Genomic DNA, 72,089 nt, shown 5'->3' with positions numbered 1-72,089 from the left:
CAGAGGCGCGTGAGCCCCTTCCATAGAGAAACAGTGTAACACGGAGGCAGACAGGATTCTGTGGCAGAGAGTTCCATCATTTTGAGTTCAAAATAACGTCCGTCATTTTGCTGTTTTGCTGCCCAATCAGTGCAATGATTGCTGTTAGTACATTATTCTAGATTAGGTGAACCGATTGTCCTTTATTTTTAACTGAGAAAAACATTGAATTCAATAGTAAAGACGGTAAAAAATGGAAAACTGTGTGTGAACAACTTAAAAATAACGCCTGGTGTATGCAAAAGATGTCCGGAAATAATTGTCATGATCATTATTTTGACGTCTGTACAGACAACATCCATTATTTTATACTCTGTGTGCACTGGACGTCTGTCATTCCGTAGGCTTCGCAGCAATAACGAACGTCTTTCTAAATAGAAAAAAAACTGATGCCTTTTCTGTTTTTTTGAACATTGCGTGAACATAGCCTATAACAGTATAAGGGCTTGTACCCGGAATGAAAACTGCAACATTTAAGTCAATTATTTTATAATGTAGATATTATAATGAAAAATTTGAAAAAAAACATCAATAATCCTTTTAAAGGAGACCTGTCACACCGGCTGTCGGGGTGAAGCCAGAAGGCATTGGACTCATCTCTGGTGAGCGCATGCATGGCTTCCAAAGGGGATTTCTCGCCGGCAGGACGTCGTCCAGGATCGGGACTTCGAGAGGGGGATAAGTATAAGGGGCTCCACCCCGGCAGCCAGGGTGACAGGTCTCCTTTAAAATGTTTGACCAAAAATTTTAAAATGTCACTGTTGTTATAAATTTCAAAATCTAAATCAACAGTAGATGTGATATAAAGCAAATTTGCAATATGCATTCATTATCTTTTTTGTTGTTATCATGCTGTAAAACAAAGCTGAACTTATCAGAAATTCAGGTCCAGTCTCCTGAAGGCAGCTATATAACAGCTATACTTACTGTATCCAGGCCCAGTCTCCTGAAGGCAACTATATAACAGCTATACTTACTGTATCCAGGTCCAGTCTCCTGAAGGCAGCTATATAACAGCTATACTTACTGTATCCAGGCCCAGTCTCCTGAAGGCAGCTATATAACAGCTATACTTACTGTATCCAGGCCCAGTCTCCTGAAGGCAACTATATAACAGCTATACTTACTGTATCCAGGCCCAGTCTCCTGAAGGCAGCTATATAACAGCTATACTTACTGTATCCAGGTCCAGTCTCCTGAAGGCAACTATATAACAGCTATACTTACTGTATCCAGGTCCAGTCTCCTGAAGGCAGCTATATAACAGCTATTCTTATTGTATCCAGGTCCAGTCTCCTGAAGGCTGCTATATAACAGCTATACTTACTGTATCCAGGTCCAGTCTCCTGAAGGCAGCTATATAACAGCTATACTTACTGTATCCAGGTCCAGTCTCCTGAAGGCAGCTATATAACAGCTATACTTACTGTATCCAGGTCCAGTCTCCTGAAGGCAGCTATATAACAGCTATACTTACTGTATCCAGGTCCAGTCTCCTGAAGGCAGCTATATACCAGCTATACTTACTGTATCCAGAAAACAGGAAGTGTCGTGTTTTCCATCATAACTGAGAAAAAAAAAAAAAGAATGTGTATTGCAAACTTGCTTTATATCACATCTACTGTTGATTTAGATTTTGAAAGTTATAATGACAGGGACAGTTTAAAGTGTCACTGTCGTGAAATTTTTTTTTGCAGAAATCAATAGTCCAGGCGATTTTAAGAAACTTTGTAATTGGGTTTATTATCCGAAAAATGCATTTTTATCATGAAAAAGCAGTTTGAAGCTCTCCCCCCTGTCTTCATTGTTCTCCTATGGAGAGAGCTAAAGAAAAGACCAAAACAGGACAACAAAGAGTTAATCTACAAATCCCTCACCCGTTATCTGTTCTGACCATCACCAGTGACCTGTCTGAGCTCGGATTACAGCTGTCACCCAGCTCCGTGCCTGTAATCCTCTGTTATCTGCTTTCTGCTGCCGGCTAACTCCCTCCTTCCTCCTCCCCCCTCCCCTCTCCCTAGAACAGACAGGGGACGTCTCCTGCAACAAGTCACAATTTTCAGATTTTTCAGAGTGGATGAAAAAGAGGAAGGAGGGGGGGACCTGGGAAAAGGCTTTTTACATGCAGATAATGGCAGATTTGGCTAATAAACCCAATTACAAAGTTTCTTAAAATCGCCTGGACTATTGATTTCTGCAAAAAAAAAAAATACGACAGTGACTCTTTAAGGCCAAATCTACCTTGTAGTATTACTTTTTGATTTTAAAATGAATGTGTATTGCCTAACACCACCCTAAACCTCCAACACAGATCAGAAGTTCTTCGCAATCTATGCCTGATTCGGGCATGCCGAAGATGAAGATCTAGTTAGGGTGCATGCCGAGCAAAAAGAAAGGCAGGGAGATAGGGCATGGATTTTCTAGGCCATGCCCCTTTGACACAGTGCTGCCAGGATAAAATATAATTTTTACCTGATTACCAGAACTAGGAAACAACAAAAGCCCGGGACCAGGCATGGATTGTGAAACAACTTCCAAACAGTACCGGACAGTTGGGGGTGGTACAGTGATACAGAGTCGCTTTAAGTATGGAGCTACAGTTTCAGTTCAAAGCAATACATAGAGTTGTATACAATCTCGTGGACTAAAGAACACTAAAGAAATCATTGTAGCCCTGACCTAATGAATTGAGTGAAGTGTCCCATGTAATACCACCGTCCCATGTAATACCACCCTAAGAGATGTTTAAAAGCAATGTATTTTACCTGTATAGTGGGCAGTTCTTGTACAGTCATCTGATTGGCACTTATATTTTTATTTCTTAGACACACTAAAGGCCATCTGTACGAATAACCTATTTCCTGTGTACGAAAGAATTATTTACATGTACTCTGCATTTAACATGGAATATCAAATTTATCAAATTTATGTAATTTTATGTAATTACCAAATATGTCATTAGAGAACACAATATTAGATTAGCAACAAGACTTATTTGCATTGCCAATGGGGAGATCAATGCCAGAAGCTTTGTAAAGGCACTTATAGAGCTGACTTATGAAACCATTAACACTACAGCAGTAAATATGTGAATGTATATATATATATATATATATATATATATATATATATATATATATATATTTTTTTTTTTTTTAAATTTTTTTTTTTTTCAATAGGATACATCAAATTATCCAACATTAAAAAAACATAGCTACTTTCCGGCAGCAGCACCCTTGTCCTCACATTGTGTGTGGCAATACAGGTTAGCTCCATTCACGTCAATAGAACTGGAGTGCAAAGCCATTCCCAAACTGAGGACAAGAATGAGGCTGTTTCTTGAAGAAGAGGGCCATATTTTTCCAAGACTGAATAACCCCTTTGAAGGAGAAGTCTAGGCCTTCTTTTTCAAAAGAGCCGAGGAGAAGGTGGCTGATCATAACAATATGCACTTACCTCCCTGGCTCCAGCGCTGGGGTCTGCTCTTTTACGCTCCGGTTCCAGGTCCCCCGGCCACTTCCTGGTGGGAGCGGGGACCCAGGCTGTGATGCGACAATTTATGACCCGGGTCCCTGCTTGGACCTGGAAGCGGCCGGGGGACCAGCATAGTAGAGCGGACCCCATCACTGGAGCTGGGGAGGTAGGTGCATGTTGTTATGATCAGCCACCTACTTCCCGCTTCTCTTTAAAAAAAAAAATAAAAATAGGTCAGTCATTTCCTGTTTTGGATGGCCATCATTACAGTGACGGCGGTCGATACCTTATTCTAGTTCAGGCCCTTTTGGGTGTGATTAATTTTTGAAGGTCCATTGAACTTAAAGTGTCACTGTCGTTTCAAAAAAATGTTGATGTGTCATAGAGACATGGCAAAAGTTTTGATCTATCCGGATCTGAGTGGTTAGACTTGTACTGATCAGGAGAACGAGAGGGGAGAAGATGCGGACTGATCAAAACTTTTGACATGTCTCTATAACATAAACAAGAAAGTGCAACAGCAACCTGCAAGTGCCAGCACTTACCACACATACTCCTTCCAGCGTACACACAATAAAAACCTGTTCTAAAGATTTAAAAAAATTAGGTTCTTAGCAAATCATTTGATCAAATAGAGTGTACCATCTTAAGGTAAAGACTATGAAAAAATGGTGAAATTTTTTTTTGTGAACAACAAAATATAATGTCCGTCTTTTGAAAAAAATGTCAGCGAATAATTGTCATGAACATTAATTTGACATCTGTGCAAACAGCGTCCATTATTTAATATGTGTGTGTGCACTTTAAGGCATTCCATTGACTTAAATTATAATTTGGTAATAGTGGATATTATCTTAAAAAAGAATGTGGATGCATTTTCTCTCTTTTTTTTTACACAGTCTGAACATAGCCATATACAAATGCCTATTCTTGGGCAGATGTGTTCCAGACTGCGGTCTCTGATTGGCTTTAAGTCTTCCACATGGATAGAGCAGCGCTGGCGAGGGGAAGCCGGTACCGTGGCCCCTCTTTTTTAACGACTGCCTAGGCACTGACCAGGGGTGAAGCACTGGGGGCGGGCCAGCCTGCCCCCAGTGGGAGGAACATCTCCATGATACGGCTCAGGCGGTGGTTCGAAAAAAGGACCGTGGCACCGGCTTCCCCACACCAGCGCCGTTCTATCCATGTAAAAACTTAAAGCAAATGTACTGCTGGTACATTTGCTTTAATAGTGGCCCATTTGGACATTACTAGTGGGAAATATCTGATATTTTACATGTTTTAATAACTTTCTCTAATTACAAAAGAAGCGCCAGCCTTAGTATTACTATTTGCATTAATTTAAACTGAAACGGAATGGAAAATTTAAAAAAGACTAATTTATATGTAGTTAACTACCCGAATTTGTGATCACTTGTATTTTACACAATCGTGGCTGTCATTAGAAAGAAACCTTTTTACTTGTCACAGCGACAAACAATGAGAAGGATGAAATAAGGGAAGCAATAACTTTCCTACAGCTATTTTTTTTTTTTTATAGCAATTCTATCTTTGTCAAACCAGGACCAGACATTCTCTTAATGTTACTTGGACTTGAAAAATCTTCACTAATGATCTGCAAAGTGATGTAAGAAAATGGAATTGTTAGAAGCATAACCTCAAGTGCTCTGTCTTCTTGCCACCCCCATAGTAATAAATGCTGTCTTCTCACTATTCTTCCTCACAGAATACATGAAATTGACTCCCGAATATACAAGAAAAGATGATCAGATGTAAAAACTTGCTTCCAGTACAGAACACTGGTCACATATTTAATGAGCCGTCAACTGGAAGGAACATTAAATTGAATAACCGATTTTGAGCGCAATGAAAACCTTGTATCCCTATTAGCATTCAAAAACTCTTCGCACCCTTTCACCTTCTTTACATTTTGTTTTTGCTAAAGCAAATGTACCACTAGGTACGTCACTTTGTGTTTTTTACATGAACAGACCGGCGCTGGTGTTGCGGTTCTTTTTTTTTTTTTAACTGCCGCCCGGTTCCAGCTCCAGGTTCCAGGGGTTTTGCCAAGCACCGGCCTAGCATGATGCACTGGGGATGGGTCTGCCGGCCACCAGTGTGAAGGCCTCCCCTCCCCTATGTGATGACACTCCATTGATTCTAAGGGAGCTGCATCACACAACGTTTTTTCAGCTCTGTTATGACGTCCGTTATTTTGAGCCTAAAATAACGGACATCATTAAGCAGCCTTGCTTCCCCTTAGTGCAGTAACTGGTGTAACTGGTGTTTGTACATTATTCTAGTTTGGTTACTAATAGCCCTTTGGGTGTGTCTTAATTGAAAAGTCCATTGAATTTAATAGTAAAAACAGAGAAAGAACGGTGACAAAAGAAAAACTGTGTGTGAACAACTAATACAAAACGTTTGCAAAAGACGTTGGAAAATAATGATCATGTTCATTTTTCAAAAATGTCTGTTATTCAATACACTGTGTGCATTGGACGTCCGTCTTCCCATTGACTTCAATGTATTACCATTGCAGTCAGTTAAATCGCGGCAAAAACTGACCTTTTTTAAATATGAAAATCGTCCACCTTTTCAATATTTTTGACGTTGTGTGAACATAGCCTAATGCAATGTTCTTTATTAATTCATGTTAAAAAGATACTTACAAAAGGAACAAAATAGGCTATGTTCACACAACGTTTTTTCTGCTCCATTAAAAATTACGTCCGTTATTTTGAGTCTAAAATAACGGACGTTATTTAACAGTCTGGCCTTCCCTTAGTGCAGTGACTGGTGTTTGCACAGTATTCTAGTTTGGAATTACTAATTGCTCTTTGGATGCGGCTTAATTGACAAGGTCTATTGAATTTAATAGTAAAAACTGAGAAAGAACGGTGACAAAAGCAAAACTGTATGTGAACAACTACTAAAAAATGTCCGCTGTTTGCAAAAGACGTCCGAAAATAATGATCATGTTCATTATTTTGACACCCGTGGCAAAAACGTCCGTTATTCAATACACTGTGCATTGGATGTCCGTCTTCCCATTGACTTTAATGTATTACCATTGCAGTCAGTTAAATCGCGACAAAAACTGACCTTATTTTAAATATGAAAATCGTCCACCTTTTCAATATTTTTGACGTTGTGTGAACATAGCCTAATGCAGTCTTCTTTAATAATCCATGTTAAAAAGATACTTCCAAAAGGAAAAAAATACAAAGTGTCACGGGGAAAACATGACCATTTTGATTTTTAAACAGGGGCACAACATAAAAATTTTTAAAAAACAAAACTGAAAGGGTCCGAAGCTCTTCTGAATATATTGTTTTCCTTAGCTCAGTATAGCATATAGATGTGACCTACAATTTTCAACTAGGAAGTTAAATATTTGCTGTTATTTCATACAAGATACTACTAAAGAGAAGCAAAGGGAAACCTTATTTTTGATGCCATGATCATAACGTTGTTGATATACACTATGATGGAAAATACTGTTTGCTCAGCATTTCTTAGAAACACACGTTCCAATGGGTATCAGCAATAAATTGTCAACAAGGGGTCTATTCCTTTACCCCTGTATCCTTATTAACCCAATAAAAAATCTCCAATAAAAAGCCTATTTTATAAAACATATATTATACAAGAAAAGCAAAAACAAGGCTTTCAGCTGAAATTCATAGTTTTAATTTTCACATAAAAGTTAAAAACACATATATCACATAAAAACAAATTTGCAAAAGGTTATGAAAAAATGGCGTCCTACAAACACACTGCTTTTAATCATGGGGTATAAAAGTTAAGATTCCCTACTATCTGGAGTCAATATGTGTGTTACTGTCTCTAATGCATCGTAGCGGGCCTCCCAACATTGGACTGAAAATTGATTCTGGCCGCTATCTATAAACACATCTAAAAACACAATCTTAGCCAATCATATTGACCCATGGCAGTGTGGTAGTGCTTGACCCCTACGCACGTTTCGCGTGGCTACGCTTCCTCAGGGGGCGTGTCTATTACCCTATCCTTTGTGCTTTTTATATCATGTGAAATAACCACTTCCGGGGTATCGGCGCATGTCATGGGAGGGCCGGAAATCACGTCATGCTCTCCCGGCACTCATCGCTGGAACGCACATCCATGGCGTGGAACGCACATGGACATGCGCACAGCGATTCAGAGGCCGTCCAGAACTGACGTCCTTGCCCTGAATCCCAGGGCATGCGCACAGCCGCAAATGGGGACTGAGGAAAAATTAAGACACTCTGAATTCTCTCGTCTATGGGGGGCCTGTTAGCGCTAAACAGAAAAACGGGTAGTGTGATCATTCTAATATGAATATTACTAAATATAAAGTGACAATGTGCACAATGTAAAATTTCATAACCACACAATGTGTAAATTAATCATATACGGTGTACCAAAAACAATAATTATTAAGTGCATCAATCAAGAATACATGAATCAAAAAAAATATAAAAAGTACCACAATAATTACATAAATGTACATAAATGTGCATACATGTACATATATTACAGTGCAAATATAATAAACAACACAAAACCAATTCAAGTGCATTTATGTACAATAATACATACTAAAGTGCATTGCTCAGCATTTCTGTCTACACAATTCTTATTATTGATTTGCTGAATACTAAGCAAGGATTTATAGAAAAAAATATATAGGAAACTGATAAAAAACTATTTTGCCTCTTCAAAGATAAAGTGACATTTCATTGTAGTTCATGTTTGGAGAATTTCAATTATGGCCCATGGATCACACCTTCAGATTACACTATTATTCTTCCAGTTCTGTTTCCACAGTTATTGCCAACAGTGTTCCAATTAGATTAGAGTTGGCAGCTAAGGCCACAAGTTATAGGGCCTTGGAAAAATTAGTTATGGGGGGGGTTCTGCACAATACAGACCAGGTCAAAAAACATAAAATCAATAGCTCAAGACTACTATACCATACTTTTCTTAAAAAGCAGTGCACAACTAATATCAAGATTCGCTGCGAATCGCGCTGGTAATTTGCTTTGTTCTGCCAAGCGAATTCACTTGTGTTTGTTAAGAAAATTTGCCAAAAAAAAAGGCGCTCGCACATGCTGTCTGGAGCATCAATGGGCTGGAGACAGGGATTAACCATGATCCCTACCGTCCATCCATTCAGCTGCAGGCCCCTCTGTGTCAGCACCTCCCCCTCTATATAAGGAGGTACGGTAACGGAGGCGGCCAGTCGGAGGAGGAGCAGGATGGCAGCAGGCAGTTACAGCAGAGCAGGGAGAGACTAACAGAGCGATATAGGGACAGAGAGGAGAGGAATGTCGGAAATTGGATTATTGACTGGCTGATTGACATTTTTTTAAAATTGTGATTTTCCGATTTTTTACACTTTTACAACAACATGCGCTAACAAATTTGTCCTTCTGTAATAGTCCCAGTATTGTAGCTATTATAGTTTTGGCTTTTTTAATGAAATTCTTTAAGATTCGTTTTGTGAATCTTAATGAGTTTGATTGAAAATTTGTGAAGCTCGCAAAACGAATTTCCATCTGCTTCGCTCATCTCTAAATACCACCATAGGCCATGTTCACATGGCGTATAACACCGGCTGTTCCTTGACCTGGCCGGGTCACAAAACGGCTGATGTTACTGAAGATCATCGTGGCCAGTACTGCCTGGATGATCTTTATTTCTTGTGAATTCGGATCCGGGAGCATCCCAATTCACCGCTGCACACAATGGAGCGTGTGGCCGGAGCCGCACGTTCCTTTGTGTGAACTGACATGTCCTGTATGACATGTCAGTTTTTCGTGCAACCAGATGGAATCCCCGCCAGAGCATATACTATGCGTTTGGGATTCCATTCATTCAAATACAACGTATATGTTTAGCATAAATCATGGCCGTTGTTGCAAATTGCAACAACGGCCATGATTTATGCTAAACATGTGTTGTGTGAAAATGGCCATATACTGTAGTTTGCAAAGAAAATAATAAGCTACCAGACTAGTGACCTGATTTATCTTTGTCCGCCCTGTAAAATGTTGGATACAACATCCCTCCCTCTGTGACATCAGCGCGCCTGCTGGAGAGTCTGGTCCCACGTCTGACAGGCTGGAGCAAGAAGATTGAGGGACCCGCTTCATGCTAGGTGAGTATGTTTTTTTTTTTTTTTGTGCTAGGCAATACAGGGGTATATTGTCACTATTGGGGCTCAGCAGGATGGGGGCAGTCACTATTGGGGCTCAGCAGGATGGGGGCAGTCACTATTGGGGCTCAGCAGGATGGGGCAGTCACTATTGGGGCACAGCAGGATGGGGGCAGTCACTATTGGGGCTCAGCAGGATGGGGGCAGTCACTATTGGGGCTCAGCAGGATGGGGGCAGTCACTATTGGGGCTCAGCAGGATGGGGGCAGTAACTATTGGGGCTCAGCAGGATGGGGGCAGTCACTATTGGGGCTCAGCAGGATGGGGGCAGTCACTATTGGGGCTCAGCAGGATGGGGGCAGTCACTATTGGGGCTCAGCAGGATGGGGCAGTCACTATTGGGGCTCAGCAGGATGGGGGCAGTCACTATTGGGTCTCAGCAGGATGGGGCAGTCACTATTGGGGCTCAGCAGGATGGGGGAAGTCACTATTGGGGCTCAGCAGGATGGGGGCAGTCACTATTGGGGCTCAGAAGGACAGGGCCCACTTTTTGGTTAAAAAAATAAATAAATAATAAAATATATATATATATATATATATATATATATATATATATATATAAATAAAATCATTTGTCAAAGGGGTTCACTATTTTATATATTTATGTATGTATTTCTATACAATCTCTGTATCTTAAAAAGATGGTATTGAGAATAATATTTCAAAAGTGGCAAAAAGGATAATAAGGATCAAAAGAGTATAAAAGTGCATGTCCAGGCATGTAACTGTCAGTCTTACTGTGCTGCTTTTCATCTCTGCATGCATGTAGAGATGAAAAGCAGCAAAGTAAGGCTGTCATTTACATGAGTAGACATTCATACTTGGATAGAATCAAATACAGCGCATATTGAATCATGTATATACATAAACCTTTTAAAGTGAGGTACTTCAAAGTGAGATATACTGATACGCCGATTATGGATAATCCTCAAAACTAGAATAGCTAATATATATATATATATATATATATATATATATATAATGTTTTGGAACTATAAACATAATGATATTTTAACCCTCTGAAATAGTGTTGAAAAAAGATGGGGGAATATATATATATATATATATAGTTTTTTTTTCCCCTTGCCTTTATATAATCAAAATATTAGTTGAGAAAGGGATACCCTTTTATAGATTCTATAATGAAAGGGATTGGCATTTAGTAAATGTGGTGCCAATAATCAAGAAGGGAGTCAAAATGTGATACAGGGAACTATAGGCCTGTAAGTCTAACATCTATTTTGTATTTGAGGTTTTTTTGTACAGATGTAACAAAAATGTATTACATACCACAAGCTTGGATTTATGAGGGATCTTTTTGAAGGCATTTTATACTGTGCCACTTCAAAGGTTAGTCCATAAAATGAAGATGCTGGGAGCAGGGGAGAATATATGTAAATGGGTAAGTAACTGGAGGATTGGTAGGTAATACAGATGAGCGAATATCGAGCATGCTTAAGTTCGTCTGAACCCGAATGTTTGGCATTTGTTTAGTGGTGGCTGCTGAAGTTAGATAAAGCCCTAAGGCTATCTGAAAAACATGGATATAGTCATTGGCTGTATCCATGTTTTCCAGACAACCTTAGAGCTTTATCCAAGTTCAGCAGCCCCAGCTAATCAAATGCTGAACGATCGGGTTCGGACAAACTCGAGCTTACTCAATATTCACTCATCTCTAGTAGGTAACATAGGGTGGTTATTATTGGAACATACTGTGATTGAGTCACACTTACAAATGGGGTACCGCAGGGGTCATTATTAATATATTAATATATTTATTAACCCCTTAGCGACCCATGACGTACCTGGTATGTCATGGTGCCGCGGGGGGTGTTCAGAGCGGGGTCCCGCAGGGACCCCGCTCGGAAACGCACCGATCCCGGCTGCAATCTGCAGCCGGGCAGTGCCTCTATTAGCCGGCATGGGTCCCGTTGCCGCGCCGGCTAATTAAGCACTTCAATGCAGCTGTCAAGTCTGACAGCTGCATTGAAGTGCTTTATGCACAACATCCCTGGTGTCTAGTGGCACGGATCTCCCCCCCGCGATGCGATCGCGGGGGGGAGATCCGTTCTTCTGCCCGCGCCGGGCCTCAGCGTCGGAATGACGCTGATCCCGGCTCGGCAATAGATTGCTATGGCCTGCAGCAGGCCATAGCAATCTATCACCGATATGATGGATCATTGCTGTGTATATACACAGCATTGATCTCTATGAGAGATCATTGCTGTGTATATACAAGTCCCCCAGGGGGGCTTCTAGTTTATGTAAAAAAAAAGTGAAAAAGTGTTTTTATTAAAAAAAAATCCCCTCCCCTAATAAAAGTCCAAATCACCCCCCTTTTCCCATTTTATAAATATAAATTATTAGATAAACAAATAAATAAACATATTTGGTACCACCGCGCACGTAATAGCCCGAACTATTAATTAATCACATTCCTGATCTCGTACGGTAAACAGCGTAAGCGCAAAAAATTCCAAAGTGCAAAATTGCGCATCAAATCCAGTAAAAAATGTAATAAAAAGTGATCAAAAAGTCGTATATGCGCAATCAAGGTACCGATAGAAAGAACGTATCATGGCGCAAAAAATGACACCTTATACAGCCCCATAGACCAAAGGATAAAAACGCTATAAGCCTTGCAATGGAGCGATTTCAAGGAACATATATTTGTTAACAATGGTTTGAATTTTTTAAAAGCCATCAGATAAAAGAAAAGTTATACATGTTATATATCATTGTAATCGTAACAACTTGAGGAACATGCATAACAAATCAGTTTTACCATAGGGCGAACGGCGTAAATGCAAAACTCCCCGAAATCAAAACAAATTCTTTTTTTTTTTTCAATTTGACAGCGCAAATGATTTTTTTCCGGTTTCGCAGCTTATTTTATGGAAAAATAATGCCTGTCATTGCAAAGTACAATTTGTTTCGCAAAAAATAAGTGCTCAAATAAGTCTCTAGGTGAAAAAATGCAAGCGCTATGGACTTTTAAACATAAAATGGAATAAGCAAAAGTGCAAAAACGAAAATTGGCTTTGACCTTAAGGGGTTAATGACCTGGTAGAGGGACTACAGAGTACAGTTACAATATTTGCAGATGACACTAAATTGAGTAAATTAATCACCAGAGAGGAAATTTGGGGAAGCTGGAGGCTTGGGCAGAAGAATGGCAAAGGAAGTTTATATGGATAAATGTAAATGGGTCATAAAAATATGTACAATTATCGCATATATCTCCTCATAGAGGTGTTTAAGACCACAGATCACTCAGATCCTAAATGTAAAACCATTCATGCTGACCTCCTTTATTGCCTGTGGACCTGCATGTTTATAATCTTTCTGGAACCAGATTAAATCGTATCTCTCTACTCATCTCCACCTTACCTGCTCCCTTACATCTTAATGGGGCCTTTTTGGCATTCTCCCTAATAATATGAGGAAGTGACTATGTAGATTTTGTTCTATGTTTCTTTACTATTTCAAGCAAATTTAAATCAGTCTTCTAGATCGAATATGTACCATATGCATTATTAACAGCAAATCAATTTTATAAAAATTTCATTAAAATTACATTTAATTGAGCAACTATATTGTAGTTATAGTTGTAACATTAACTATAGCATTCAAACTAAAAATAGCAAAAAAAAGTATACATTACTTTCTGAAAGTAGAAAGAATAAGCATAAAATTACTATGAATTTATAATAAAACAGTGTAGTAATGTGCTATGTGGGCATTCCGTACCACCCTCCCCCTTAACCACTCTGGTCTATTGTCTCATGGGACATTATCAAAAACACTTAACAAATGCCAAATACACTAATTAGTTCTATAACCATGGCAACATGCTTAGTCTTTGCTTTGAGGTTAACTAGCCATCTGCTCTGACCTACATGAACAAAGTTAGTGAAGAACGATGGTGCATACAGTCAAATTCAGTTTCTCTTTTTCTCCTGTTGTTTACATTAAAAATGTTATTGGGAGAAATTTATAGTTATGTTTATGTTTAAAAAAAAAAAAGTTGAAAATTTGAGTAAGAATTTGTGTAAAAATGCTTAACTTTTTGACCGGCCTTCACTTCCCTTGCCTTTGATAGCATGGTTTACGGTTTGTATCATGATGAAATTCAGGGGGTCTGGTGTATATTACAATAAATTTCCGGGGGCACAGCTTGGGCCTGCGGGAGTTTAATTTTACATGGTAAAAATTTATGTAGTGTGTAAACCTGATTTCCTCATTTGTTGACTGGTAATTTATCTAAATTGCTTCAGTTATGTAACATTATTTGAATGCTGGGGGAGAGATTTTTTTTTTAACTCACCCTGTTAGCCAAATTACCTAGAAACTGTCCCGATACCACATGGTATGAATTTTTTACAGTTACACCTAATGGGCAATGGATGCCAATCTATAGAATCCACCAAGAGTTCCATTGGATTTATACCACTTTGATTGCATCCGTGAACTCAATGGATAGACAGCATACAGTTTTTCTCCTTTCTGATCCTTTATTTATTTTGCTTTTTATTTCCATCATTGTGATGGTATCCAGCTGGCAGTCTTAAATGCCTTCTATTTCAAGTGGTGCTCTATTAAAATGAAAATATACCAAGACTAAACCATTTTTCTTTCCGACTGATCTTTGCAGTTCAATATTATCATCATACCATTACCCGTTCTTCCTACCCTTTATAAAAACACTTCTAAAATAGCATTTCTGCATTCTAGAGTTTGTGCATTCCACGTTCTCTAGCAGCTAGCTCTTGGATCTGCAATATATTTTTTTTTTTTTTTTGCTGTCTCTGGTTTTTACTGTCCATTATAACACAAGCCTTTACTTTATCATAATTTGAAACAAATCAGTTTTTCTTACATGTTATTCCATCAGTAAAAAAATATTTTATCTCTCTAGTCCAAGTGCTGAGTGTTGTCGCTCTCTCTCAGGATATGTTTCTTCCTCTATGTTTCTAAAAAGCATCATTTTGCTTTTTGGCCGCCTGGTACATTATTCTAGGTCAAGTAGACTGATTGCCCATTGGGTCTTTAATTGAAAAGTTCATTGAATTTATTAGTAAAAACGGTGAAAGGATGGGGAAAAAAGTAAAAATTGTGTGTGATCAACTAAAAATTTACGTCCGCTGTTTGCAAAAGACGTCCGAAAATATTTGTCATGATTATTATTTTATTATAAAGTAGGATGCCAGCTAACCACTCTTGTTTGGTTCTGTTCCGCAGGATCCTAACTCTTGCTGATTTGCAATATTCAAGAAAAACAGCGGATCAGCAGTGTGAACTTGAACCAAATCTTGCACCTTTATTTTCAACGACCCATAAAATCAATTAGGACATCAAATGGCGACTTCCAGACTGTAATGCCTCCAGGTTTCTGGTGACTTTCCACCCTTAGTCATGGCTGATATACTACTGATATGGACGTGCTTTTATAGCCAAACCTCACCAGTAGCCCATTGACGCAACTTTCTGCGTGTTTAAGCCATTCAGTAAAATAACACAAGTAAACTAAAAATTGCGTCAACGGGCTTCTGGTGAGGTTTGTCTATAAAAGCACATCCATATCAGCAGTATATCAGCCATGACTAAGGGTTGGATAATCACCAGAAACGGGAAGTCTTTACAGTCTGGAAGTCCTGATTGATTTTATGGGTTGCTGAAAATAAAGGTACAAGATTTGGTTCAAGTTCACATGGCTGATCCGGATGACTGTTATTTTGACGTCCACGCAGACAACGTCCTTCATTTAATACACTGTGTGCATTGGACGTCTGTAATTTCATTGACTTCAATGCAATGCAATGCAATTAAATTGAGGCAAAAACAGACATCTTTTCTCTTTTTTTTTTACGTTGTGTAAACATAGCCATATATCAGTAATACATTAGGATGACACTTTGTAATTTATTCTGTTAGTGAGGAGTGGCAGACCCTGTGCATGAGTCCTTAAGTGTTGGTATCAGTGATATATACAACTGTATGTTGTTAGGAGTAATGTTAAGCATACCTAAAAATTTGTCGAACTGCAATGTGGTCTACTGAAAAAGACTTTACTTGTGGTTACTTTGTGTCACAGAAAAACAATAGAAGTGGCAGTAGAAGTGTCGCAAGAGATTCCTGGAAAAGGTCCGATATGGAGCCATGTACGAAAGCAAATGAGTGCCGATCTGAGAGATGAGTGCTTATTTGTAGTGCTTTTAAAAGGTAGGATCGCTGACACTTTTACACGGGCCGATTATCAGTCAAAGGTGGGTTTCTAGCAACGCTCCTTGCTGACAATCGGCCAGTGTAAAAGGCTCCTTACAGTACCTCTCCTGACTTCCCAGTTCCCTGTTCCCTACCTCTTATCAAAAAATGTCTGCCAGGTTATCAAGAAGTAGGGGATAGAAGATTGGACCAAGATAAAACGTTTAAAGTCTATTTTAATCCATTGGAATTGTAAATACAAAATAAGGCCATGTTCACACACAGTATGACACCGGCCGTTCTGTGACACGGTCGTATCACAAAACGGCCGTTGTCAGTAAAGTTCATCCCGGCAGGTACCGCCCAGATGAACTTCATTTTTTTAGAATTGGGATGCGGACACATTCGGATGTGCCTGTATTTCAATGACCAATAGCAGACAATGTAAAGTGCAGCTGGAGCCACACTTTCTTTAGTCTGCTCTATCAGTCTTGTGCGGCCACTATTCAATGAATAGTGATTTCACAAAACTGACATGTCAGTTTTTTGTCCGGCCGCAAGGAATCCCAGCCGGAGTGTATACACTCCGGGCAAGATTCCATTACACTGTTACGGTGTCACAACGGTCGTTATTTAATGAAAAAATATGTTGTGTAAACTTAGCCTAATGGGATATTTTGAAGTATTCAAATGGGCACTAGCTTTTCACTGAATTTATGCTCCTCTGCTAACAGGACTGCTAACAAGAGAATCTCTATGGTCTTTTGTGGGGGATGGGACATTGTTTATCATAGTCTGTTTCTATCTGCCACTGCCTCAGCTTAATGGCAAGTTGCAAGTCAGCTCCAGCTTAATTGCTGTCAATTAGTTTCTTCCATGGTTGATTCCATTGATCTACACTCAAGTACAATATATGCTGTTATTTGTCAGTTAATTATGCTGTTATTTGTCAGGTTTTTTTTTTTACTTTCACTTGCTAAAATTACGCTTTGGCGGAAACCTATCATTGAGTTTGTTTAATTTTTTAATCGTCTCAGAGATGGTAAAAATTGTCCTCATACTTTTGAAGTTTTTGCACAGTGCTGCAGATGTGTACATTTTTTAAAACAATTTAGCAAAGTGAAAATTATTTCAGCCAATCTTTGACAGCAGCGCTGCAGGGCTATCATTGCTGAGATGAGTAACTCTCGGAAGTGGCGGCCGGATCATTCAGCAGGGGACCCGAACTCATCACAGAAGGTGTTAGCTGAGTATGTGATGTTTATTATGGGTTGTTTATTTCTCAGCAATCCCAGCAGTATATATAAAATATGATGCACACGCCACAGAGAACAGGATGTTGGCACTATCCCTAGTGAGTCCAGTATTTCATTTATAGGCACAGTAGGTCCATGTTCACACAACGTAAGTGCAACAACGGCCGTGATTAAAAGGGTTATCCAGTGGTACAAAAACATGGCCACTTTCTTCCAGAGACAGCATGACTCTTGTCTCCAGTTCAGGTGTGGTTTGGAATTAAGCTCCATTCACTTCAATGGAAATGAGTTATAAAACACCACCCAAACTGGAGACAAGAGCGGTGCTGTCTCTGGAAGAAAGTGGCCATTTTTGTGTAGCGCCAGATAACCCCTTTAATGCACAACCTATGTGCAGTGCAGTTGGAGGGAATCCCGGATGGAGTATATACACCTAGTGTACACTCCAGCCGGGATCGCTAGCGACACGAAACTTACATGTCAGTTTTTTGCGGCCGCTATTGATTGAATGTATTTCTTTAAGGGGGTACTCTGGGCAAAATTTATTTTTGAAATGTTATTACAAAAGAAAAGTTATACAAATCCCTAATATACACTAATCATGGGAAATGCACATATGGTGCTATTTTACCTCAACTCAGTAGATCAGGCAGGCTCACTTCCTCTAAAAAAAGGTGACGTCACGTCTCAAGTGCCGGGTCCAGCAGGGGGCGCATGTATGCATCTATGTAGATGTACCAGTGCCTTCTCCTTCTCTGTGCTGGCTGACACTGACCCTGCTGTGGAGGCCCCTCCCCCTAACTAGCTCACCCTGCCGCCCGGTCGGTGCTCCCCCAACTAGCTCTGAGCCCACCCGTCCTATGCAGGAGCGCTCACCCGCCGCTCATTCCTGGCAGGGTGAGCTCTCCTGTATCTCCCCATCCAGCCGCCCGTGCTCTGATCCGCCCGGTCCCTTGCAGGAGCGCTTACTTGCCATTCGCTCCCGGCGTGGTGAGCGCTCCTGCCTTCCCCATCTAACCTGTCCCCTGTGCTTAACCTTTCACTGACTTCCTTAAACGCTGCAATCACTATAGATCGCGGTATTTAAGGGATTAATGGCAGGCAGCTCCAGGCAGCTCCAGACACACTAATGTGAGCAGGGCCGCTCACACTGCAGCTGTCCCGCACACATCTAAAGCCCTCACAGTCAGGACTGCATATATATGTTCCTAGCGCATGGTATGGCTGACGTGAAGGGGTTAAATATCAGCTACTACATATACCGTGCAAATTAGATGTCTAGAAAACAATTGAATAAAAGATTATTAACATCAGGTAATGTACATTAGGAAAAAGAATGCAGCTTTATGAATAATTAATTCCAATGAGTTTCTTGCTCTTGTAATCACAAGTGGCTATGTATACGGCAATGAAATGTAACATTCATGTAACACTGCGCTAATTGCATGGATTGAGTATTGTGCAACATGAACTCTGATAGAATCATTTTACAGCTACATATTTGCCTAATTAGTGCTCTTATCTCATTTAATTATTAGCATGCTGTTTTATTCCATACTTCAGAAATAAGTAATGGTAAAGTGCATGGGCTGCTCGAAACCGGGCCACGCGCACAGTGTCGGTGGGCCCCCAGCTATAGAACCTGCACTAACACTGATTGACATGTCGTTTCTCACTGGTTCTTCATTGATGGGCCCCCAGGATAATTTTCTCTGGTCGGCCCCCAGATACCCCAGTCCGACATTGCGCTCACTCAGCTCCCGGCTCTGCCCCAATGCCTCCTATATTTTTTCTCTATGCATTGACTTATTGTGAATACAGCCTAAGTGGAGAGCCTCCAAGCTGCAGTAGGTCCTAATATAGAACTTATAATAGTCTTCAGGCAGTTTTTAAAATTTTGGATTCTACAAATAGTTGTAGGATGTGTCAAACTCAAACTCCCTTTTAACAATGAATTCTATGCAATATGGCACCTTTCAGGGCACCATATGGCAACACATCTAGTGACTACACAGTCCCTGAGTGCATCACTACCAATATTCACACTGCATTGTTGTATGTAGGGATGGTCCTAACCTGCCGAGGTTCGGGTTTGTAGGAACCCGGATTCTCGGCAATGATTCCCGCTGTCTTAAACCTCCGTGGAGAGGGTGGATAAAGCGGGAAGACCGCCTGGAGAACTGGGATACAGCCTATGGCTGTGGCTGTATCCCGGTTTTCCAGACGGTCCTCTCGTTGTATCCACCCTCTGCACAGAGTTTTAAGACAGCGGGAATCATTGCCGAGAGTCCGGGTTCATACGAACCCGAACCTCGGCAGGTTCGGACCATCCCTAGTTGTATGAAGTCAAAATTTTCAATGTCTGTTCACACAACGTAAGTACAGTATTAATCACTTCCTGATTGGTCCATTCTGAACACCCCCCCCCCCCATTGCTGTCATGTGACCACACAGACCTCTGACAGCCGCCCTGCTTCTCTATTCTAGCCTGTTGTACTACACTACTGCATTAGGCTGATCTGCACCTCCATCCTGTATCTACAAACTGCTGCTGTTTTTTTCTGGTGTATGCACTTACTATACATTATACTTTACATGCTGATTGCTATACTGTTTCCCTTGAAAAATGTTCATAATTTTTTTTAAATTATACCAATTTCATACAGTCATCAGACAATGAAATTAAATAAAAATCCAGTTTAACATATAAGTGTCACATTACAATATCCCCCCTTTTCCCTGCACCTCTTCCCCCACCACCCCTGGGTCGAAGAGGGAGAGAGTGAGAAAAACAAACAAACAACTAAATAAATAAATACATTTTTGAATGCGAACCTCATACGAACCCGAACCTCGGCAGTTTCGGACCATCCCTAATCAGATTACTCTAGTTAACCAAGGAGGGACTTTTCCTTGCCATTACAGATGAGCGAATCTCGAGCATGCTCGAGTCTATCCGACCCCGAACGTTCGGCATTTGATTAGCGGTGGCTGCTGAAGTTGGATAAAGTCCTAAGGCTATGTGGAAATCATGGATATAGTCATTGGCTGTATCCATGTTTTCCAGACAACCTTAGGGCTTTATCCAAGTTCAGCAGCCCCAGCTAATCAAATACCGAACGTTCGGGTTCAGATCGACTCGAGCATGCTCGAGATTCGCTCATCTCTACTTGCCATCCAATTTTTCATGATGAGTACACGTGCTAATAACAAATTTTTACTAACTATAACCCTATTTTTAATCTTATCCGGGATATTTCCATCCGAGACATCCGACATTCCAGATGTGTGGTAAGTTTGTTTTTTATTTTATCTGCTATTTCCACCCAGAAGTTATGGATAACTGGGCTCTCATGTGTATCAAATCCGCATCCATTTTATCACATTTCAAACATCTTTTACTTTCCTCTCTCTCAGAGAATTTATTTAACCCCTTCAAGACAGAGCCCTTTGATGCCCGGATGTCCGGGTCAAATTAATGCAATGTTCCTCCCCGCCTTCTAAGAGCCATAGCGCTTTTATTTTTCCACCTACAGGGCTGGTTGGGGAGTCATTTTTTGCACCATGATCTCTAGTTTTTATTAATATCATATTGTAGAAACAGAACATTTTTTGATAGCTTTTTATAATTTTTTTTTCCTGATATATAAATCAATAAAGTCAGCAATCCTGGTGTGTTTTTTTTTCCGTTTACGCCGTTCACCGTGCGGGAACAATAATGTTATATTTTAATAGAAATGACAATTGCGCACGCTACAATATGTAATATGTTTATTTATTTATTAATTTTTTACATTTTTATAATTGGCAAGGGGGTATTTTAAACTTTTATTGGGAGGGGGGTACTTTAAAAAACTTTTTTATTACACTTTTTTTCACAGTAAAACAAGCAATCATTAGATTGCATGTACTAATCTATGCTATGCCATAACATAGCATAGATCAGTGTTATCGGCGATCTATGCATAGAGCAGAGAGTGCAGAGAGTAGCCTCTATGCACAGATTGTCAAACCGACAGGATGGAGGTAAGAGGCTTACCACCGCCCGTCGGTACATGCAATGCTATAGATCGGGTTGTTTAAGGGGTTAATGAGCCTCTCATTACCTCCGGCCCCGGACACACTGATGTGTGCGGGACTGCTCCCACTGCAGCGGTCCTGCACACATCCGAAGCACCTCAGTCAGGAACGTATATGTACATTCCAACTGTACGAGGTATGTGCAGTAGGAATGTATATATACAGATTACTGACGGGAAGGGGTTAACAACTTTGGGGTGGGATACAAATCATATATCTATTGGTCCTATTACACAGCCCGATCATAAGCAGTAAACGAAAACCGATCTGCTATGATCTGCATTTCAATTATTTCTTATAGGAAAATTTGCTTTGGTTTAAGAGTGGATTGGGATTACAAGCGCCGTCCCGGAACGAATTATGCTCGTAATCCAAGGCACCTCTGTATTGATTTACCCGCACCTTTATAAGACGAACTGCAGTTTGGTTGTTAGTTTTGATGCGATTTATTGTTAGTTTATACCTTTGGAAAAGCTATATGTACCTAAAATGACAGCTATGTTGGTGACATGTCTAGCTCTGAGGCCATCTGTTGTAAAAGATTCCAATTTCAGTGTAACCCTGTTTTTCTTGGCTTATTTATGTTCTACTGGAGCTGTCAATTAAAATAATAATACATTTTTTTTCTAAGTGTACTCTAGTCCATTTCTGACAGATATTGTAAAGGCTTTTGTTATGCTCTTAGTCCTCTTGGGATTCTTTTACTGTTATATGATGTTATATGTTATATGAACAAACAAACTTATTTCTCTGGGTTATTTTATGTTCCAAGCTTCTAGTAATTATTACTTCTTTACTATCAAGTTGCTCAAAAAAACTCTTATGTTCCTTTCTATCTGTGTTCATTGCTGCTCAGACATATTCTTGATCATATTTTAATCAATAGCTTCCATAAGTATAAGGGAACCACTCAGTGTGGTCAGGATCATAATACAAAAGACAAACTGTAATACATTAAAGGGGTACTCCGGCCAAAATATTTTACTTACAACTCAACTGGTTTCAGAAAGTTATATTGATTTGTAAATTACTTCTATTTAAAAATCACCAGTCTTCCAGTACTTATCAGATGCTGTATGTCCTGCAGGAAGTGTTGTATTCTTTCCAGTCTGACACAGTGCTCTCTACTGCCACCTCTGTCCGTGACAGGAACTGTCCAGAGCAGTAGCAAATCCCCATAGAAAACCTCTCCTGCTCTGGACAGTTCCTGACATGGACAGAGGTAGCAGCAGAGAGCACTGTGTCATATTGAAAAGAAAACACCACTTCCTGCAGGACATACAGCAGCTGATAAGTATGGGAAGACTTGAGATTTTGAAATAGAAGCAAATTACAAATCTATATACGTTTCTGAAACCAGTTGATTTGAAAGAATTTTTTTTTTGCCGGAGTACCTCATTAATATTTGTATATTACCTTTCTAAACAAAGCTTTAATTGGTTGACTGACTAATAAGGATACGGCTACTCCATTATTCATGACATACTTAATTTGTTGTGCTTAAATTTTAATGTACAACAAAATTGTATAATCTACAGTAGATCTGCTGAAATGTATAGTGCTCCTTATGTGTCGTGTCGGGTACAGCAGTCTGCAAACAGTTTGTATTTTTGTATATATTGTCTTGTAATGTTCCTTCAATTTTGAGTTAATTTGGATCAATACTTTCTTCTATTTACATTTTGTACCAACTCTATGCATTTATTTTTTTGCTGGTGAGATGTCTGCAGGACTAACAAGCTATTTCTCTGAGGCTGTTAACAACTGAAGCTCTATTTTTGTCATAAAGTTTACTTTATAGCACAAATGCAGATAAAACATTATGCAATGCATGCTAACAGCGCACCATTAAAATACTCTCTGATTTCTATTCCCATAGAAACAGTTACAGTACAATACAATAAACATACTTGACAAAAACAACTTGAACACATCTTTGAATGTCTTGCTGGTTGAGACTGTATGCTTATTATACAAATCAGAAGATAAAGGTAAAAACAGCAACACAGTCTGGGGTCATCAGGAGTCTTCTGTACAACTTATTCAGTTTAATTGCAATGACCTTGAACCTGCAGAACAGTCAGAAGCAGTGCCAGCACAACAGAAGAGAATAGCTAACCCCTCTTTTATCATCCCAGTTCCCCCTGCCACAGGGTCACTGAGAAGAGCCTGGGGTGGTAACAGGCTGGCATTATTAGGCTGGGGTGGACAATATAAATGGCTCTTCCCATCCTGTCGTTAGTATTAGTATTTTTAGTAACCGAACAGTCAGAAGCGGTGCCAGCACACAGGAATAGAATGGCTAACCCTCCTCTTATTTTCCCTGTACCCTCTGCCACAGGGCTACTGAGAAGAGCCCTGGGGTGGTAACAGGCTGGCATTATTAGGCTGGGGTGGGCCAATATAAATTGCTCTTTCTATCCTGTCATTAGTATTACTGTATTTAATAGAACTGGGGGTCAGAAGCATGTTGCAGGAGGCTGCGGGCATTGCATGCAGTGAAATACAATGTCCAATAGCTGCCCGATGTTGCAGCAACATTAATTGTGTCAGGCAGATATTGGTCACTACCTTTAACATGCTCCCTCCCCCCTCTCATCTGTGGAAGTTACTTCTTGCATGGACGGGCAGAGTGTGGGGGGGGGGGGGGGAGCGACCAGAAAGTAGGACCTTTCCTTTTCTCCAGATATTCCGTTTAAGTGGGATTCAAAAGTATGTAGCACACTATAAATGAATGTGTAGCGGTAACCCGGAGTCTTGTTCTCTGTTTCTCTGTGTCCCCTTCCAGACCATGTCTGCAGGTGAGTCGGGCTCCCAATGTGCAGTTATATGGTGGCAACGGCTATCTTTAGATGGAGCTCCTCACCACACGTCTGTCTACACCAGTATCTGACTACACCCCCTGCCAATATCATTTTTTTTTATAGTACTTAGTTTCACTGGCTGGTGAACATTATACTATACTGGTTGTGGCAGAGAGGTTTTTAATAACAAAAAATAATAATAAAAAAAAAAAAATGATACAGAATGTAGAACTATTCTTCCTTATATTCTGATTGGACCCTTTCATAAGTCAATGGGACCTCATAGCACTATATATATATATATATATATATATATATATATATATATATATATTGACATTATTAACACAAGCCTGAATACAAATATGAACATAACCCGTCACCATAAAAATGCTACCTAAGCTATCAATATTATGTTATAGAGCAGAAAGAACTTAGCAGATTGATATATAGCTTTATGGGGAAAGCTTCAGGATAACTCATAATTTATTGATTGAAATCTCTGATCTTTCCATGCTAAAGAGTCAAGTCCATTGAGTGACTCCGCCCACTGGACTCCTTATCACAGAATGAGCAGGGATTTCCATCAATATATTACAAGTTACACTGAATCTTTTCCCACAAAGATATATATCAATCTGATCAGTTCTTCCTGTTCTATAACATGGTGCTGATAAATTAGATAGCATTGTCTTGGTGACAGGTTCTCTTTAAGGCTCAGTTTACACTGATTCCCCTCCCCCCCCTCAATTGCACTGCTTCTTTTGCCTTATTTTTAATTTTGACAAAAACATGGTCAACCACTGTTTTTTGTTTGGCAAAAACAGCAGCATCTGTTTTTACAATCCATGTGCTTTTTTTCCTTCTAAAGTCTATAAAATACATAGTTGAAGGGAAACAAAAGCACAATGTGAATCTAGCCTCAACAATTCAAAGTAATATATTTATAAGTCCAGAATGTTCTGTTTTTAATGAGCTTAGAATATTATTATTATTGTTATTTTTATTGTTATAATGAAACCTTTGTGGTCAAAGTCTCTCTAGTTTTTAATTTTGGTTGAATGTAACTAATTTCAAAATATTTATTTCATTGTAAATTTTAATATGGATTTCGCTGAATAGTTTTTGTTATATCCAACATAATAAAGGCGAGTTGGCCTATGAAACAGCATCTTTCTTTTCCTTTTTAATATCTGAAAAAGAAAACTTAATATTGTAAAACATTATTACTGTGAAATACCTAAAAGTATGATTGCCAGACTAATCTCTGAAAAACTTAACAGAAGTCGTATTTTGGCTTAACATTTTTATTTACAGTTTTTAATATTACGCACAGTTTATATTCCTTTAAGGGTACAAACACACACACCGTATACGCAGCAGATACGCAGCAAATACGCAGCAGATCTGCAGCAGATTTGATGTTGCAGATTTGATGCTGTGTTCAGTTTTTTAGATTTAATCTGCTGCGTATTTGTTGCGTATTTGTTGCGTATCGCAGCAGTAAATACGCTGCGTATACGGTGTGTGTGTTTATACCCTTAAAGCTTTGCTTAAAGGGGTACTATAGTATTAGAATTTTTTTTTTGGGGGGGGGGATAAAACTATTAGCCCAAGAGCTACATAAAATTACTAATTGTACTAGATGAAAAGTGGAAAATGAAAGAACTATACAATGTGACAACACATCATCCTTTGCTGTCTCATAAGGCTTGGCTGGATCTGCCAAACCACTTCTGCCTACATCACATCTCCCTGTCATGTACAGATATACAAATAAATCTTTCTTCGGACATGTAGACAAGAATGAGGTATGTTTAGGGCATGTTTTGTGCTGAACAATGCCACAGACAGACAGGAAATGATACATCAGCTTTTGCCAACCTGCTGTGTGGAAAGATAGTCTGCTGTGTAGAGCAATATCTTGTAGCTGCTTTGGATGTGGAACTGGAAGGAGCGCTTTGGGAGGGCAGTAGACTGGGTGGGAGGGCTGTGATGGAGAGCTGAAGGTAAGCAATGCATTTTGGTAATTGTAGTATTGAGCAACTGCTCAACTAGGAAATATACAAAATAGAGTGAGTGAGCAGTCCTTCAGGTACTCCTTTACTACCAGTAGTTTGTGCTCAACTAAAGTAGTGTCAGGAATTTTAATAGTACATTGTAATAGATGAAAATATGAACTTAACATAAAATGAACTTAAGCAAACTGCAGGGCCCTTGTGGTACGGTTTGTCAATTAATTAATAATTAATGAATGACATAAAAACGTTAAAGGACAATTACGGCCAAAACATGTTTTTTAATATGTTATTACTTATAGAAAGAAGGCACATTCCTAATGTACATTAATTATGCACATATACTGCTATTTCCCTTAATTTAGTTTATCAGGCAGGCAGGCTTCAGATTCTGTTAAAAACTGTGATGTCACGAATCAGTTGTAATTCCTATGGAGTGTCCAGCAGGGGGCGCACTATATGTGGATGTCTATGGCACTGTATTGTTTCTATGGATGTCTATGTAAATGTAATGTAATGTAAACTATGCTTTATTGATTGAATACATTTATGGAATACTTTGGGGACCAAGTGTCCTTGCTCCCCAAAGTATTCCATAAATGTATTCAATCAATGTATGGAGGGCATCGAGCAGGAAGGGAGAGAGGAGCCTGTGCATCTAACTACCTTCCCCCTCCCTCCTTGCTCGGTGCTGTGGGACACATGTACGCTGTACTCCTCCTCCCATCATTTACTCATAGTATGAGCAGATGACGAGTGAGTAGTACCACATAGTACGTCTGCTAGAATACCTCTAGTATAAACAATAGCGTGTCCAATTACTGGACAAGATGGGTCAGTGCTGTGGACAGTGATGGGCTGAGCTGGTTGTCACCCCCAGATGAGTCTGTGTCTGAAGTGTAGGGGGATCACTCAGTTGGGGACCTGAAGATGATGTAGGAGGAATCCGGAGGAGGACTGAATGGTAAAAATCTGCTGTTTGTTAAGTTATGGGAAGCAACAAATGAAAAGTTATTTTTGAGCATAATACCCCTTTCATATATATCAGATCATTTCTTTTCCTCCACTTTATCCCCTATTTAGCCTATTTATAAATTGTTTTCATATGAGATTATTCATTTTCATATTTCTAATTAATTTAATTGATCCTAATTTGTGTTAATTTGTTATTTCATTAGTTTCCTGTCTGATGACATTTATCTAGACTACTAAGATGCTCCCATAGGTAATAGATATGAAGCTTCCAATTACTAATCCACTTCATTATTCTTAATGTAACTAATTAGATAAATGCATATAAAATTAGATAAAACAACTAAAACAAACATGACATTTAAAAAGGGATCTAGGATTTTTTTTTTTTAAATATTGCTTATGTTGCTTTCCGTATTACTACACTGATAGGAAAACAATAGGGTTGCAGTAGGGGTTAAAAAACATAGATGTTTAGTGTGTGTGATACTGTAGTTACACTATAATGTATGTATCCAGGTTGCAATACCACACACAACCCGAGGACAGGCGGGGCACTGTTTGTTTTTTAGAACTATACATATAAGCACTTGCCCTTTAACATTGTTCAAACATACAGGCAGGTTTGCACATGCTCTGTTCTAGGATTAGGTCTTGTAAACAAACTATGCATGCCGGTTTGTCCCGTGACATGTTTTTGTAGTTAATGGTCCTTGTATTACTTATCGCTTATGAGTAGAGATGAGCAAAGCAAATATAGCGAATAAAAATTTGCTGCAAATCGGGACGTAAATCCCGCCCATTCGTTAAGGAAATTTGCAAAAAAAAAAACCTAAATGGCAGCCGCACATGCTGTCTGGAGCGTCACTGGGTGGGAGGAAGGGATTAACAATAATCCTGGCGCCTGACCAATCAGCTGTAGGCCCCTCTGTGATGTCAGCACCTCCCTCTCTATATAAGGCGGAGGTAATGGAGGCGGCCAGTCGGCTGTGTGTGGAGGAGAGAGCAGGATGGCAGCAGGAAGTTAAAGCAGAGCAGGGAGAGACTAACAGAGCGATATAGGGACAGAGAGGAGAGGAAAGGAGGGCTGATTGTGGGGGACTGTTTGTTATAGCTGCCAACCAAGTGTCCAGTTTACCAAGTAACTGGTGTCCTATAGGAATTCACTGAGACCAGAGAAGACACATTCCATATTATTCACTCACTGGGCACTGTAAACTCCTATTAAGTTATACCAATTTTCTGGGATCAGTGAATGGAGCGTGCGCCTTACATAATCAGTGCTCGCACTCTACTCCTACTGTGTTATACAGGTTGGTTTTCATTAGATTGGATGACTGACTGGCTGATTGACATATTGACGAGTTTCACCCAAAATTCGCAAAGCTCACAAAATGATTTTTTTGGCTGCTTTGCTCATCTCTACCTATGAGATGTACCCAATAAAGTATTTGCGTCTATCATCATTTTTGGAGTGCAGATTAGTTATAGCTGACATTGCTCTTTGTATTATGTTTAGTTTTCCTATATGTCAGTGACTGGGCAACCTTGCCACTATAGGCAGTGCCTGGTCCATGTGTTTGTGTTTGGTACAAATAAGGGTTATGTTCACTGAATAGCGGCCGCAGAAAACTGACATGTCAGTTTCTCGCGGCGCCGCTAGGGATCCTGGCCGAAGTGTATACTAAGGATGGTCCGAACCTGCCGAACGCTCGGCATCAGATTCCCGCTGTCTGGCCGCTCTGTGCAGCTGGTGGTTACAGCGGGAGGACCGCCTGGAAAACTGGGATACAGCCTATGGCTATGGCTGTATCCCAGTTTTCCAGGCGGCCCTCTCTCTGTATCCACCCTCTCCACGGAGGAGGAAGACAGCGGGAATCATTGCCGAGAGTTCGGGTTCGTACGAACCCGAATCTCGGCAGGTTCGAACAATCCCTAGTGTATACCATGTGTATGCACTCCGTCCGGGATCGCTTCAGCCTACAGCACTATGTAAGTTCTGTGGAAATCATGGCTGTTGAAACAACGGCCGTGATTTCCACGGAACTTACGTAGTGTAAACATAGCCTGAAAAAAGAAACGAAACACAGGAATTCCTGCCAGTGCTGAGAGTTACGGCTTAATGTGTCTATCAATCACATGACTGCCTTCTCTCTGTAAGCGCAGATGATCTGAAATACACGGGACTTCCTTTGTTTAGAATATTTGAAAAAAATTAAATAAAAAGTAGAGTCAAAACACAGGAAGCGCCGTGTTGCAAATGGACAGCCAAAGTCATTATTATCATCACAAATGCATACATAGCTGTAAGATAATATCAAGTATCCCCATAAGACCTAGTGGAAAATTAAGTTATTCTGGGTTATATACATAAATGTACATAAGACTCTACTAATTTAAAGAGTTTATGAATAAACATGATAACTATGCATGTCTATTAAGACATCCACGTCTCTCTTACTGTAGACATAATAAGTATCTTGATCCCCAATGCACGTAAAAGGACCGTACACTGGTGAGGTGGTTATGACCCACATCGGCAAATGCGAGTAAATGATATCAGCATCTGCATACAGCCGATAGAATTATAATTTACATATAGCAGGCAAAGTTTTTTTTTTTTTCAGTCCTGATGGATATACCGTATTCAACCGGAACATCAATCAAAATGACCTGATCCCACTAACCTTTCTGGATAGGGGGGCATGAAACTTAAGTGCTAGAAATTTGAAGACCCTTGGGTCATCTTAGTTTACCTCATTAAAATGACATGCTTCTGGTTTATCTCTATTATGCAGGATGTCTCCCACATGTTCCTGGATTCTTCAGTGAAAATTGCAAATTGTCTTCTAAACATAGCAAATGGACGTAAATAAATCACTGCGGTCATAGTAAAGCCTCACAATTATGAGTGATAATTGTATATTTAGAGCATGTAGTTATAAATACACATGCTTTACTGGTGGATAAAATGCACCATGGGCCCCGGGCTGTCCATCTAACTTGGGCCCCCTGCCCCCCCCTTCAGTGTGCAGGTGCACTGACGTGGAGCCCAAGAGTGATAAGCCTGTATACTGTGAGGTGCATCATCCTCCCCCACCTGCCCTGTATACTGTGAGGTGCATCATCCTCCCCCACCCTGTATACTGTGAGGTGAATGACCCTCCCCCACCTCCCCTGTACATTGTGAGGTGCATTATCCTCCCCTGCCCCGTACACTATGAGGTACATCACCCCCCCCCCACCCTGTATACTGTGAGGTGAATGACCCTCCCCCACCTCCCCTGTACACTGTGAGGTGCATTATCCTCCCCTGCCCCGTACACTATGAGATACATCACACCCTCCCTCTTGCACTGTACACTGAGAGTAACATCCACCCTCCTGATCCATACACTGTGAGGTACATTACCCCCCTCCTACCCCGTACACTGTGAGGTACATTACCCCCCTCCTACCCCATACACTGTGAGGTACATCACCCCCATTCTGCCCTGTACACTGCGAGGTACATCATCATCCCTTCTGCCCCTACACTCTGAGGTACATCACTCCCTCCTGCCCTGTATACTGTGAGGTGCATCACCCTCCCCCACCTGTCTTGTACACTGTGAGGTACATCCCCCTCTTGCCCATACACTGTGACTTACATCACCCCCCCCCCCAACCCTGTATACTGTGAGGTGCATTATTCTCCCCTGTCCCGTACACTATGAGGTACATCACCCCCTCTCTCTTTCCCTGTACACTGAGAGTAACACCCCCTCCTGCTCCATACACTGTGAGGTACATCATCAACTATCCCTCCTGCTCCATACACTGTGAGGTACATCATCAACTGTCTCTCCTGCTCCATACACTGTGAGGTACATCATCAACAAGTAAGGCCTGGTCACTACAGGGTTAAGAAATAAATCCTTATAGTGCTAAAACGCTGGATTCTGTCACCCTACCTACACTGACAATTTCACAACGTTCTAAGCACTACTCGGTCAGCTCTCCCTCCCTACACTGACCAACTACCACTGTGAATATTGCTGCCTAACTACATTCAGATGCTGTCCCTGCTCCTTTCACTCTCCCTACTGAACGGCACTAAAATCAGGAAAGACTGTTAGAAAATTCACCTCAACGTTGCGTTTTTATAGCGTGTACATACCGTATGTAATGAAGCTAATCGTACAGCCAATCACAGTAATCTCTTATACTTACATGCTGTTGAAAAAGTAAGCAAGTTATGGCTCTACAACAATCAAATAAAAAGTTTTAAAGTTCCATATTAGTTTACTTCTAGAAGAGGTTAAGTTCATTTTGGTAACAGAATACTATTATAATACATACATTAGTACAATTTTGCACTTATATTAGACAATCAACTAATTATTTTATTTTTTTTCTATTCCTATTACTTATATAGTGTAAACATAATCAATACCGCAGCCAAGAGATTGACATCAATTAACTAAGTTATTTTATAAGGTACGACCTTTGCCACTGTGAAATATAATCTGCAGGTCCTGTGAGCAGTCCTCATCAGTCAGACCCTAAACATGTCAGTATAAACCTCCATTTGTTTTGATATTTGACCTAAATGAAGTAGCCCATATATCTTGTTACGCTAAATTTCCACTCACTGAGCTGTAGGTAAAATGTTGTCGAAATCAATTCCCAATAAAATCTTTTACATCAGTATCTATATATAATTTTTTTAGATTACTATTTTACTATCGTGCATGGAAGAAAAGATTCTGACCTTATTTCTGCCCGAGGCAAAAAAATTTAAGAATGATTGGTAATTCCGTGGCTGCTATACTCCATTTTCAACATAATATAGCGACATGGAAAAGTTAGCGAAAAAGCAGAAACCACTAGTCTTGATAAATTCCCCCCCCCCCCCCCGATGTCCATAAAACTACAAGTACATGTTTAAATAAGCAATTCATAAAAAAAAAAGTTCTAAAAACTTTCCCCTCACCACAGGCTGGTCTACCTGCTAACCCCCTGACCTCAGGCTGGTCACCCTTACAAAGCCACCACCCCCACCCTGACTCTACAATGGTTACCCTGCCTCCCTTACCCCAGACTTATTACCTTGCACCCCTTTCACCTCAGACTTTTCAACCCCAATGACCCTCACACACAGCTCATTTCCTCCTCTACAGTGCACTGCAGACTCCATAGAACCTGTGTGACATCATAGTCACATGCTTAAGGACCTGCTGAACATTGCTGTTTGGCTTTCTTGCTGCAGGTCTGCTGTGATTTTGCATCAATAGTGGTAGAACTGCAGCAGAGAGGCCATATAGCACATAAAGTATATGTCAAGTTTGGGTGGCTATGAGCCCCCCACCCCAGGACCACCCAAAATTCTCATAGTATAATGCGACACTAAAGTTGCAAACAATGGGGGAGATTTATCAAACATGGTGTAAAGTGAAACTGGCTCAGTTGCCCCTAGCAACCAATCAGATTCCACCTTACATTTTCCAAAAAGTCTGTGAGGAATGAAAATTGGAATCTGATTGGTTGCTAGGGGCAACTGAGCCAGTTACAATTTCCTCCTTAATGGTGCGTTCACACCTACAGGATCTGCAGCTGATTTTCTGCAGCAGATTTCATTTAAATAACTGAATACAGCATCAAATCTGCTGCAGATCTGCTGCAGATCCTGTAGGTGTGAACGCACCCTAAAGTGTCTTTTCCAACATATACTTATAACATATCATATAATTTGTCGCTGGACTGAAAATGATTTGCAGTTCAATGAAAGGTGTGGCCATAAATCCACATAAACCTTAGCAAATTGCTAAGTGGTTGGTGAAGGATGCAAATTACATATAATAAATCAGACTGGTAACAGTCACAACTCACCAAGCCCTTTATTTACATAGTCTCTAAACATCAGCAGTCACAGTGATTAAAAGAAACTTCCAGAAAGAGACATGATAATATTTTACATACAATAGCATTGTCATGGCTGTGGTAGCCCACATACTCGGGCCTGGCATTTTGCCCTTTAACCACGCAGGGTGTCTTACCTCTCCACGCTCCTGCTTGCTTTTCCGCTTGCCAGCACTGTGAAATTTAAAGGGACAGTACGTCCCTAATTGGTTTATGTGGATAAAATACCTCCCTATAAATTCCTGCCCTGACCATGGTGTTGGACCCTTTGCATGCTTTCTAACGTGTGGTCACAGCTCTCCCTTGGTCCCTGCCCTGGTTTCTGCTGCTCATGGTACCAGCCCTGTTTTTCAGCCTGCTGTGTTCCTGCCTGCCGCCTACATGTCACCGGCTGAATCCGCTAACAAGCCAAGCCAGGGGCAGCGACCTGGGGGTCGCCTGCTGCATCAAGTCCAGCCCACCTTGCAGTGGGCACTGGTGAAAACCAACGCCCCCTTAGACTCTGCTCCCTGGTGCAGCTTATGCTATTGCTAGAGGTGGTTCAGTGGATCCAGGACTCCTGCTGTTACAAGCAATCCCTTAAAAAAATACTATAATCAGGTTGTGTGCATCAAGAAAAGAAGGTAAAAAAAAAGCCACAAAAAAAATCACTCTACTTAATAATATCTCATATACTGACATTGCTTTAAAGTTAATTTAATTCTGTATTGTAGGCCCAGGCTCAAAGACATTGTAAATTTACAGCATAGCCATAGACTATGTACAGCATGGGTTTAAAGAGACAGGTGCAAGAGAGAGTTACAGCTGTTACCGTCAGCCAGAAAAAGGTAAATTGGAAGCAATGTAAAATGTGTACACAAGAGAACCTAATGTCGCCATATGTCACCAATAGAGTATAAGTCACCTATATAGACAAACAGAAGGAAATTAGAGTTTTTACATCCAGCTCACTTCACTCTGATAAAGTGTTTTTTTTTATCACATTTAGACCAAACATTCCCTGCTGTCATTAATGTTTTAATATATATATATATATATATATATATATATATATATATATGGGGTGTACTGTAGCTCTGTCTTTCCACTAGGACGCTCCCAATTACCTATATAAGCATACATTTACAAGGTAGCACGCTAGATAAAGCCTGGAAGCTTACTGCATGCTATCTTAACCCCTTATAGTTCACTGCATAATAGTAATGCTTCCCCAAGTGATGACTGCATGCTGCCAGCTTCCAAGCATAGACAGAAGGCTCTGACTACAGAAGGCTGATGATTTTAGCCCTGAGCGGCAGGAGCTGAGAGCTGTCTGTCATACATTTCATATACTCCTAAAGTGATATTAAAATAATAGGAAATATTCACTAAATAGTATTTAAATTTTACTCTTAAAGGGGTTATCCAGCGCTACAAAAACATGGCCACTTTTCCCCCTACTCTTGTCTCCAGTTTGGGTGGGGTTTTGAAACTCAGTTCCATTGAAGTAAATGGAGCTTAACTGCAAACCGCACCTGAACTGGAGACAACAGTAGGGGGAAAAGTGGCCATGTTTTTGTAGCGCTGGATAACCCCTTTAAGCTCGTTTCACACTATGCTTTTGCAACAGATGGAAAAACAGATGGATTTGTGAGCATCTGTTTGATAAGTTTTTCCATTGCATCCATTTTTATAGCATACACAGACACGTGGTCAACAATATTTTTGTGTACATTAAAAAAAGAACACATTTTGATCATTTTTTTTTTTTTTAATAATGGGAGTCAATGGAAAAAAGGAATCAAAGCGGATGCTCATAAATGCATCAGTTTTTCCCAAAAAACTAATTGCAAAAACGAAGTATGAACCCAGCCTTTGTGGCCATTCACGCGACGGAATCGGCACCGAAATTCCATGCCGAACCCCCGCGCGTGGACTCGGTACTGAATCCTGCCTGCTATCTGTTTGAATACGAGGGCTCACATGCCTCCACTCTCCGTGCCTCTCTGCTCCTAGACATCAAGCTATCAACTATGTATGAGTAATAATCCACCTTTTTCCCGGATCAGACACTACATCAGCTGCCGCCCTGTATGAAGTCTATACAAATAATAGAGGGGATACAGCTGGCTCCTTAGGCGCTCCAGGCTGCACAAGCCTCTGGCACTGAATAGTCTGCAGCCTTGTGCTGGGCTGTGATTGGCCGCCTGTGGATACACATAGTGGAGCTGTCCTCCAGCACCACCACAGTGCAAGGCTCAGCACTCAGGAGCAGCAGCTCTGCACTTCAGGATGGGCTTTACCTGCTTCACTGTTTCCTAGTATTATTTACAGACTCTAATGGTAGGAAATATCTATACTAAGCAACGAAAGTTCCTGCTTTTGGATTTTACCCCTTTTTTTTTTTTTGTAATCTGGATCTGGTATTATGCTGCTTATACATGGTGGATTATTACAAACTCTGCACACTTCAGACTCCAATAAGGATATGAGAAGACGTTGGATATCAGAGAGTGATCCTATGAAGTGGCATTTATTAGAAGTGGAGTGCATGAGCTTAGGCTGCTCCGCCTGAATGCAATCCCTAAATATCACCCCGGAGCTCATTGACAGGCTCCTTAGGGAGAACAATGTCACCCGGGAGCAGTTCATTGAGCTTTACCAGCTGCAGCCACTTGTCTATATCCCAGAGCTCCCTGTGCACACTAAGGCTGCCTTTGTGACAGTATGCGTGCTTATATTTGTGCTGGCACTCTTTGGCAACTCTTTGGTTCTCTATGTGGTGACCAGAAGCAAAGCCATGAGGACGGTCACCAATATCTTCATCTGCTCTTTGGCTGTAAGCGACTTGCTTATTGCTTTTTTCTGTATCCCGTTCACTATGCTGCAAAATATTTCATCCAACTGGCTGGGAGGTGAGTATCTGTTATATAGAAACACTATATAGAAGCATGATGTTACTTGTAGTGTGTGTACTATTGTGATATCATGTTATTCTCTGGTATCAGGGAAAACCTACCGCACAAACCACTACCAACATAACGCGCCTGATGTAATGCTGACAAGTGTACAGGCGTAACAGTATAAATATAAGTATAAGTGGGCTTCTTCTGTCAGGAGAACATGGGGATGTACAAGACAACACATTCTCACGACATAGAGGACTTCTCAGATGTACTGATAACTGTAGCAAAGTATTATAGTGGTACCTTGGTTTAAGATCGTTTTGGTTTAAGAGCGTTTTGGTGTAAGAGCTCCCTGTACTGGGTGGGAGGGGGAGTAGGGGGGGGGGTGAGGTCTGCATAGTGGGGTCTACAGCCCTGTACTCTGACCCAGGAAGTCTCCCTCACCTTCCAAATCATAGCAGATTCACTTCAGGCTGGGGCTTACATCAGGGGACAGGACTGTGGAGGTAATCTCTCCATAGCTGTAACCCCTCTCTACCCGGACAGAGAGTGCTGCTATACTGTGCCCACATATGTACTGCTCATTCCTTCATACTCCTTGCAGTCTCAGTCAGTTCTGATTGGTCTATGATAACCCCCCCCCCCTTCCCCATTGCTGTCATGTGACCACACAGACCTGTTTGTCTATTCTAGCCTCTTGTACTACGCTCCTGTATTATGGGGATCTGCAGCTCCATCCTGTATCTACAAACTGCTGCTGTTTTTCAGGGTTATGCAGTTACTATACATTATACTCCCCATGCTGATTGCTATACTGTACAGTAACTTATAATATCACATATTCTGCTGTTTCTGAATGTTTGTTTCATTTGTTCTGCATGTTATTCAGAATATAAAATCATTATTTTTGGGGTGTGGAACCAATTGTCTGCATATCAGTGATTTCTTATGGAAAAATTTGCTTTGGTTTAAGAGTGGATTTGGATTACAAGCGCGGTCCCAGAACACATTATGCTCGTAATCCAAGGCACTGCTGTATAGGCAATGGCAAGTTAATAGATGTTAAAGTGTCACTGTCAATATAACTTTCAAAATTCAACAGTAGACGTGATATAAGGCAAGTTTGCAATTTACATTCATTATTTTGTTGTTATCATGCTGTAAAACAAAGCTGTACTTACGAGAAATCCAGGTCCAGGCTCCTGTAGGCTCAATGTGTCCATCAGTCACATGACTGCCTTCTCTCTGTGAGTGCTCAGATGGCCTGGGATACACAGGACTTCCTGTTTTCTGAGTCAGAAACAGGAAGTGCTGTGTTTTCCATGATAACAAAAAAAAAAAAAAACAACAACCCTGAGTTGTGTAAAAAATAACCCTGAGTTATGTGGTGCATGAGCTGTGTGAGTCTTGCTGCATGATTTCATATAATAAAAGAAGAATTAATGTCTAATGGACACTGTGAGTCGTCATTGTCTGAATTGGATAGATGTATGCTGAAAGTTAACTAAATGGACATGATGTCAGCGGAGGGGTGAGAAACCAATTTTTGTCTCCATGTCCTATCTCAGGGTAGCATGAACTAGTGGCGGAGAAGCTGAACAGAATGATGTATTGCTTACATTGTTCTGTGCAGCTGATTCAGAGATATCCTCCTGAATAACATGGACAATAAGTAGTCCTCTCCATTATGTGCATGAGCTCAGTAATCCTGGATATTCATGAGAAGCAGAAAACTCCGCCCACCAGCTGCTGATTGGCAGTTATCCGACCATGCTGTGTATAGGCAGTTAACTGTCAATCAGCAGCTGAAGGGCAGGGGAGGGGTGTGGCAAGAATCAAATTCTCCTGCATATTAGGAGAACGGCTGAACAGAATGATTTAAATATTACATCAATCTGTTTAGAATTTCTGTCACTAGTTTATGCTGCCCTCAATTAAGGCGGCATAAACCTAGTGACAGATTCCCTTTAAAGAAATACAAGAAATCCTAGCAAGTTACAGTATTCTCTCTTGCATCTGGTGCTAAACGATATAAAAAGCGGGTTTAATAAAATGGTAGAAAGGAAGCGGTTTCTGTAACTCTGCAAGATTACATAACATTTAATAAGTTTTATTAGTAGAAGTTGTATTTATTGCTTGATTTAGGTCACAGACTTTCAATAGCATTTACTTTTAGTTTTTTTTCCCTTTAATTATACACCAAGATGAAGGACGGTAATATTTCTTTTCTCCAAAGGCATACGCTTACATTCTAGCCATCTACAAGCTCTCACAACAAATGTTTGGCTAGACATGCAAAGCAGGATTATAGTCTAATTTATACTTATTAACAGATCCCTCACATTGCATAAGTGGCCATTATCTGACTCTTTCTGATTGATCTTCTATGTGGGAACACTGTAATTGAATGGCCTGTACTTGAGTATAAGTGTAAGTACTGTATGTAGCCTACTTTAGCCATTCTTTTGTTATTGTATTATGGATCATATTACATACATATCATCCCTTTGTGATTAGGATCTGAGTTTAATTTTTCCCAAAAAAATCTCGGTAAAGTTGGTTATGCAAACTTTCTTAAACCACTATTATACAAAGAAACCTGCTGTGCTCTCTTCTTCTGTGTGTGTTTGTATTCTGAGCAGTTTTTAAAATAAATTTTAAAGGGGTATCCTCATCACCCAAAATCTTATTAAATGATAGAAAATGTAAAAGTAAATAATTTTTTACAAAATTGCTTACTTTTGTATTTTGGCCCTCTTTGCTCCCTGTATAGACCACTGCTGTCTGCTTTGTAAGTGGCAGTTGGTCTGTGATGTCACTCAGTGGCCGGAATACTCTGGAACTGGTAAGTATGATTTTTAACCCTCCTATGTTTCTCTCTTATATGACGTATGACTCTAGGACTTGTAGATTGTCCCTGGGGCTGTCTGTGATCTGAGAGGGAGACACAAAGATGCAGAGCTGATCCAGCTCAGCATTGTTGCATCCCATTCTCGCTCCCTTTTTATGACTTGTGCTGTTCTTAAAATTGGTTTATTTGTTTTTTATGGGTGTGATCTGTCAGAATGGACAATGATCAAAATGGGAGTGACCGTTAGTGCATGCCGAGTCGAGGCGTTTGTGATCTGAGTTGCTGAGTTTGTTGTGTTAAGGTCTACATTTCCTTGAGCACATCTTGATCATATCACATTGATAAAGTTGTTTATTTTAAGGGGGCCCTCACACATGCTCCATTTTACAACCTTTACAGATGTTACTATCATCACAGTGCCGTAGCAATTCAAAGAGTTTCCCGCTGCCGGCATGATATTGACACATCATGCCAGGTGGGGCACAAATCTATTACTTACCTTCCCTGTCCATAACGTCCGTAAAATCTACGGACATGTGAATGCCTCCTAAGGGGAGATATGTTTTATGTGCGACCTTTTTTGTTTGTGTGAGTGGTACTTTTTAAGGTCTGCACAAAATCTTATAGTTCTTGAGTGAAAATTATCATTAGGCGCACATGCCTTGATGAGTTTTGTGCAATTTTTTTTGCCTAAAACAGCTTGGCTAATACGCTAAGATAATAGTGGGGTACTGCTGATCATTTTTTGGGGGAAACAATTTAAAAATCGCATATGATAAATCACATATAGGGTACAAACCCACTTGACGTATTTGCTGCGTGAATCAGTCTTAAAAATAAGCAGGCAAAACGCAGGTTGGCTTTATACAATTGTTTTGTGTTAAAATACGCAATTGCGTATTTTTGAAGCGTAAAGCTACATGCGTTTTTCGCACAGGTTGTTAACAACTGATGCTTTGCTAACAACAAGCTTCACGCTTCAAAAATACGCAATTGCGTATTTTAACGCAGAACAATTGTATAAAGCCAACCTGTGTTTTGCCTGCTTATTTTTAAGACTGATTCACGCAGCAAATACGTCAAGTGGGTTTGTACCCATAAAATGTAGTTCTTAAACCACATCCCTCCTAGCGCAAAAAGGCAAACGTGGTGTAAACAGCGGAAACATTATGCGTAAGGAAAAAATATATAAGTAATGAAAAGACATTGGTACATGCCTCCCTAAATGTGCAGGTATACCATAAACTTAGAGGTAAGAGGTTACAGGTAAGTATAATTTTTTTTTCCATTCCATTCCATTTTCATAACCTTCATCAATTTTTTTTTGTGCTTGAAATTATTAGGAGGATCCTTCTTCAATAGCAAGTAACAAGTGCGTCTACCTCCCAATTAATTATAATGTGTAAAATATATTGACTCTAGTTTCAAAAGTAATTATTGAGTGAGAGGTATACTGAAGACATTACACATGGCAATTTTCCATCATAGAGAGAAATATCTATCTAGTGAATATCTTTTTGACAAAATGTTGATGTGACAGAGGTCAACTAATAAACATAACGCCTAGTAAGTAGTGGGGTTATAGTGCATATTGTTGTGAGAGTACAGTTAAGTCCTTTTTCTTCAAAAGTATTAGAAACTGTGGGTATTGACCTGTCTGGGATTCCAGCTTAAAGCAAATGTACCACCGGTACACCCCCACTTCTCTATGACGTGGCTCCATAAGAATCATTGGAGCTTTGTCATAGAGAGGAGAGGTTTCCCCCAATCGGGGCGGGCCAGCTTGCCTCCAGTGCCCGGGAATAGAACTATGCCATAGGTGGGAACCGGGCTGTGGTTCAAAAACCAACCCCAGTCTGTCCATGTAAATATCAGCCATTGTATTATTCTTTCTTTTATTTTACTTTAGACTTGAATTATTTCACAACATTTGATTCCTGTCTATAGTATGTTTATATAGAGTAGTACACTTACATTAAACTTCATTGTGTCCTATGTTATAATTTCACAGGTGCTTTTGCGTGCAAAGTGGTCCCATTTGTCCAGTCTACAGCCATTGTCACAGAGATCCTCACAATGACATGCATTGCCGTAGAAAGACATCAGGGAATCATACATCCTCTAAAAATGAAATGGCAGTACACTAATAGAAGAGCGTTTACAATGCTAGGTAAGCAATGTAATGTAAATGTATCTATCAATGATTACAAATGATAGATAGTCCGGGCAGGTGCTGTGTGTATTGGTTTTTCCATCCACCTGTTGCTGTTTTAAACAGTTCATTGACAGTTTATAAAATACAGTTTGTCTAATAATTTCTAAAAGCATAAATCTCAGTCCTAACCTTACAGTGCATAGTAAGGGTGCGGTCACACCGAGTAAAACATATATTATTAAAGGGGTTGGCCACTTTAGAGTAAAATTGTTTTGTGACTAGTAAGTAAGTTTATTCACATTTCTTACTGACAGCGGCTCCCTGTGTGCCTCATAGAGTGGAAATCAGACTCCCCTCCTCCAGGCTGTGCTGTCCTGCTCTGTGATTAGTCTGTCCATAAGATGGCCGACACGGAGGAGCATGTGACCATGGCTCAGTTAGGTGAAATCACTGGACAAAAACTTTATGCTGTGCTTTTTTTTTTGTCTTGTTAGACTCTAGGAAAATGACAAAGATAGGCACGAATGGAGAACACTATGGACCCAATGGGCTGTTGAGTTCCATTTGGCTCTGTTTGCCAGTGCTAAATGACCACCGTGACCCCAAAAGGAGCCTCTGACTCGAGCGTGGACTTAGCCTTACCCAGTACAGTTGTACGGCAGTTCTGCTCAAGTTTTGTGAGGCTATTTCCACATTCGTGCTTAGCGAATGCAAATTTGTGCGGCTATTGGGAAAGAAACATGCGGTTTCCACCACATCCATAAGGCATGAACTTGTGTCATTTGGGATTTTTTTTTACAGCCGTGAGAAATCAAGATACATGCCCTGCGGAGATTTAAAGATGGAAGTTTCACTGAATTGGCTTTAGTTGCATGAAAATTCAGTTAGGCTTATTAGTTTGTTGTGCAAAAAAGGAGTCCGTGGAGCCTCGGTTGTGAGTCTGAAAACACGGGAATAGCCAGATATCCCTAGTCTGTTGCCACAGGATGCCTCCAGATAGGAGTAACCGAGGCTCCACGGACTCCTTTTATTCAAATTTTTGTGGGCATCAGTGGAGACCCTTGATTGAGTTCTTCATTGGAATTTTTTTCACTGATCTCCTTGAGTTCAGTGATTACAATGTTCTGTTGGTTGATTTGTCATTGCCCCAACTAGCCAGAATCCTGCTCCACACTGACGAGGGGCAAATACCCCGAAACAGCTGTCTGTGGATGGAAGCCAGCCTTTGCAAGTCCTTGTCATGTCACATAACTCGCACCTTGAGTTAGACTTTGACACAAAAGGGGCCACCCTGGTGTTTCCCTATTTATGTTCCAAAACGCGCAACCGGGTGGGACTTAAGGGGCTACCTATCAGGGTGGTGTGGTGCTCTCCCCATCATGGAGGCGCCCCGTGGCAACAGGCTAGAGATATCTGGCTATTCCCGTGTTTTGAGACTTGCAACCGAGGCTCCACGGACTCCTTTTTTGCATATTCAAATTTTTGGGGCATCAGTGGAGACTCATGATTGAGTACTTCATTGGAATTTTTTCACTGATCTCCTTGAGCTCAGTGATTGCTGTGTTTTATTAGTTTGTTGCCAAAACTATATTGTGTGTGTGTGTATGTATATATATATATATATATATATATATATATATATATATATATAGTAGTGGTTGGGTCCGCGGTTACACAGTGCAGGGTGCACAGTCCTCACGGGGTTCGGTCCTTCACCCCAATCGTATTCCAGAAAAACAATCCGAGGACAGCATCTCCTTATAAAGTGCTTATTGCTTTATTGTGCCAGTTTGCAAAGAAAGTGCAACGTTTCAGCTCTATGAGCCTTTGTCAAGCATCAAGGCTCATAGAGCTGAAACGTTGCACTTTCTTTGCAAACTGGCACAATAAAGCAATAAGCACTTTATAAGGAGATGCTGTCCTCGGATTGTTTTTATATATATATATATATATATATATATATATATATTTAATTATTATTATTTTTAATAAATGTTTGAAACAAATGTTTACATCATCCATATAATAATTTTAAAAGAATATAAATCTCTCTTTATTCCAGGTATCGTGTGGCTAACAGCAGCTCTAGTTGGTGTTCCACTGTGGCACGTGCAACAACTAGAGGTAATACTCATATTTCAAGATCTTCTTTCTAAGGGTATGTTCACACTTGGCAGATTTACTGTAGACATTTCTATCAATATACTGTAAATAAAATTTGTGAAGGGGGTTGATTTTGCATTAGGTGTATGGATTTTTACAAGCCCCATTTAGATGTATGACTTACAAATTACATTTGCTTCATTTCACTTCGTTTTTATTGGGACCTAAATGACACGATTTAATATGCAAAATTTTATTATCTATTAGGAAAGATGAGAACTTTGTTAAAATAGGAGTCCTTCATATACTGCGGAGAGTGTGTTTTGCAGATATACAGTCAATTCTCTGCACTTTCCCATCTCCAGTTTGACAAGTGTGCGGTATCATTATATAATTTACCTTAGGCAAAATAAAATCTAGACTCATCCCTGGTATTATAGCAGCTTACCATGCAGAATCAGAAATGTATCTGACACATTTTTATATAACTTGAGATTCTTCCCTGTGATAAGAAAGTGATGAGAAAGGCAATGTTCATTTATATAATATACATCATCTACGAATCCTTTTTTTAATTTTTTTAAGTTACCTGAAATATTTAGCAGTGTCCTACTGAGGAGTCTTACAAAGTCTTTGGTTGGTTGTCATACGTCGTATGGGCCTTTGACATTTATGAGGGTGCGTTCACTCGTGCAGGATCCGCAGCAGATTTGATGCTGTGTTCAGTTATTTAGATCAAATCTGCTGCGGAACCACCCCATCGAATCTGCTGCAATACAGTCCGCGTGAAACTACCCTAATAGTTCATATTGATTGGTACTGTTTAATGCATGTAATATGATACTGAAAATGTGAATCTGTGTAAAAGGCTATAAAGACACACAGCAGAATTATCTCAGGAAGGGAGGCACAGCTTACCTTAGGGTCCTATCAGACAAAACGATTTCTAACAATTAACGATCACAAACGAGATTGTTTATAGTTAACCTGAAATCGTTTACCATATTACACAGAACAATAGTCATAAGTTACAATTGTTACTGCAATTGTTTCCTCCATATAATCCCAGCAAATGAAGGAATGATGTGGAATAACACTGAACGATTAGTGAACAAATATGGAATCACAGCGTATGGATAATGATGATTTTGGTGTCGGCACGAACGATAAACGATTTCTTGTTAGCCGTTTGACACGCAATTCGAACAATATAGTCCAGCCTCTCTACAGATAGGAAGAGAGAGGGAAGTTCAGGCCAGAGAGACAAGGAGATCACTTCTAGTACAGTATGGAGTAAAGAGCTCCTGGTAAAAATTTACTAGCATATTTCAAAAACCTTTGTTTGTATATGGTAAGAGCCGTGTGAGGAGAAGTTTAACTTGTGGTGATAAGGTGTATAAAGACTCCGAAGCTTAATACTGGGTCTTGGCTTGTGGCGAGGCCTACAGTATAACAACCTGGATACCACATCACATACGATACAGAACTGCACCCCGCTACTGGAAATTGCAGTACCAGTGAGGCAAGCAATAACATACCTGCCTCTAAGGCTGAGACACACTATGTTACAAGCAGATGTGTTTTCCTGTTTCTGATTTACATTGAGGGGCAAGTATACAAGACCCTCCTGCATCATGTAAAAATAATAAACATGATATTTTAGGAAAAATGTATGAGCTTGCGATCCCCATCAACGGGCCTCCTTGTCTTCCAAACAATAAGTGCCCCATAACATTAGCAGAATGCGGATAAGTATAAGTAAGAGGGGAAGTGTATTTATCCTACTGAACCAGGACAACTGTGATCTATTATTTGAAGTAATGACCGATTTGATGTGATCTAACAGAGGTAAGTAGTTCAATTAAAATATTGTGGAAAGATCTGTGAGGACTCAAACCCCTAAGTATTAAATGGGGAATTTAGAGGAAGAAAATTATGGAACAAGAGGTACACTTTAACAGACATAACAGAAGAGGGGCATTTGTTACGCCAGTGTTGACTTAAAGGGAACCTGTCACCCGGCATTCCAACGCTGAGCCCGCCCGACCCCCCCGGTGCAGCCCCGGATACTTACCTTTTCCTGCAAGTCCCACTTCTGGAGCCGGTCCAGGGACGGAGATATCGCCATCGGCAGCCATGCCTGCCAGCTCCAGTGATGAGTCCGACGTCCATAGAGAATAACGGCTCCAGTCATTCTCTATGGGCATCGGACTCATCTAATATAATTTGCATACAGCGCGCGTTCACCTTCCGGCGTCAATACTTCCTGTCCCCTGACCGGGTCCAGGAGCGGGACTTGCAGCAAAGGGTAAGTATCCGGGGCTGCACCGGGGAGGTCAGTCGGGCTCAGCGTTGGAATCCTGGGTGACAGGTTCCCTTTAAAAAACTCAGTTAATTCACATCATGTTCAAGGTTAAACAGGACTCAGGACTCTAACGTGGTTTACCTTGTTATGTTTCAGATTAAATATGACTTTTTGTATGAAAAACATTATGTATGCTGCCTGGAGAAATGGGCCAGCCACGTCCACCAGAAAGTCTACACAACCTTTATTCTAGTGATCCTGTTCCTCCTTCCACTAACATTGATGCTTCTGCTCTACAGTAAAATTGGTTATGAACTCTGGATTAAGAAACGAGTTGGAGATGCCTCAGTTTTGCAAACTATACATGGAAATGAAATGTCAAAAATATCCAGGTCAGTGTATGCATTAACTTTTATGACTTAAAGTGAATGTACCATCAGGTACATTGCAGTGCTTTTTTTGGATGGATCGGCATTGGCGCAGGGATGCCGGTGCTGCGGTCCTTATTTTTTTAATCACCTCCTGGTTTCCGTACCCGGTGGCAGTCTTTTCGTGAGCACCGTCCCACCCTGGAGCACTGGGGGCAAGCCTGCCAGCCCCCCATCTGACGAAACCCCTCCCCTTTGTGACATGGCTCCATTAGAATCAATGGAATCGCATCACAGAGGGGAGGAAAGATAGTGACACTGGGGCCTGGTGGGCTTGCCCCCAGTGCTCCGGGTGGGACGGTGCTCACAAAAAGACTGATGCAAAGCACAGGAACCAGGAGGCAATTCAAACAAAGGACTCCTCAGTCCTCAGTGCCGATCCATTAAGGTAAAAAAAACACTGCAATGTACCTGAGGGTACATTCATTTTAAACTAGAATTACATTTACAAAATTACATAACAAAATTAATTTACACAAATATTGCTGTATATGTAAATTAAAGCAATTGTACCATTAGAGGAGGCTTTTTAATTTTTTTATTTAATTTATATTACCCGATCGTCGCTGGCATGGGGATCTCGGTGACACAGCCCTTTTTTCAAAGCGCTGCCCGTTTCCCACACTCGACACCATTTTGTTCTTAAGTGCTGGCCAGGTTCTATGCCCCCAGTGTGACGATATCCCCTCCTCTCGGTGATGTGTCTCCACTAGAATGAACAAGGCCGCGTCACCAAGGGGAGGGGATATTGTCACACTGAAGAGGGCGATGCAGATCTCGGGAACCGGTTTTGAAAAAAGGACTGTGCCACCGGTATCCTCACTGACAATGACAACAACTGGGTAATGAAAAAAATTGCCTTTCCTAATGGTGCATTCACTTTTAAAGGAGAAGTCCGGCAACATTTTTAATAAAGTATTGTATTGCCCCCCAAAAGTTCTCCAAATCAACAATATACACTTATTACGTGAAATGCTTATAAAGTGCTTTTTCCATGCACTTACTACTGCATCAAGGCTTCACTTCCTGGATAACATGGTAATGCCACTTCCGGGATAACATGATGATGTCCTTCCTGGATAAACATGGTGATGTCACTTCCTGGATAACATGGTGATGTCACTTCCTGGATAACATGGTGTTGTCACGACCCGACTCCCAGAGCTGTGCGGGCTGTGGCTGCTGGAGAGGATGATGGTAGGGGGACACTGAGGGACACAGGGCACTGGAGGGACACTGAGCATCCCCCTGCCATCATCCTCTCCAGCAGCCACAGCCTGCACAGCTCTGGGAGTCGGGTTGTGACATCACCATGTTATCCAGGAAGTGACATCACCATGTTATCCAGGAAGTGACATCACCATGTTATCCAGGAAGTGAAGCCTTGATGCAGTAGTAAGTGCAGGGAAAAAACGCTTTATAAGCATTTCCCGTAATAAGTGTATATTGGTGGTTTGTATAACTTTTGGGGGGCAATACAATTCTTTAATAAAATTTTTATCCGGACTTCTCCTTTGAAGGGATTTGTAGGGAAAATCCCGGCACTCACCTATAATGTTCTTTAATTTATTCAACACAGATGCATCAATAGTTACAATCAATATGCATTTTAGCTAGGCATGGCCTTCATCAGCTTCATGCCTGTCCAAAATGCATACTGATTGTAACTACTGATGCATCTGCATTGAATAATATAATGAAAATTATTGGTGAGTGCCAAGATTTTTTCTACATATTGCTAGTTTCCCCACTACTAGCACCACCAACCCACAGAGTGCCGTCCCTCTCCTTCTACTAGCTTTAAAGATATTATCTAGCTTGGAAAAGATTGGTGACCGCATGCTTGACCCCTGACTTTCTAATATTGATGACTTTTTCTGAAAAAGGCCATCAATTTTACAAAGCTGGACAACCCTTTTAATGAAACAAAACACAAGTGTAAGCATTTTTCTGATGAGGGAGCAAAGCTACCAGCCATTCATTTCCCACCACTGTCAAAAGATAACATGTCTAGCATGGTATGAAAGAAAAGCTTGTCTTGTCAATGTTTTTAAAATGCTTATCTGAACATGCAGCATTGGTGAATTGCCTATACTAGATACTGCGTGATCAATTACCTCAATTAACAGAAATTACATCCATCTAGGAAGAAGAAGCGAGCTATCATAATGATGGTAACAGTGGTCGTCCTTTTTGCAGTCTGCTGGGCACCATTTCACGTCGTGCACATGATGATAGAATACAGTAAGTAACAGCCTAACAGTAAATATTCATATACTGAATGAACAACAACATTAAATAATAAACAGCCAATTATGTTTTATAGTATATAAAAAAATAAATATAAATATTATAAAGTAACAAACAAAACAACAACAACCAATTATGTTTTATAGGATATAAAAAAAATAAATCTAAATATTATAAAGTAACAAACAAAACAACAACAACCAATTATGTTTTATAGGATATAAAAAAAATAAATCTAAATATTATAAAGTAACAAACAAAACAACAACAACCAATTATGTTTTATAGGATATAAAAAAAAATATATAAACATTATAAAGAGAAAAAACTAAACAAAAATGTGCTAGTTACAAATAAATAAGTTTATGACATCTATAAAATATTCATCCGCAGTTTCAAAGTCCTTGTAGACGCTGCCTGAAAGATTCACCGCACAGAAGATGACTCAGCTGTGGTTAAAACGTTGACTTGCTTTTTAAGCGACGCTTTTGTACAAAATAACAATACAACATGGGAACACAGTATGCCAGTTTGCTATGACAGTAGTGTAATACAATAATATCTCTGCATGATGTAACTATTAAAAACAGCAATGTATTCAGTTTTTCCAGCAAGAAAAAAAAAACTTGTGTTCAGTACACTAGTGATGTGGCAGACTTCTTTGGTTCGATGCTTGTCCGCTGTGATGTTGACCTGTTAGTTTTATATTAGGATACAGTTATGACTCTGAAAATTAAAAATAAATAAAATAAAATACATGTTTAATTAATTTCAATGTATCAAAACACAATTGTAAAAATAACAGGTGCCAGGGTGCTGTCCGAGTGTGGAAACAAGCAGCTTTGTTTTTGTAATTCCGAACCTCCAACTGTTTCTCTCCACCTAAGTATCCTGCAAGTTTGACCGTTATAATTGTGTTGCGTTGTTGGACAATCATACCATGAAGCTCTTGTTAAGTCTTTACTGGATTGTAAGGAAAAAAGTGTGGTAAAAGTTAATGAAATGGCCCAACTTTTTATTTGTTTCATTAAAGGGGAACTACAGTAAAAATCTTTTTCTTTCAAATCAACTGGTTTCAGAAAGTTCTAAAGATTTGTAATTTACTTCTATTTAAAAATCTCAAATCTTCCCATGCTTATCAGCTGCTGTATGTCCTGCAGGAAATGTTGTTTTTATTTCCAGTCTGACACAGTGCTCTCTGCTGCCACCTCTGTCCGAGACAGGAACTGTCCAGAGCAGGAGAGGTTTTCTATAGGGGTTTGCACCTGCTTTGGGCTGTTCCTGTCTCAAACAAGGGTGGCAGCAGAGAGCAGCGTGTCAGACTGAAAAGAAAACAACTAGAGATGAGCGAACCGGGTTCGGGTTCGAGACGATCCGAACCCGAACGTTTGGTATTTGATTAGCTGGGGCTGCTGAACTTGGGCTTTATCCAACTTCAGCAGCCACCGCTAATCAAATGCTGAAAGTTCAGGTTCGGTTCGAGTCGAGCATGCTCCAGGTTCGCTCATCTCTAAAAACAACATATTCTGGATGTAATTTGACCAAACAAATCTGCAGTTTTGAACTGCCTGGCTTTTTGCGCTTACGCCGCTTGCCATTGGGAATCGTGGGTGATTTTGCATGAGGTGATACTAAATGTTTTTGTGTTTTATATTTTTATTTAAAAATAGGGAAAAGGGGGGGGGGGGTATTTGAACATTTAACATGTTATTATTATTTTTTTATATATATATTAAAGGAGAAGTCCGGCCAAATTAATTTTTGATATGTTAAAAGTTATACAAATTTCTAATGTACATTAATTATGGGAAATGCACATATAGGGCTATTTCCCTTAATTTAGTAGATCAGGAAGTGTTAGAATTCTCTCAGATCCAGTGACGACCAAAGGTGTAATTCCTATGGAGTGTCCAGCAGAGGGCGCTCTATATATAGAAGTCTATGGGACTTTATTGTGTCTATAGATGTCTATGTAAAGTAATGTAATATAGTGTAGTGTACAGTATGCTTTATTGAATGAATACATCTATGGAATACTTTGGGGAGCAAGGGTACTTGCTCCCCAAAATATTGCATAAATATATTCATTCAATATATTAGGCTTACTGTGATATCCTAATATATTGAATGAATACATTTATGCAATACTTTGGGGAGCAAGTACCCTTGCTCCCCAAAGTATTCCATAGATGTATTCATTCAATAAAGCATACTGTACACTACACTACATTACATTACTTTACATAGACATCTATAGACACAATAAAGTCCCATAGACTTCTATATATAGAGCGCCCTCTGCTGGACACTCCATAGGAATTACACCTTTGGTCGTGACGTCACTGGATCTGAGAGAATTCTAACACTTCCTAATCTACTAAATTAAGGGAAATAGCCCTATATGTGCATTTCCCATAATTAATGTACATTAGAAATTTGTATAACTTTTCATAAGTAACAACATATCAAAAATTAATTTTGGCCGGACTTCTCCTTTAACTTTTTTTTAACACTTTGGTGTAGTCACTCATGAACAGTTCACTAATTGCTCATAGGGATCAATGCAGTACATATGTACTGCATTGATCCATCAAATTGGCACTCTATTGCTCCCGCCTGGCCGAAGCAATCCCAGGTGTAAGGCACCCCAAAGGCCTTGGACTGTACTAAAATTGGATTGGCTCTCACAATCTTGAGGCAGGTAGGCGATCGGGCCACCAGACCACCAATGTACCAGCCGCTGACAGTTTTGGCAGCAGCATTTTAATAGTTTAAAAGCCAGCATGAAGGGAATGCTCCGTGCCAGCTATTGGTGGCAGCTTCTCACTCCTAGTAGCAGCCAGGAGCCGATGGGTATAGAAAAGGGTCACATCGTGAGCCCTCTCTATACCCCCTTAATGACTGCATGATGGGTATACCAGTCATTCATCTTCATGATAAGCAATCTCAGAGATAGTACTGTTCCATCTGGTCATTGCCTTGAACAACACATCAATGTTGTCTCCTTTATAGACTACATTTACATACACTTTTTATCATATATTGTTTCTGGATGATTATCTAACTAAATGCACATACTAATCTGAATGTGACAAAGTACCTCATTTCAGCTCGCCTTGCCATAGGGTAATTGCCTTCACAAGGTCCCTCAATGGTGATTACACATTGTACGGTTCAGCCATAATTGATTTACTTTCTCCAAAGTCTTACAACACAATTATATTTTGAACAATATGATATAATGTTCCTTACATCACACAGTTTTAGGCCATGTTCACACAATGTATGTTTTACATAAATCATGGCTGTTGTTGCAAATTGCAACAACGGCCGTGATTTATGCAAAACACATGTTGCATTTGAATGAATGAAATCCATCCATCTGGCCGCACTAACAAACTGACAAGTCAGTTTTCTGCGGCCGCTATTCATTGAATAGTGGCCGCAGAGAAATTCTCAGTTCACACAATGGAGCGTGCGGCTCCGGCAGCAAGCTCCATTGTGTGCAGCTGCGAATCGGGATGCGGAATGATGCGCTTCTCTGACAACGGCCATTCTGTGACCCAGCCGGGTCACAGAGCGGCCGGTGTTTTTCGCCATGTAAACATGCCCTTAAAATGTAAACATGTAAAACTTTATTAATACCGTCGTGTGTTTCTCTTTTAGGCAATTTTGAAAATGAGTATGATGACGTCACGATAAAGACAATATTTGCCGCAGTACAGACGATTGGGTTTTTTAATTCAATCTGCAATCCTATCGTCTATGCTTTCATGAACGAAAACTTTAAAAAAAATTTCCTCTCGGCTATATGCTTTTGTTTCCTGAAGGACCCGTCTTCTCCTTTAAGGAGACCCAGACATTCGGGTATTACTTTAACACAACAAAAAATAAGAGACAATACAACCAGTGAAGAAACCAGAAGGGAAGCTTTCAGCGATGGAAACATCGAAGTCAAATTTTTCGATCAACCTGTTTCCAAAAAAGCCACAAAAAGACATCTCCATTTGTTTACATCAGAAGTTACTGTCCATTCCTGAAACAGCGATGCCTCAAAAAAATGTGTATTGGGATAAAATATTGAAAAGACTAAAATATATTCACATTAAGCCCTAAAGAGACATTTGAGCCATAATGTTATGTGATATATTTACATTTACTTTACATTACATAAATAAACAACAACTGGGAACATTCCCTGTGATGCACAGCTATTTTAGATGTTCAATGTGTTGTTCCTGGTGCTGAACACAGAGCTGTTGATTTTTCAGCTTTCTGGGGAGGATTTACCAAGACCGGCATACAAGTACGCTGGTCTTATATTAAGCCCTGCCCCGTTTTTCCAGGCAGGAATCGCTAAGAGGCGTACGCCTCTTAGTGAATCCGGACGGCTGGGTGCACGAATCTGCGCCCGGCGTACCAAATCTACACCTGCTTTCAGTAGGTGTTGATTTGAGTCATGATTTATGCCTGTGAGCAGGCGTAAATCATGATAAATGAGGCGCAGGAGGAGGCCACGCCTCCTCCCCGCTTTATCACCCCCCCAAGCTCCGCCAGCCCGCCCATTGGGGAGGCGGTGCCAGGGAGAAGGGGCGAATCTGCACCTTCTCCCTGGCGTATTCCTCTGGCGTACCTTTCATAAATGTCCCCCTCTGTGTTGATAATGTTTGAACCACAAAAGATGTTGCAAATCTGATTTCTGGGACAATTCTGGCCTTCTTTAATATACTACATGACCAATTTCCCATTGGAAAAATGTGCCCTTGAACCAATATTGGAGTTTACCAGGTGGCTGCCATGTTCTGGACATAGCCCAAAAGATAGAGCCCCTCTCCTCAATATCTTTGGTATTCAGATGTCATTTTCCCTTCAGTTTCTAACATAAAAGGGTGTCCGGAGACTTTTGACTGTGTATTATACCAACAAAAAGAGTACTACAAAGGCATCAAATGCACAAAACCAATTTCAATATAATGTACAATTATGCATAATAGGTCAGACACAGGGAGAATTCCCTAATAGACTATTAATATAGTCATATACTGATGCCCACAGTAAGTATTTCATCTCAGTATTGATACATATAGCCCTATTATGGTAGGTAATAGCAAATTAAAGGGGAACTATCAGAAAGTTAGACAAATCTAGCCTACTATCCTGCTATTATAGCGCCTGGGACCATGAGGAGGAACCTTCCTCCTTCCTGTCTTACCTTCCTCTTGGGCGCTGGTCCCACATAATCTTTGTCCGGGAGCACGGCGACGCCCCTCATAGAAACTCCCGGCCGGGCCGATCCATTGATGGACAGTGGAGCGGGCTGGCCAGATGACGCTGTGTGTGTGGGGGATGATGTTGTTCCCCTTTAAAGCGACTTTGTACCCACAATCTGACCCCCCCAAAACACTTGTCCCTTCGGATAGCTGCTTTTAATCCAAGATCGGTCCTGGGGTCCGTTCGGCAGGTGATGCAGTTATTGTCCTAAAAAACAACTTTTAAACTGGCACCCCTGTGTCCAACAGCCGGGGCCTAGAATGTCTATGCATTAGGCTGGCACACCCTCGCTGTCCCTCCTCCCTGCCTTCCTCATCATTAGGAATGTTCCAGGCAGATTGTCTCCTATTTGTCAGCTGTGTGATCATGGGCTGGATCGTTAAGGCACCTGTGCAATGTTCAAACAGGAGAAAATGTTCCAGTGACATTCCTAATGATAAAGAGGGTGGGGAGGAGGGACGGAGGGGTGGTGCAAAGTTAGGGCACAGATACCCCCGTTGGGCTCAGGGCTGCAAGTTTAAAAGTTGTTTTTTAGGACAATAACTGCATTACCTGCTGAACGGACCCCAGGACAGATCTTGGATTAAAAGCAGCTATCTGAAGGTACGAGTGGTTTAGCCCCCCCCCCCCCCAGGTCAGATTGTGGGTACAGAGTCGCTTTAATGTAAGAACTAGAATCTATGTTAGAATTTGTGTGCATGGATTGTAGTGCTTAAAAGTTTCTTTGATCTCTAGTGTAAATTCTCCATTATTTGCATTATCTTCCATTATAGGGCTATATGTATTAATACTGAGACTATCTGCTGGCTGTGCTCATCATATGTGGTCTATTAGGGAGTTCTCCCTGTGCCTGACCTATTACCTATTATTTGCATTATGTTCATATTGGTTATTTTGTCATCTGACCATACCCACAAGCCACTGAGACTTCAGGGAGGGAGACAGGAGTCCATTGCCATGGTTGCCCGACTATCACAAGCGGAGACCAGGCAACCATTTACAGCCAGGGAGTGTTTTAGGTCAGCCAGGCCTAACATGGACTTTAGTGTTCCAGGTCAAACATAAGTGGTCTGGCACTCCCTATTGACAGCTGCATTCCCGACCTTGGTTTTTTTCCCCTATGTCCCCTGATCCTGGTTTTTGGACCTTGGTTCCTGCTTTTGCTCTCTTGGTTCTGCCCCTGGCTTGTTATTGGACTTTCCTTGTTCAGCATTTTGTGGCTTATCCATACCAAGCTGGTTCTTTGACTCAGACTGTCGCCTTTTCTTTACCCCAGATAGGCCCTGCACCTAAGGAACGTTGCCCAGTTAGGGGCTGCAGATTAGATTAAAGGTCGTCAAAGTACAGTAGGCAGGGACAGTGGGCTGGGTTCAGTACAGGGATCACTGTTTCCCTACAGAAAGACAGTTTTTTTTAAGCCTTTTGGTCCGCACTCCAGCTGCATCTGAGGCTCCTGGTCCCTGTAGGTCCCGCTCAGCCAATTAGTGCATGTCCCCGCCGCGGTCACTGAGTGGCTGCGCAGGACTTACTGGAGCCTCAGATGCAGCCGGAGAGCGAATCAGGTATGCTGTCTTTAGATGGCTTGGTCTGGAAGCAGTGGGGTTGCTGGACCACTGTGTAATTTCCTTTTTTTATCATACTCCCTGGCCTGATTCCATATTACTTGATCTTGATTTACATGTACTGTACATAAAAGGCTAGGCCAGAAACTACATTTAAAGGGGAACTATCAGCAGGTTAGACGAATCTAACCTGCTGATAGCCCTCTATAGCTCCGGGGACGCTGAGGAGGAAGGTATTTGTTACCTTCCTTCTCACAGTCGGTCCCGCACTGTTAGTAAGGTAAACTCCACTCCGCATCATCTGGCCCGCCCCCTCCATTGATAATGATTAGTAGGGGTGGGTCGAATGAGGCAGCAGTACTCCTATGGGTGCTCTGGGGCAGAGTTTTTCCCAATTAATATTGCAGGAACGGCACAGAGGAAGAAGGTTACACACATACCTTCCTCCTCAGCGTCCAGGGCGCTAGTAGGGGCTCTCAGCAGGTAAGATTCCTCTAACCTATTGTTAGGGCAAAATTACTTTTTTTATTTTTAGAACAAACATCTATCCCTTTCTTTCTTAAGTACAGTAGATGTATAATAATTAAAATAATATGTTTAGTTAATTCTTTTGTTTTTCTAGTTTTACAATTTTTTTTACAGATTCTAAAAGTTTTATTATGACTAATGTGCCATTATAGAAGAAAGAATAGTCTTTCTCAGCCTTCTTTGTGAATGTAGATGCCATTTTGTGCTTATAGATTTTGAATTCTTTGTATCCTGCAAGTCATTTTCCTTACATTGTTCAATGTGTATTCAAAACCAAAATACAATTTGCATTAACACAGATTTAAATGTAGATGCTCTTTGACATTATCCAGGGTATAGCTTTTGTTATAAAAATAGTCTAATTTAGAAACTGCATGTTTTGAACCAAGATGTAGTACAAGCGATTGGGACCCCCTTAGGTCCCTGTTACTCAATGACAGGAGCCTGTCCTTTCACTGAGTACCTTAAACATCGCAATCGCTGTAGATCGCAGCGTTTAAAGGGTTCATGACAGGCAGCTGCAGGATTGCAGCTGCCTGTCATTATGATGGGATCCTCGTACACTGATGTGTGCAGGACCGCTGTCACTGAAGCGGTCCCGCACTCATCAACAGCCCCTCAGTCAGGAACGTATATCTACATAATGCTGACGTGAAGGGGTTTAAGTGACTGTCAGTCAGACAGTCAGATGCAATTAACATTCTAAACTGCTGACACTGTTACATATCTGTTTGGTCAAGGAGACACAATGTACTGTACCTTTCATATATCCACCTGTGCTTTTATTCTCTGGTACAAAAGAGCCAAAGAGGCTTCTCCACCCTCCTGAATAGCTGCAAGCTGGAATCCCTCCACTCTCTTCCATCACTGGTTGAGTGACACCTGGAAGCTGAGTCCCAATCAGGATCAGGTATGGGAGGGGGAGTTACAGAATGTGAACTTTAGGAGTTTGGGAAAGCCTCTTTGAATCTTTGTACAATGGAATAAAATAATATTTCTATGTTTTGAAAGAACAGGTGGATATATGAAGGGAACCATGTGTCTCTTGGCCCTAACAGCTTTCTTATGGTCCTTTTACATTAAGCGATTATCATTCAAATCTGCACGATAACACTCGTGTTAATGGAGTTAATGATCAAGCGACGAGCCATAAATCGTTCATTGTGATCTTTCAACATGTCCTCAAATTGTCGTTGGTTGCTCGCTAAAAATTCACAGATCACTTCGTCTAAAGTCTTTCACAGATTCATCCTAGCGTGTAAGATGGCCTTAAGCCATCTTAAAGTGACCTCAAAAACAATTTATCTCTTCGTCTAAACGCTGATCGGCATAAAAAACAAGTTCCGGTGGCGGTGGCAGTAGTCTCGGACCGGGGTATCTGGGGCCCACCAGAGAAAATGATCCTGGGGGCCCACCAATGAAGAACCAGTGAGAAACGATTTGTCAGTGTTAGAGCAGGTTCTAAAGCTGGGGCCCACCGGAGGATTCTCCGGTCTTCTGGTGGGCCAGTCCGACACTGGGTGGCAGCAGGAATGTTTATGGGGTGTAATACAGGAATCTCCCATATGAAGATGCTATATATATATATATATATATATATATACACTGTATGGCTATGTTCACACTGCGTATGAGTCCGGCTGTTGTGCACAAATATACGCACGTGGTTTTGAGGTTGATTCGTTCGGTTGAAAGTATACAATATACGCCCGCACAATGCACACTACGTATGAGCTTACAGCCGGATCGTATACGGCGCCGTGAAAAATGAACAAGACCATTGTTTGAGGACGGAAATGTTGAAACTCACGGCCGTGGATTTCCATGCGGTCCCGTACGAAGTTCTTATTTCAGCCAAATTGAACTTGATTTTTCGATCCAAAAGGTTCTGTGTGGTTTACGGGGCTGGGCGAAGATTTTCAAGTAAATGACCTGCCTCAGATCGCTTCGAAACAAGCTAGGGAAGCATAACTGTACTACGGGCTTATGTTCTCAGTTCGTACGCATCCGGCCGCATGTCTATTTTTCCCACGCCTGAAGTTTCAGCCGCACATGTATGGCGGCGTATGAAATGCGTCCGGGCTCATATGCAGTGTGAACATAGCCTCAATATGTATAGAGAGAGATCAGTAACGTAGTAACAAGTTTGTAGGAGTAAACTACAGGGGGTACATGTACTTTGTGGGGTACAAATGGGACTTATTATTTTAGAGGCACAAAGTGGGATTATAACTATGGATGGCAAGAAGTGGGTCTTATTACTTTGTTGGGGCACAGAGAAGAGGCAATTACTGTGGGGCACATAGTGGGCATTGTATGTAAGGTACAAAGGGGGAATTTTCACTGTGTAGAAGCAAAATGGACAGCAACCTAATACTTTTTTTTAAGACCCTTATACCAAGGCATACACATAAAAACTCTCCTGCCTATACAAAGAGGCTGTCAGTGGTGTACTATAAAGGTATACAACACTTTGTCGGGGAGGGAGTGGCATGGGCCTGCAGGCCCCTTTTCCCGCCCAGGCCCCATAGCAGTTGCCTGGTTTGCCTTCATAGTGGCGACGCCACTGGCACCCTTTAGTACGACTAAGGATGCTATGTGTTACCTGAGACACAAATTTTTAAGCCCTCTGTATGCTTAAATGAGTATTGGAATAAAACATTTTAAAGTTTTACCTGATCATCTACACTGGATACCATATTTCACTCTGCACATTGGCTGTTATCATGAAGTTATCATGGTGGGCTGGATAGACAAAAATAGGGAAGATTAGAGAATAGACTCCAAACAGATAAGATGGCCCACTGTAGGACAGAACCCTGACCGTGCCCTTGTGCATTAGCTTTAAAGAGAATATGTCAATAAAAAGTTTATATTTTTTAAATCATGTTTTTATGTTAAACATATGTTTTTTTTTTTTACTAACTAAATCCTCAAATCTTGCAAGTTCAATTTGGCCACTAAGCCTAATAATATTTGACATTTACTGCTCTGTGGAGAAAATGTTTTAGCATCCTCCTCACAGTCAGGATAAGAATAAACAGTGACATAAGTAAACAGATAAGGGCCCGTTCACACTATGGAATCGGCACCGATATTCCGCTCAGAACCCTTGCCCGTGGACTCCACGCCAAATCCAGCCTTCTATCTCTTTCAATGGGAGGCCTCGCGTGCCTCCACTCTCTGCGCCTCTATGCTCAAAGGATTGACATGTCGGGGTTTGGCATGTAGTCCGCGGGCGAGGGGTTCCGAGTGGAATTTCGGTGCTGATTCTGTAGTGTGAACAGTGCCTATAATTGGATTAGGCAGTTCCCGATAGGTCATCTGCTCACACTCCCTGTACAGTGACCTCTGTACAGGTCACAGAGCATTCCTAGAAAACTCTACCGGGGACATCAGAGCATGGCAGAAGCTAAGGCAAGATGGCTGCCCCCATAATGACGTACACGTGAAATAAAAGATTACAATCAGAAAATAAAAACAGAACATCTAGCAGCATTTGTCTCTTATCAGCAACACATAGAGGATTTCCCTTTTTAAACCTGACTAATCAAAGATTCCGGAGGTGTAGAGAATCGCTCCTGGATCACACGTTCATCGCTCAGCTTGACAGTGATTATCTGTAAAAGAAACAACTAATTGATTTGTATTAAAGGTCACACACAAAGCATTTTCTTAAACCAAAAAATTACAAGTTCCTAACATGGTGACCTTTAGCCTGAGGGATAGTTAGACAGGAAGTGCTGCTTGATACATCTGGGAATACATTGCCAATATTTCAGTTAATGAGACGGAGACCTAACTAAAAGGAAGTCTCATTAATTCCTCATCATCGCTAATTTTTCTTCGATTTATTAAGATATTTGGCTTACTTTTTTAGGGGATATATATAATTTTTTTATTAGGTGTTAATTACTTTTCTCACTTCTGGAAAGAAATATACAAATCTTATATGGCCTATTATTATAGTGCAAAAGTGTGTCTGCAGTATGAAAGCTCCATGTGTAGATCATGCTAACCTTAAAGGGGTATTCTGGGAAAAATTTACTTTTCCCCTATCCACAGGATAGAGGAAAAGAAGGAGATCGCAGTGGTGCCATACCCGCGGCTCTATTCAAAATACAGAAGTCGGGGCCCGATACGGAGATCAGTACAGAGGTCAGACCCCCCCCCCCCCCCCACACACACACACAATCTCCTACTTTTCAAAAGTAATTTTTTCCTTGAATACCCCTTTAAGGCTGATTCCAGGAATTCTTTTCATTCCTAAGCTTACTATGTTAGCAAACATACTGCTCCTGGGCCAAACAGCATGGAACAGCCATTGGATTCCCTTTAAAGTGTACCTGTCTTGACATATGAAACATAAAAAAAAACAGCAATAAATGCCTTAGGCAAGCAGTTGGTTTGGATTGTAATGTTGCAGTCCCAGCAGTCCAGTGAGTGCCGCCCCATGGTGCTGTTCATGCTTTTGTATCTCACTCTGAGATGGTGGATGGAGCCTTTTTTAATAAATAACATTTGCCTTAGACCAGATAGTTTACTCAGCTGCAGCAGTGCACAGGGGTGTGTACAGGGGCGCATACGACAGCCCTATATCCCTGTCTTAGATATTGTTTGTTTGCCCCAATCACCTCTGAAATCGGGACCTGGCTTCCTTTAAGACAAAGTCATTCTCTATGCCTGATGGCTGCTATAGCCTATATATAAGAGAAACGGATTACCGATCTCGGGGAGACCAGCCAAAGATAACACTGCCGGCTGCTGGTTAAAGCGCTCAATGCAGTGAAATCCTAGGTGCATTGCTCCCTGGGAAACATGAATATGCAAAAGAGTAGCCTGTGGAGCCTCATTTAAAAGTCTCTAAACACAGGACTAGCCAGATATCCCTCCGGGAAGGACCCAGCCAAGGGGTGGCTCCTGAAGGGAAACCACCAAAACCATAATATCAAGTGGAATATCAAGTGGCCCTATAAGTCACTGTAATGACAAGGGAAAAACCAAGGCCAGGTATCCATCCATGAGAGCTGTTTCGGGGTGTTGCCCCTTATCAGTGTGGAACAGGATTCTGGCTAGGTGGGAGCAATGCCTAGTAGAGCCATACGGGAAACAGATCACTGATCTCAGGAAGACCAGCCAAAGATAACACTGCTTGCTGCTGGTAAAGCGCTCAATGCAGTGAAATCCTAGGTGCATTGCTCCCTGGAAAACAAGAATATGCAAAAAAAAAAAAGAGCATGTGGAGCCTCATTTAAGAGTCTCGAACAGAGGACTAGCCAGGTTTTTCCCTTGATATTACTGTATGTTGACTTACAGGGCCACTTCATAAGGTGGTTTTGGTGGTTTCCCTACAGAAGCCACCCCTTGGCTGGGTCCTTCCCAGAGAGATATCTGGCTAATCTTGTGTTTCGAGACCCTTAAATGAGTCTCCAAGTCTTCTTTTTGTGCATAGCCTATATATAGTGTGCCTACCCTGTGATTAGCTATCCTGACTTATTGGTTTCCTGACATTGGCTTGTGCCCCTGACTACGTGTTTGCCTCCTGACTTGGTCTGTATTTTAGTCCTCAGTTTTTTTTTTACTCTGTTTTGCCTCATTGACTATGTTTATTTCCTAGCAACTTTGTTCTAGTATCTGTCTCTCCATGTTTGACCCTAACTTGCTGACCACCCGCCATTGTGTATTTTTAGTTCTTGTTTCGTTATTGTCTCGTATTTGTCTCGTGTCCTTTTCCACCTATATTAGCATAGGGGACATCACCGAGTTGTCCTATGTCACTTAGGATACATTGAGGCCAGTAGGCAGGGAGTGAGGGACAAGATCAGGGCTGCACTTGTCTCTGCATTACCTGTGTGTACCCTGACCTGCCAAGACAACAGGCAAACAAAATATATGAAGTAAATTGCAAAGATGTAGATTATTACTCTCCCCTAACGATTATACATTATTTATTGGTAATAACAGTGTCCATAAGCCTGACAAATCAGAGATCCAGGATCTATTACTTACCCTAACAAGGATTATGTCTGAAGCCACAGCTAACTGGTTTGTATTAAAGGTCAGACACAATATCGCTTTCTTAATACAATAAGAAATTACAAGGTACAACTAGAGGAAAAGATTAACATGGTGACCTTTATCCTGAGGAATTATTAGACAAGAAGTGATGTTTGAAGCAAGTGGGAATACAGTGTCGACTAAGAATTAAAGGGGAAGAAATTGATTGCAACTTCTCCCCGTGCCTGCGGTTAGTGTCGGGACCAGCCCTGGTACCCATGACAACTCAAGGGAAGAGCCTGTCCTGACTGATGGACTGGCCACTCAGCCAATTAGTGACTAGGGCGGCATCCCGCCCCAGGCACTGATTGGCTGAGCAGTCAGTCCATCAGTCGGGTCGTGATGTGGCAGCTCTGGAGGCTGGCGGGCCGTTCACCACAGGCACGGGGAGAGGTAAGCTTGTACTTTCCGCCTGCCGGCTGCCGAATTTTGTAATCCACCAGACTTCTCCTTTAACTGGAAGAAAATCTCATTAAATGTCTTGTCCTTCTCTTTATTTTATTAAGATATTTCACAAATATTTTCTGAATTCAGTTTGTAATTTTAAGTATCATTAATTTTCATTTTCTCTTTAACAAGATCCAACTCCAGACACATACATCCTGCTTGCTCTGTTCAAGCAATATAACATGTGACTGATGTACATATAAAAGCTACGTGTGAACGTATAAAAACAAAAATTGAATAAAAAAGACTTTTTTTTTTTTTTTTTAAGTCCAATACATACTGTGCATTTTGATGTTATTACTTAGTAGCTAAATCTAGGAATTAAAGGGGTTTTCTGGGCAAAGAAATGCTAAGGAGCTATCCACAGGATAGGCTCATCGTAACCGGTTTCCTCCTTAGTTGATCATCTCAATTCGATGATTAATGCAATTAAAGTTGTAAACTTTTTTAACGTTATTAACATTTTTTTGGGACAGCATCAGTTATTTTAGGTACACTTGCACACAATTTTTAAAGGAAGCTGTATGTGCTGCATGAAATAGAATTTTCTTTTCAGTCTGACACAATGCTCTCTGCTGCCACCTCTGGCCATGTCAGGAACTTACCAGAGCAGGAGAGGTTTTTTATGAGGATTTGCTACTGCTCTGGACAGTTCCTGACATGGACAGAGGTGGCAGCAGAGAGCACTGTGTCAGACTGGAAAGAATACACCACTTCCTGCAGCACAAACAGCAGCTGATAAGTATGGGAAAACAAGTAGATTACAAATATATATAACTTTCTGAAACCAGTTGATTTGAAATAAAAAAATTTTTTTGAGTACCCATTAAAAAATAATCACCAATTCCTATTATACTGTCCTATATGTACTGCTTCCATAGTATGATGAACATACAGGAGCAGATCATTCGCATAGAGAAATATTTTCCCTTCCATTTTTTCAGTACCTAAAATCTCCACTTTCTTTCCCCTCTATATTATTAATGACAAGCGACTCAATAAGCGCAGACAAAATAAGAGAGACAAATGGGAAACTTGTATAGTTCCACTATTTAAGTGAAATGAGGTAGATAGTTCAATACAGCGAATTAGAGGTATCAAGCAAAAGTATTGAACCAGTCCACCATATTATTGGAGTCGACATGTACTTTTAAATAAGGATTCATTAAATTATCACTGATCAATTTACCTGGCATAAATAATTGATCATCATGAACTGCTTCAAGAATCCTCTTTAACCTCATAGATCAGAACTGTTCCAGTATCGATATTCACTAAAGTAATATGAAGCTTTTAATCATGAGTTTTTACCTGTTTTTAATGTAAATACTACCAAACTTCTCTTGTTCAATCTGACTGTCATAGGCTACGGGGGACATTTATAAAAAGTACGCCAGAGGCGTGCATCAGGGAGAAGGTGCAGATTCGCCCCTTCTCCCTGGCGTACGCCTCCCACAGTGGCGTAGCTTCCATAGAGGCAGTGAAGGCAGTTGCTATGGGGCCCCTGGGGGGAGGGGCCCAATGCATAGGAAAGATAAGAGCCTCCTGTGTTCTTTTCCTTTACCCCTTATGTACTGCAGTGTGTAAGTGACCCAGTGTTCTCTTACATGCTGCAACACAAAAAGGGTTAATAGGCTAAAGACAATTAGCTCTCTGCCTCACTGCTCTGATAACCCCTGACCTCTGCAGGAGCTCAAAGAACAGAGGTCAGAGGTTATCAGTGCAGGAGTAGTAAAGGAGAGAGCTAATTGTCTTTAGCTTATTAACCCTTTTTTGTGTTGCAGCATGTAAGAGAACACTGGGTCACTTACACACTGCAGTACATGAGGGGTTAAGCTAAAGGTAGTCTGCTCCTGCACCTGTGTATATAACCATGAGGCTCCTAAAAGGCTGTTATAGTTAAATACAGTGGATGGACAGAACAAGCAGACATTGGCTTTCTCCCCTCTCTCTCTCTCTCTCTCTATATATATATATACAGTATATGTATATGTATACATTGTACAGTTTTTTGCTATGGGGCCCCATGAATCCTAGCTACGCCCCTGGCCTCCCGTATGCCCGGCCCGCACGATGGGCGGGCTGGCAGAGCTTGGGGTTGTGTAATAAGGCGGGGAAGAGGCGTGGCCTCCTCCCACGCCTCATTTATCATAATTTACGCCTGCTCGCAGGCATAAATCATGACGCAAATCTACACCTGCTGGAAGCAGGTGTAAATTTTGTACGCTGGACGTATGCGTATGCATCTTAGCGAATCCTGCCTGGAAAGAGGGGCGGGGCTTAATAATATTCGTGAATCCCCCCTATGTTAACATAACGTCAAAAAAATTATATACTTAGATAAGAGACAACTTCACAGTTTGGATGGGTTGATCTGAATTTCTAATTAATATTAGGAAAAAAGAAATCAGGGGGCGCATCGTAATGTAGTATGTGAGAAATAATCTTTCACCTCAGTTGGGAAGTGCATGAGATCACTCACCTGGGGAGGTTGTGCAAGCTCATAGGCAAAAATTTTTTGAGCGCATATATGTAGAGAATAGAAAAAACTTGTGGTAGATGAAAAGTTGTTTAAATGCTTAAACAAGTGAATTTTATTTACAGTGTAAGGTACTGCATAGGTAAGTATGCACCACAGGGCGCTGTACTGTACCAAATGGTGGTTATTGCATGTCCAACAGGTTTGGTATAAGCTCTGTATCAGCAGTAGAAGGACTACAGGTCCATTAATGCACAGTCCTGGGTGGATATTGATGCGCCCATAAAATGCAGGGATTACCGTGATTCAGTAGTGCTTCTTATCTAGCTTTTACTGGTTCTGGGGAAAGTCCAAGACTCCTCACACGTACTGTGCTCTGCTGGAACTTGAGAGATATACTTAAGACTTGAGAGTGAGAAGTTGACTTATACCCGTGTTTAGACTAGTGTATGACCTCCTTCTGCCCTACAGTGTCAAGGTACTCATCCTAATAGGGTGATACAAGCCCCAGCCGTGGTTACCTGGGTGAAGCTAAGTGTTCGAGGGTGTCCTGGTGTCACCTGCACTGCGAGATAGAATACGTAGACCTTCGGTATCTTTGTTCTATCCAGGCTAGTTCCTCTGTAGATTAGGATACTGCCCTGCACTTTATAGAGTGGTTCTCAGCGTGGGCTGGGTTTATCTCTGACTCTTCTACCTTTTGTAGTGTCTAGCACTGCATAGTAAGGATAGCATAGAGACTGGAAAAACTGTGTGTCTCTGGTTTCTTCATACACGTGTGTACTGAACTCACTAACACCGTAGACTGGTCTAAACTTGACAGTCCTGGACAGAGCCAGGCCCTGGCTTGGCTACAGCAGGGACATCTGCTGTGTGAGTCCTCCCACGAAAATCTGGAAAAGACTGGTGCCACACTTCCTCCCACCAAGTGACTACTTCCTACAGGGGTATGTAAAAGATCCTGTGAGTGGTGCAAAGGAATATGTGCAAAGAAAAGAAGAGAAAGGATAGGTCAGAGGAGAAGAGTGGACAATAAAAGTACAGAATATATAAGAAACAGTAAGCCTTTGTTAGCTTCAGCTGTGCAATCCATAAGAGCACACATAATAAACACTGACATCTAGTGGCGAAATAGTAAACTACCTTCATCACCATTTGGCCTTGAGTAAGGGGCTTTTGCGACAGGTGTGACATAACCATCTGGGCCATTTCTAACCAGGCTGGGCAATTTTGAAGACTTCTCCTGGCCACAAATCTTCTCTCCAGAATCTGCGAGAAAAACATTTCAGGTACCTTACTCCATTACATATAGTAGTTAAGCCCCTCGGTGCCCCTGTATAGTTTTAAGGCCCAACTAGGATGCTCTTAGTATTGTAGTTAACCCCTGCCCCCTCCAGGATAACCCTAGTATTATTGTTAACCCCTCCACTGCCAGGATGCCCCTAGTAATATATATAACCTCTGCCCCCTCCAGGATGCCCCCAGTATAACTCCTCCTCCCCCCCTTGGAAGTCCCCAGTATAACTCTCCCCCCTCCCCCTTGGAAGTCCCCAGTATAACTCTCCCCCCTTCCCCTTGGATGCCCCCAGTATAAAGGGATTATCTGGTATAGGAATATTGTATTTCCAGTATAGACAAATCACTAAGCACTGAGAGAGTGGTTTATTCTTCATTATAAAATTGAAGATTTTACACACTAAATTTATAATGTCTAAATTCTATCTAAAACCTATGCCACATTGTGAACATGTTGTAGGTGTTTACGCTGACACACAAAAGCAGCAGCTAATTAGTTTAATGTTTTTGTTTTTGTTTTGAATAATAGAGCAGGAACCAAATTTTGCTAAAGTTCTTGTTCTAAAATGTTACAAAAAGTTATTTTTAATCCACTAACATTTTATTTAGATTTTATACTACAAAATTGTGAAGTTATGTAATTTCTGAAATAAAAAAAACAAACAAAAAAAACCCGCCACTACCTATATAAATGTAATCTCAGACTGAAGTAAGGGCCCTATGGCACGGAGCAATAATTGGCCGAATCAGGCTGATTTGGCCTATTATCGTTCTGTGTAATAGACTAATCATCGACTAATCGTGTCTTTAGGTCTGGACCTATAATCATTGGCTGTGCATCACTACGTGTAATAGCGATGCGCGGCTAATGGTTGAATAAACTGTTATACATTACCTCTCCATGCTCCCGGTCTTTATCTGCCCTCTGCTTTCACTCCCGGCGCTCCTCTTCAGAGCGGCCTGTCTCAGCTGACAGGCCGCTCTGACTCTACAGCCACAGCACCAGGAGTGAAAGCAGAGGGCAGTCAAACATTTGGGCCAAGAACTGTCCATGTTCTGAAAGACACAACTTTTGACGTAGTTTAGGTAATATTGAACCCATAAACCTCTTAAAACATGACATGATAGGACTACTAGCCAAACCAAAAATATCTATTGCCTCTGTAGACAGCTTTGTGTCAGAGGCCTTATACCTTCCAGTACAGAGAAGGAGTAGGGTACTGCTGGACTGGGTGAGATGCTTTGACTCAGCTCTTGGTAAAAATTGGTTCTCCATTTGGAGAACAAGCTTACTCTTGTGCCAAGAAGCTGCCCTATAAATCAATGAAATGAAAACTGCCTGTAAAGCAGACTATATGAATAGGACCTTAAAGGGGTACTCCGAGCTGGGGTAATTTCTATTGTAGGGCCGGAGGGGTGAATATAGAAGCCTCAAGTCACTTACCTCCCCGCTTCCAGCGCCGGTTCCCAGATTGCATTCTCCCGTACGGCTGCCGCTTCCTGGTCTGAGCTGCCTTGAGACGTCACGTCTCAAGGCAGCTCAGCCATTTAGTGGTCGTAGCGGAGTCCCGCCTCGGCCGCTTAATGGTTGAGCTGCCTTGAGACATCACGTCTCAAGCCGCAGCTCAAACCAGGAAGCGGCAGCCGTACGGGAGAACGGGCGGCGCGATCCGGGACCTGGCGCTGGAACCGGGAGGTAAGTTACCAGCGGCTTCTTTATCCACCCCTTCCCTGGCCGTTCAATAAAAATTACCCCAGCCCGGAGTACCTCTTTAAGTTATCAGAACACAGAACGTGACTAATCAGATGTCTGTGGGATCATTTGTACGGATGATATCATTGGCAACGTGCCAAACAAAACTGGCAAATATATAACATACACATATAAAAAATAAATAAATAAACAAATAAATATATATATATATATATATATATATACCCACACACACTCACCTATCCGGGTCCACCACAGCTTCAGGTATGTCATCATCTGTTCCCCTGCTCATCACTATTCCTTCTACTTTCAATTTGGACTTATCTCAGCAATGATGATCCTCTCAGCAATCACCAACCGAGGTGGAACACTGCTGTGGTTGTCTTCAAGTGACATATTGTAAGTTGGAGACAGGTGGGAGTATAATTGTGCTTTAGGAAAAATTGGTTGATGCATAACAATACAATTTTAGTGCCACTAAATTTGATGTAAAGCACTGAATAGCCAGTGATACCAGAAGATAGTAAAATTTTCCCTTGGGCACAGGCAGGTGTTGCTCCTTAGTATAAATGACTGCTTGACATAGAACCACATTTGGTGGCATCACATTTTCCGTTGGACACAGGCTGATGTATAATAATGCTATCTGAAAGTGTGCTTGATAAAATACAATATAATAAAATGCTTGGTGGCACTAACAAATAAAAAAAATTCCACTGCACAATATTATCTGCAACAGTTTTTAAATTGCCACTTGTACATAGACTGACATAACAAACAATGGCAGGCTGTCACTCACTCCTATGGACTGTCACTTCGCTCCTATAATCCCTTAAAAATGTTCATACATGGGTTGTTTTACTTACACCGCCTCTAGGCACTGCTCTGCATTACTGATGATATCATGCGTTTATGCATTGGCCACTACATACATAGATTTTATTGATTCATAAATTTTAAAATAGCTGTAATGGGTCTATAGGGCTGCTAGCTAAAGCAGTGATATGCACAAGGCTTATCTGTAGTATTGCTTTTACTTGACATGAATTTGGTATAATCTTTCTGATATTGCGGGCTGATTTCTAAAACCATTGGACAAATATCCCAATATTTCAAATTCTTGCTGCATTATTTTGTATTATAAAGAGAGCCAGTATATAAGCAGTGTCGGACTGGCCCACTAGAGGATCCTCCGGTGGGCCCCCAGCTTTAGAATCTGCCCTAACACTGACTGACATGTCATTTCTCACTGGTTCTTCATTGGTGGGCCCCCAGGATTATTTCTTATGGTGGGCCCCAGATACCCCAGTCTGACACTGTATATAAGGATAGTTTTTTTTTTCTGTTTATTTATAGTTCATGTCATGTATAAAATATCAATTGGGCATAATTTTATGGAATCACATTATTCTAGTGTTGTTATTGTTTTTACCCTTTTCCTTATGTTTAATTAGTTTTTGTACATTAAAGTAACACATGTATTTTTCAAAATAAATTGAACCTTGGCTGTGTATACACATATTTCAAGGGTTTATTTCTCTAGTGTTATGAGTTACAGTAATATATCAAGTTGTATACAGAATGAACTTGTCTGACCTAAACTCATTTACCTTTACATTATTAGCTTTTCCGTTTCAGCTATCGTCCATTTGTCAGATAAATGGTCGTCCCTTTCAGGATTGATAGAATTAGATCTCCTTTGAAAACTGTGTTTTTCAGCTTTTTGAAATGCCTCTTAACAATGCCATGAATTTCCATTTGCATAGAATACTTTGAGCATTTTGATGGCGTTTGTTTTAATTTTAAAACATTAAAATGTGTTTTTTAAGCATAAGAAAATCTTATTAACCTTAAAGTAAACCTTACTGTAGGTGTCCATTACAAACTCAAATACAGTAACCTCAGACCTTAACCCCTTCACGTCAGCCATATGGTTATACGCTTCTACTGCCAATGCCCCGTGCAGTAGGAATGCATATAAATGTTCCTGGCGTGAAGGATATTAATATGTGAGGGGATGCTTCAGTGTGAGAGAAGTACCACCTGCAGCATGACTGTGGGGGTCTCAATCACTTTCTCTGAAAGACAGAGTAGTAATACCTCCCTCCTGTTGAATCTGAGATCTTCCCATAGAGTCTGCCTCAGGCAGACTTTATTTGCAGAGAGCCGATAATACTGATCAATGCTATGCAATGGTGTAGCATTGATCAGTATAAGCAATCAGAGGTTTTCTATAGGGAGTTGCTACTGCTCTGGACAGTTCCAGATATGGACAGAGGTAACAACAGAGAACACTCTGTTAGCCTGGATAACATACACCACTTCCTGCAGGACATACAACAGCTGATAAGTACTGGAAGGCATAAGATTTTTAAATGGAAATCATTTATATATCTGTATAACTTTCTGGTACCAGTTGATTTGAAAAAAATTATTTTTCATTGGAGTTCCTCTTTAAGGCTATGTTCTCCAACGTATATTTTCGTAAAACCACAGCCGTTGTAGAACGGCCGTGATTATTACGAAAATATCCGTCACCTAGTCACATAGTATACGCTCCGGCCGTGATCCCTAGCGGCGTTGCAAATAGCGCCCGCTCGCTCCATAGTGTGCTGCGGGAAGTTCTGATGCGGGCGCGCACAGATGCACGCGGGTCACGGAACGGTTGGTCTCTTACGTTGTGTGAACATAGCCTCAGGTTGTAAATTTTTTGGTCGTATCATTAAGATTTGTGAATCGAATCCTAACGAATTTCATTAAAACAGCACAAACTATAGTAGCTACAGTTCTGGGACTATTACAGAAGGACTAATTTGTTAATGCACGTTTTTGTAAAACTGTAAAAAATTTGAAAATCACAATTTAAAAAAATGTCAATCCGCCAATTTCCTTTGACATGGACAGCACTGGACCTAGGTGGATCAGCGGCATAAAATCAATTTTTTCCCCAGGACAGGAGATGACTGCGAGCACTGATTAAGTAAAGCACACACTCAGTTCAGTAATGAAACCCAACTTGTATAACACAGTGGGAGTGGAGTGCGAGCACTGATTATGTAAGGCGCACGCTTCATACACTGATTTCAGTAAATTGGTATAACTCCATAGGAGTGTACAGTGCCCAGTGCCCAGTGAGTGAATACTATGGACTGTGTCTTCACTGGTCCCAGTGAATTCCTAGAGGCACCCAGTTACTTGGTAAACTGGACACTTGGTTGGCAGGTATAACAAACAATCCCCCACAATCAGCCCTCCTATCCTCTCCTCTTCTCTGTCCCTATATCACTGTTAGTCTCTCCCTGCTCTGCTCTAACTGCCTGCTGCCATCCTGCTCTCTCCTCCACACACAGCCCCAACCATGCCCATGTGCGATGTCCAATAGCTGCTCTATGTCCCTGCAACATCAGTAACATCAAGCAGCTATTGAACATCGCACAAGGACATTTGTTAGCACACAATGCTCCTGAGATGCACCAGCTCCCCTCTCATCTTGAAAGGTATACTTCTGATATGTTTAGGGAGAGGAAGAGAACCACTGGGAATTGGAATAGGTAGGACCTTTTCTGCTCCACGGATAACTCATTTAATTGATGTGTTGGGCTTCCTCTCGTACTTGCAAGCATTACCCATTATAAAACTAATTTCTTTGCAGACTGTCTAGTCTAAGTTTACATAAAAAATGTGTAAGTTTTAGGAAATCTGGGTCATCATTAATAAACTCATTGTCGAATGGATACATTAAAACTCCTCTTTGGTTGGTTTTGTTCTTTTTTTCTAGGTCGTTCATTTAATTTTAACCAACTATGATGATACACTATTACAAATTTCATCCTGATCTGCAGAGCTTTGTAAATGGCTATATTTTTCACATATCTGTGCCATTAACTTGAAATGACTGGAACATTCATTTTCTCCGATCCTGCATTCTCTCGGCAATGCACGAACCTGCACTTTACATTTCTATCATTAACATTCTCCAGACTGAAACCTGCTATAGATACTCATGGATTCTGATGGGTTTTGGAAACCCAGAAATGTTATCTTATAGATGAATGAGACTTTTTGCTTTTATTCAAATCTAACTGCCTGGTCCATGTATATAAAAGAAAACAAAAAACTAATGACAGAAGATGAATAATACACATTGACACATGTCTTTGACTCCTGCATGAATTTATTTAGAGCTTTCATAGAATCAATTGTCATCACCTCTTTTGGCAGATAAGACGATCAAGCAAACAGGCTATTTGCGTTATAGCCGCAGCTCCTGCTTTTCACTGCGGCAGCGCTGTCATCCCCAGCCGCAGCTGCTCTGTTCCCCCTGCAGTATCTCTCCTTGCTGGAGTCTCCGTCTCCTAGGGCACACGCTCTGGCACTGCTTCAATTTAACGTGCCAGTGTGCCCTTATTTAGCTGCTTGGCAGCAGTCATGGAACTATAAATTGTAGCTCCTCCCTGACTTCCTTGTTGGAGTCTCTACATGCTTTCTAGCGTGTGGTCCCAGTTCTCCCATTATTCCTGCCCCTGGTTCTGCTATCTTTGGTTCCTGCCTGAGACTGCTATCCTGCTTCCAGCTGTTTTCCAACCTGCCTGCCTGTCTCCAGCTGCACCTCACCTGCCAAGGGTAGTGACCTGGGGGTCGCCTGCCAAAGCAAGTTCATCCGGCCTTGCGGTTGGCACTGTTGAAGACCAGCGGCCCCTTTGACTCCCCTCCCTGGTGTAGCTTACATCATCACTATTGGTGGTACAACGGATCCACGACTCCAGTCGTTACAATTTGGTTAAAAC

General features: G+C 40.9%; 1 protein-coding gene across 1 annotated transcript; it reads left to right on the top strand.

Annotated features, from left to right (window-relative positions):
• The first annotated feature begins 35,525 nt into the window (after positions 1-35,525).
• QRFPR (pyroglutamylated RFamide peptide receptor) lies at positions 35,526-51,988 on the top strand. The gene is made up of 6 exons (XM_069976822.1): positions 35,526-35,865; positions 40,719-40,877; positions 42,925-42,986; positions 45,427-45,662; positions 47,845-47,942; positions 51,615-51,988. Exons 1-6 carry the CDS (start codon positions 35,526-35,528, stop codon positions 51,986-51,988), a joined length of 1,269 nt encoding a protein of 422 aa, XP_069832923.1.
• Positions 51,989-72,089: the final 20,101 nt, after the last annotated feature.

This window comes from Dendropsophus ebraccatus, chromosome 7 (genome assembly GCF_027789765.1).
Source record: "Dendropsophus ebraccatus isolate aDenEbr1 chromosome 7, aDenEbr1.pat, whole genome shotgun sequence".
Lineage (NCBI taxonomy): Eukaryota > Metazoa > Chordata > Amphibia > Anura > Hylidae > Dendropsophus > Dendropsophus ebraccatus.
The sequence above is the reverse complement of the archived record's forward strand: the minus strand, read 5'-3'. Positions and strand labels throughout refer to the sequence as shown.

Coding starts and splice junctions, on each gene's coding strand:
- QRFPR (XM_069976822.1), top strand. CDS start 35,526: ATGCAATCCCTAAATATCACCCCGGAGCTCATTGACAGGCTCCTTAGG. Junction 35,866..40,718: donor TTCATCCAACTGGCTGGGAG/GTGAGTATCTGT, acceptor ATAATTTCACAG/GTGCTTTTGCGTGCAAAGTG. Junction 47,943..51,614: donor GCACATGATGATAGAATACA/GTAAGTAACAGC, acceptor TTTCTCTTTTAG/GCAATTTTGAAAATGAGTAT.